Here is a 60,948-nt window from a genome sequence, read left to right as displayed (position 1 = left end):
TTGAACCCAATAGGTGCTTTTGTGTTTTGCATTTACCCAGGTTCCTTTTGTCTAAAGATCTGAGACCATTCAGTGTGACAAATATGTAATAAGAGAAAATAAAGAAATATTTATCATGGCACTGTATGTGTGTGTAGTTGTGTATCTTCAGATAAGGTCAATATTTTTATATATTTTTATTTTCTGTATTAACAGCCATTTACACAGATATGTGTGTGTAAATATGAGAGAGACTGCAATGTTCATGATTTACAGGATTTACACACACAGACACACACACAAACAAACAATGGTGTTATCTTTTCTAAGCGCTTTTGTGCTGTGTGCTCTTAATGCCAGACACTTGTTTACTGTGTGTTGGAGTCCAGTGACAGGGTTGCACGCCAGCCATTACAACAAAACAAAAGGTAACTACGGTTACCTTGCTGCTGCCAAACAGGAAAACGAACGAGTCGCTGCTCACGCACCAGCGCTCGCAAGATGCTAAAAGAGGACAAGCTGCTAACATTATCAGAGGCTTTAAGCAGGCCATGTCGAAGCCTTCTGCGATAACATCGTCTAGACAGCTGTCACTTTGGGCTTCAAATGTTGAACCGCCAAGCTCACGCTCGAGACGGACCTGGTTCAGCGTCAGGGTCCGCTCGCACGATACCGGAGAGCTGTTCCTCGTTCCAAAGTGCGGCTGCAGTATGAAGATTAGAGAACTGAAGAATGTTCTGGAACTGGTCGCTGGAATACCCACAGATTTCCAGAGACTTTGCTACCTGGACAAAGGTAGATAGCGAAAGTAGACAGTAAATGTAGACACGGTAAAATGTACATTTTAGTAATATATCTGTGCGTGTGTGTGTGTGTGGGTGCGTGTATTTCACCAGGTGTCTTGATGGATGAAACCTCATTCCGATATAACGGCATTGTCCCTGGAAGCACACTCTCCTTGATGATCTGGCCCTATAGTGGCTGGCCAGAGCTGGTCAAAGCTGCAGCCGCAGGCAGTGTGAATACGGTGAGGGTATGGAAGCTGTGGTGGTCCAATAATCCACTTTGTCACTTTGATAAATATTTCTTATACACTGGATTGATAGGCCATTACGCAACTGTCAGCACTGAACCTTTTTCATGAGCTAGCTGTTCATTAAAAACATGCATCTATTGAAACACAAGAACTTCACAATTACTGGCTTAAATATACTATTGCAGCTCAGGTAACAGTATCAGGTGATCAATCCCTTTATTTAGCCTAAACTGGCTAATGACAGATCACAAACTGAAAAGTCACCTTATGGAGATTTCTAATATCTAAAAGTAAATTGCAGGACATATTATCAGAATTATTACCTCATAGTTTAGGATTTTAAAAAATGTATTTGTCAAAGATGTTGCATTTATAAATGGCCAAACACTGTTATTTGAACATAAGATCTTTGTCATAAAATATGTAGAGCTGTTGTTTTCTTGGTGTAGAGTGTGGCGTCCACCTATCCTTCCTCCCACAGCTGAAGAGTGTGGTGTTCAAACCAGCCCCCTTTTCTTCTTCTACGTCCAATGAGGCTGGCAGTTTGGCAGCATCCTGGCTCTCCCACCGCCTCTTCTCCGCCCTCTTCATAAGTGTTCACCGAGGACACCTGCCTGCCGTCCGCTTCCTGTTACAGAACGGTACACCTTCCTGCTGCCCACTTCCTGTTACAGTTCGTACACCTTCCTGCCGTCCACTTCCTGTTACAGAACAGTACACCTTCCTGCTGTCCGCTTCCTGTTACAGAACGGTACACCTTCCTGCCGTCCGCTTCCTGTTACAGAACGGTACACCTTCCTGCTGCCCACTTCCTGTTACAGTTCGTACACCTTCCTGCCATCCACTTCCTGTTACAGAACAGTACACCTTCCTGCCGTCCGCTTCCTGTTACAGAACGGTACACCTTCCTGCCGTCCACTTCCTGTTACAGAACGGTACACCTTCCTGACGTCTGCTTCCTCTTATAGAATGGTACACCTTCCTGACGTCCGCTTCCCGTTACAAAACGGTACACCTTCCTGCGATCCACTTCCTGTTACAAAACGGTACACCTTCCTGCGATCCACTTCCTGTTACAGAACGGTACACCTTCCTGCTGTCCGCTTCCTGTTACAGAACGGTACACCTTCCTGCTGTCCGCTTCCTGTTACAGAACGGTACACCTTCCTGACGTCCGCTTCCTCTTATAGAACGGTACACCTTCCTGACGTCCACTTCCCGTTATAGAACGGTACACCTTCCTGACGTCCACTTCCCGTTATAGAACGGTACACCTTCCTGCCGTCCACTTCCCGTTACAAAACGGTACACCTTCCTGCCGTCCACTTCCTGTTATAGAATGGTACACCTTCCTGCCGTCCGCTTCCCGTTACAAAATGGTACACCTTCCTGCCATCTACTTCTCGTTACAAAATTATACACCTTCCTGACGTCCACTTCCTGTTACAAAACGATACACCTTCCTGACGTCCACTTCCTGTTATAGAATGGTACACCTTCCTGCCGTCCGCTTCCCGTTACCAAATGGTACACCTTCCTGCCGTCCACTTCCTGTTACAGAACGGTATATCTTCCCATTGCGCCCCAATACTTCAAAAATGTATCCTCCTTTCCTCCACTACCACCTCGTCTCTGTGCCCGGGAAACCTATCTTTGAGTCCTCAAAACACCTTCAGTGTCCTAATATTGGAGGAGACGAACAAACGTACAGAACTGTGTTAGCGAAGCGGCTTCAAAAATGTCTCCTCCCCTCCTTTCCTCCACATACTTCCAGGTAGGAGACAATTGATAGTGGAGGAGTTGAGGAAAGAGGGGTGGAGAAAGTATTAGAAGTATTATAGAAGTATTGATACCAAAATTAGGTCAGGTTACAAGAAACAATACTGGTTGGTGGTATCTACCCTAAAAAAATCGTTGGACATGTTATTGCATTGGCTAGGACAAACTGATTAATTTCACATATACTTAATTGCGTAGAACCTGTCAATAATACTATTAAGCTAATGCAAAAATGTATTTTTTTTAGTTTACTTTCTAATATTGCGTACAACTACTAGTAGATTTTTTTTTTTTTAGTGTAGTAGAGTTTGATATCTTGTGTTGGGCAGAGTGACTAGCTTAACTAGCCTACATTTTAATAAGAATTCCTAAGAATTTTGGGGCTTTATCATGTGCACATGTGAAGTTGTTTGTGAATTCTGTCTGTTAACATGAGGTCAGAGGGTACAGAACTGAATGTTTTTAAGGGCTGAGAGTCTGTGGTGATTGTGGCTATTTCTGTAGGGAACCCTGAAAAGCACCAAACTCTTGGTGCTGTATAGGTATGGGACATGCATTCTTCATCTTTAATTTAGCTTTTCTCTCTCTTTTGCTGTTGGGCATTTTTAACATCATGGTAATATTGACCAAGAGCAGATGTTCAGACTAAGGTGAAGACTGATGGTAATTTTGTCCTGGTAGGTGCGGATGTTCAGGCCCAGACCCCTAGGGGGCGTGCGGCGCTACACGCGGCGGCATCGCGGGGCCAGGCTGACTGCATGCGGGAGTTGCTGGCCAAGGGGGCGGAGCTGCACCTGCAGGACAGGGAGGGGCTGACGGCCATAGGCGTGGCCAAGCGTCTGGGACAGGGGCGGAGTGTCGGCCTGCTTTTCCTGTGGGACTGGCAGCAGAGGGCTAAGGGCCTGGGGGCCACGCCCCCCCTGCAGGAGGGAGAGCTCTTTGCCCATCAGTGTTTTGATTCCTGCCTGAAAACCTGGCTGTGTGGGCCTGAGGCTCAGCAGTACAGAGCTGACCTGCAGGAGAGGGGCCGCCCCAGGGGCCCTGCAGGGGAGGGGCAGCTCCAGGGGACCCTGCAGGGGAGGGGCAGCTCCAGGGGCCCTGCAGGGGAGGGGCAGCTCCAGGGGCCCTGCAGGGGAGGGGCTGCCCCGGGGGCCCTGCAGGGGAGGGGCAGCTCCAGGGGCCCTGCAGGGGAGGGGCAGCTCCAGGGGCCCTGCAGGGGAGGGGCAGCTCCAGGGGCCCTGCAGGGGAGGGGCAGCTCCAGGAGCCCTGCAGCAGAGGGGCAGCTCCAGGGGCTCTCTCCCAGGGCTCCTCTGAACATGGACCCAAGAGGATCCCAGAGAACCTTGATGACAAGGACAGCGAAGAGTTCTGACTGCAAGAAGAGGATACAGCAAAGCCCCCAAACAGGAGTTCATATAGTTGAAAATGTGACTTTATAACAGAATGTAATTACTTACAAGCCATTTAACTATTTTGCCTTCGCAGTGGAGTCATGGGACAGGCATCACATCTGCTGATTGAGACGAGTGCAATTGTACCTTTAGCATATCTCTAAAAAACAAAGAAATGGAGAATGAACATCATTGGCTACAATGCCATTGTTGAAGTCCTTAGCCAGCACGGGGGAAGTATCACATATGTGTATGTCCTCCATTACCATGCCTAGTACCATTGACCACTCACAATTTTCTGTTGTTTATCCCCCTCCTCCCCATTCTCAATTTCTCAGTCCCATTAAAGAGTTTTTCGGCATGGCGGTGGAAGGTCTTTGACCGCATTCCCCAAATGCGATTGCCCCTTCTACAACTAATGGAGAAGGCGTGTGCCGATATAGCTGTAGACACATACCAGGGCTGGATCCATCATGCCAGGCGATGCCTCCCCTGCTGCTTGACCAGGGAGAACATTGCCTGTGATGTTAACCAGGTCCTGTGGCTAGGCAGAACCTGAAGACAGGATGCAGCCCAGCCTATTTTTCTATTGTGTTCTGCATGAAGAACACTTTACGTACCCAACTGCGTTTGCTGAAATGCATACAGGATTTTGGAAAGATTTTGTTGTGTGGTATTTCTGTTTTTATATATAATAATACTGCAATCTTTTACTGTAGCCTGTTGAGTATAATAATAGTACAACAGACTACTGAGCTAAAAATGTGACTATTCTCATATCCTGCACCCTCACTTGGGACAGAAGACACTGGAACATGTGGTCGACTAATTCCACTGGCCTGGGCTCCATTGTGATGTTCAGCTGTGCTTGCACTATGTATCAGCAGACCTTAAAAATTCCGTCTAAAGAACTGTTAAGGTTGATATTCTGGGTTCAGTATTCAGAGTGCTGGCCCACTAAAAGGGTAACTGAAAGTGACCCCTAAATAGTGATTCTTAAAACTAGGTTGGGGACGGTCCCTTCTGAGGAGTTTGCTTTGGAAGAATACCACATCATCTTCCAAACTTTGCCCCAGCAAGTTGTGGTATACAGCAGTGGTGAGAGAGGCCCTAGCCATTAAGTGGGCTCTCCCCTCCCTCCAGTACTACCTGCTGGTATTGAGGTGTACCCTGGTGCTGGACCATGATCCTTAGCAGTGGATGGAAAAAGGACAACACCAGGGTAACACGCAAGTTCCTCTCACTGGAGGCTTTCAGGTGGTGCATTGTTCAGGGGCCCAACATGGTAACACTCATGCACCCTCCCGCATTCGCTATTGACCCGCTGGACGGAAAGGTGAAGGGGGGAACTGTGTGCAGGGATCAAAATCTCCATCCTAGTCCACATACACCTGCTGTCCTGGTTCCACAGCAGAGGAGTTCAGCACCATGGCCAACATCAGTGGGACTAGGGGAAAATTCAGCACCCCTGCTCCCAACTCAAGCCTGGACAGCTCCAAGAGAGGCCAATTATTGAATTGGGCAGGCGGATATCTGGAAGCAAGAAGAACAACTGAAGCACATTCAGATAATTAGCTGCATTCCTACAAAAGGCCAGTTTCCCTTCAGTATCCCAGAGAGGCAGTACATTGAACACCCATGTATACACTACACACACTTAACACTAATACACAGTACACAGTACACACCTATAAAACCAATAGATACAACAGTGTGCTACACACGTAAGACCAATACACACACTACACACACCTAACACCAATACACACACCAGTACACTACACACACCTGACATCAACACACGCTACACACACCTAACATCAATACACACAAACCTATACATGACACACACCTAACACCAATACATACAACACACACCTAACGCCAATAACACAAACTTTTACCTAACACCGATACAGATGGTATACCCACGCTGGGGCTCACCAGTGTTACCTGGTTGTGAGACAGCCACAGTAATCTAGGTCAAACTTCAGTCATTCCCACACCTGATAAACAAGTTCTTACACCGCAAGGTTCAGGGGTATGTACAGACTTTCTGCTTCATTTCTCATCAAGATTAAGCACACAGTTGTTTACTTTCGATTATTCATTACAAATTTATCTTTACTTTCAGTGTGAGAAGCTAGAATGTTTAAATGACACATTCAAGCTGCAAATAGCACCAGACATTAATGTGTGCAATAGCGTGTAGCGCTTGTATTGGTGTTAGGTAAGTGTGTAGCGTGTTGGTGTTAGGTATGTGTAGTGTATGCAATAGTGGTAGGTGTGTAGCATACTGGTGGGTGTATTGGTGTTCGGAGCACGTAGCGTGTGTACTGGTGTTAGGTATGTGTTGGGGTCAAGTGTGTGCAATGTGTTGGTGTTAGGTGTGCTTAATATGTGTTGGTGTTAGGTATGTGTATTGGTGTTAACATAACGATGAGAACAGGCCATTCAGCCCAACAATGCTTGCCATTTTCCTAACTAAACTGTACCTAATGGTTTGATTACCTACAGACTAAATAGTATTTCATAAAAAACACATTTTCAACGTACAAAAATGCCAAGTTACTCAAAAGTATTGATATCAAAATGACGCCAAGTTACGGTACTACAAACAATATAGGCTATCTTGCCTCACCGAAATTACATAAGATGTATTTCAAAGCAATGCTACCCAATATTTCCTCAATTCTTTCAAGTCACTTGGCCCTGTGTGTATAAGCATGCACTACATGGACAGGCCAAACATATGTGTGGATGGCTCTCTCACAGTCAAGATTGATTGAATAGGCGTGTATATGTCCAATTTGTATTGGTATGTATGTATTTCGCTGCCCAGCCTTTCTGTTGCGTGAATGATAGTATGTTTCTTGGTATAAGTGTGTGTTTGTAAATGTGAATATAACATGCTGCGAGGGAAATGTCCTCATGGGGATAAAGAAGTTCTCTATGTATGTATGTACAATATGTATTTTACATGCAGTATTTATTGTACGTAGAAAATATACAATAACTTGTACATGTACTCAAATTCAGTTCAGAAGCAAGTATAAACATGTTTTCTGGAGAAATATGCTTCCTGTAGTTACTCAGCAGCAGTTTTGTACATGAATTTCAATGTGTTCCATGAGGCAATTCGAAATATTTGACTCTTTGACTTGACACAAAGTTTGCATGTCATTGTAAAATGGTAAGATTACAAAACACAGGGCCAAGTGACTTGAAAGAATTGAGGAAATATTGGGTAGCATTGCTTTGAAATACATCTCATGTAATTTCGGTGAGGCAAAATAGCCTATATTGTTTGTAGTACCGTCATTTTGATATCAATACTTTTGAGTAACTTCGCATTTTTGTACGTTGAAAACGTGTTTTTTATGAGATATCATTTCTTTTTGCAAAGCGTTTTATTATGAGAGTGAGAAATGCGAAGTGACCCTGTAAGAAACGGTTGTGGATTATGGCTATCCTTGTGTGAATTTGTACAGTCTGATGAGCGTGTACTGTTTAGCAGTTTCGGTTTGCTATATATGTAAAACAGTGGCTGTGACAAAGGGTGCGGTGGCGTAAGTGTAAACGCAACAGAAACGCAGGTGAAATATGGCCAGTGTATGTACTCACGGATTTGACGGCCATCCAACGAGCCTTGATTGAGAAAAGAATCAGCAAGCCTGTAGAATTAGAGCTGCCTAGGTCGCAACTTGTGTACCCTGCTGTCCTGCTCCGTTGTCTGTTATTTCGTGGAGATGCACTTTTAGTGTTTGTAAGGTTTATAAGGTATTTTGATAGGCTTATCTGCAGGTGGGAATCCTGTTCGCTGTTTTGCTAAGCTAGAACCAGAAAACCTGATAGTGGAGAATAGCAGCAGATGCATATGTCCCAGCAGGCTTTGCATATGAGAAAATAACAACAGTGTGAGAGAAATTAGGACGAAATGATGAAATTGCGTAGTTGAAACCATATGTTTTTAGCAGAATGGGCATGTAGATGAATGTTGACATGATCACAGACTATAGTGCGGAGTAAATAAAGTGACCATGAGCGAGCTTAGTTTCCTTATGGAACGATATATATAATAGTCGGCGTAAAGCATCAACTGTTAAAGTGGAGGGTTAAGTAACGTGTGAAATCTATTGCACTGATGTGCTTTTCTCATGTTCAGTACTAGTAGTTATACTTATGAGTGAGTCATGATTTTAAATGTAATGTTTTAATGGGGAGTTGCAGAACGTACATACGTAGTAATTGTTTGTATGTGGCCAGATAGAGAACAGGGCGAGGTAACATGAATGTAGAAACGTGGCATTTGCTGATAAGAAGGTTTTGTATGGTAGAAATGTGAAGAAATATAGTTAGTAGAAATGGCACAGTGGTGAACTGGTGTAACGTTTTAATAAAATGAATACATTTGCCGTCATGAAATGCATATGGGTGGCCGTGAGTGAGTTTTGGTAAAGAAAATATAAAAGCGTAAGAAAACGTTAGTGTAAAAGAGGAAATTATCTGCCTGAGGGCGAGGCGGGATTCAATCCTTCAACCGGAGGTTTACCAGTCTGTGACTTTGTTAGTGCAGCACCATGACATAGCTATGCAATGCGTGAAATATCATTAGCAAACCTGTCCATGGTTTTAAAGAAGAACACAGGCCAGTAAGCACAGAAGAGCTCCCGTTGAATCCATATGGCTTTGCAATATTGTAGCCGGTTAATAACTGAACGTGGAGACGGTACGTCATAATGCAGTGTATACGTTCGGTGAACGGCGGGTAGATATGGTGCAAAAGCAATAATTGAGAAGTAGTTGACAATTATTAGTGAGGGTAAAAGCAGGTTAAAGAAACGTGTCCTTAGCGGGGCTTGAACCTACGACCTCATGTTCCCAAGACTGTAACCTTACCCACTAGGCCACAGGCAGAATAGCTGTTTAAACTGGAAATGTTTCAGAGTAAAAAGGTATGGGTATTTTGCGTGTGTATGCAAGTTTTTGATTGGGTCGTGAGGATGAGGATTTAGCTGATGTTAGTAAAATGTCCAATGGGGAGACATGTTGTTAGTGGGATAGGCAGCAGGAAAAATAAGAATGAGAAGAAGAAGAAGAAGAAGAAGAAGAAGAAGAAGAAGAAGGAGGAGAAAACGCAAAATCCCCTTAGTTTGGGGCTTTATTGTGTGGACATGTGAAGTTGTTTATGAAATCTGTCTGTTGAAATGGGGTCAGAATGTACAGAATTTAATGTTTGTAAGGGCTGAGTGTCTGTGGCTGTTGTGGTTATTTCTGTGGGGAACCCTGAAAAGTGCCAGACTCTTGGTGCTGTATAGGCATGGGGCATGCCCCCGCCAAGGCGTAACTTGGCGGGATGGCATACCTGCAATCCCAATATATTAAATTCATAAATTAAAAATGTTAAACTTTCTAAATATTTCTGCCTAAATGCGCTTTCAAAACCATATTGTCGTGTCCACATATTTATTTTCAAAAAGAGCCTAGGTCGCGTGCTCAGTGCTTCCTCCTTTCTGAGGTGGTCGGAAGATTTGCAGCGTGCGAAGGTCACACTGTCTGTCAAAGCGTTACCTTTTTTCTTCAGCGACCAAAAGACAACGACAAGGTAGCGACGCTTCAAATACTACAAAAATTCCATAGTGTTAACCAGTGTTTGAACTGGACCAAAATACGTGCCTGTACCTACTCCTCAAAATACATACTGTTTAAAATAAATTAATGTTGGTAATCAAAAGAAGAGTCGGTTACTGTTATACAGCTCCTGTCCATCTCAAGCACTGGCGCTAACTATCATTCGGTGATGACAACTGGCGGATCCTAACTCTGTTCGGGCAAGTGGAACGCCTCATGCAGTTGTCTAGTCGGACAAGTAAAAAATAAATGTGATAAATATGTAACGTTATCTGAAAATAAAGTGTTAGTTTGAGCCGAAGCGGAACCTGTTCCAGTTGAGCTATGTACTGCCTACCCTTTTTTTTATCTAGAGCTGCTGTTATAATGGTACAATACATCTGATTATAATGGTGACCTGGAGAAACCCGTCGGATGTCACGGCCGCAAAGAGTTGGCAAACCGCCAAAACAGCGCGAATTAAAAAAAAAAATTTTGGGAATTTAAAATGTGATTCAGCTACTTCCATTTCCATACTACAACATGGGGATTTTTTTCCAGAAAACGAAAGGGAAAGTGTTTATTTTTAAGGTTTTGTGAATGTAGTGAGCTAGCAAAACTGAGAGTTAGGCTGTTGCTACAGCTGACAAAGAGGGCTGCATTCTAATGACGATTATGATTATAACGAGAGGAGCAGTCTCACAAGCTGCTGCAGTGTCCAGAAATGAATACACATAACACTAGCTAATAAAAAATACATTAGTCCAGCATCTAAGTTAGTTTGGAAGTTTTTGTATCTTGCTTCTCAGTAGAATTAGAATGTAACAGAACAGAACATTTAAAGGCATTTTTCTCACTTTGTCCTTTTTTTTGCATGGACAATTCATGTAAACTCTGTTACTGAGTGTGAGAGAGACGGAGAGAGAGGGCTTTGAATGTGGACCCAGCTCAAATTATATTGTTAAATAAAAAGATAAAACATTCTAACTAAGTATTGTTTTGTCATGGTAATTGAGTTAATTTAGCAGAAGAATGTCCCTTTTAAAGTGCAATATGTAACTTTTCTTGAGTATCAATTTTGGTTATATAGTTCTCTATTCTTGAAGACAGAACTTCTAGATGGACAATGTGCTATTTTAATTGTTCTCACCCCACCATAACTCAAAATACAGGCCTATTTTGCTTCAATATTTACAAACAATACACGGGTTAACAAACCTTTTATGGTTTTAAAGTACATCTAAAACTACTTTTTAGCTCCTCTTGCAAACTGCTATTCCTTGTATCAAGAGCTTGTCAGAGCTAAAAGATAGATTTAGATATTTAAAAAAAACCTTTAAGAAGTCTCAAGAGGTTATGTTTTCATAGTTTAGCCTTTGCTAAACGCCCCCCCACCCCCTTCAGACACCCACCACCACACCAAGAGATCAACTCCACAGGAAAAACTGGACAGTGCTTCTCTAGCGGACCGAATATCACAGAGACAAATAAACCTAGAGAGCAGTGCATTATGTTAAAAGCTGCCATGCTTCATTTCCAAGCGTTACACTGCTGTGTCAAATTCATATTGTTTGAGAGCTGCCGCAGGCTTCCCCTGTTAAATACTGCATCATAAGAAAAAATGATCGCCTTGCTGACAGATAAACAGTGCAGCGACAGGATGTCAAATTCACACAAAACAAGAAGAAAAAAAAACGTTTTCAATTCGTCATGTAGGCAGAAGATACGTACATGCATTCCTAAAATACTACACAACCAGTTTAACTTTGAAAGAAGCCAAAAGGGCTTTAGCGACCAACCCTAAAAGGGGCAGGGTTACGCACATATTAAAGACATCCACGACCCAGCATCCTTACCCAGTCCCTGAGGCATCCCACAGAGAGAAGAGTGGCTTTAGAGAGAAGACACTGACTCTCCAGCACTGCTGCCCCAAGATGACCTCTGGTGAGTGAACTACGGCTACATCCAGCTTCCAGACAAAGTTCTGTATGAAAGAACTGCATTTCAAAAAAGCCTTTTCAAAACCTGTTAAAATTAAATGCATTATTACCATTATGACAGATTTCAAATAATAATACTATAATTTATTATTGTTATTATTGTTGTTGTTGTTAACCTGTTACCATTCATATAAGAATTATTCTTGTCACCATATCAGTACTGCACTCTAAAAACACTGCTTTGGCCGTTGTCAGTCAACTTATATTGACATTACTCGTTTTTTAACCTTTTTTCATAAGCTGCCTTTGATTCTATTTCCTGCTGAAATAAACAGGCTGGATTTGTCAGAAAGCCTTTCTACTGGAAAGCATCCAAAGCATTCTTCCTTGTGTTTACACAGTCAGGCTTAGTTACCTGAATGCACCTCAAAAACATTTTTAAGCTAGCATTAGCTAGCTAGCTAATTCTGTCATTATGAAGTTGGAGCTTATGTTGCACATACGATCTCTTACATTCAAATTGGGTTTTTTCCTGCAATAATGAATAAATACTGATAAAGGATTGTCAGTGGCTTGTCAGCTGTAATGTAGGATTTTTAAGTGCCACTAAAATACTAATACATAAATTGATGCAATTACTATAATAAAAGTAATTTAATACATTTGAATACATTACACCTGCACACAATAAGCTAGCTGAATACACATGCTATTACAATTATACTATTACTGAAAATACAAAGTTAAAATACATAAATACATTCAATGTATTTAACCCCGGTTATCTCCTGTGGAGATTCTAGGTCATCCTTGTAAATCAAATATGTTGGATTTTCTGAATCCTGCTATTTTAACCACTGAACCCCTCGTTTGATGTCCAGCAGTCTGAATACCGAACACAACTGCAGCAACTGTTAAAACCACTCACTTATCCAACAGTGTAAACTAAATGTATTCAATTTAATTTGTTAATTATCATTGAATATATCAATAATTAATTAAATCACCAAATTTGTTTATATGCAGAGTAATTGTTGGATCAACCCTTATCAAATGTCCAACTCACTACCAGATTAAAATAAAGAAATGTATTAAGCTACAACAGCTATTCGTGGTTGCGTTAGCTAGCTAGCTAACGTAGTTAGCGTACGTTAGCTGTACGAACGTTACTGAGCTGGCATCACAAATAATTTTATTTTGCCGACGTTACACTTCTAAGTCTAATTTTAGCTCGCTAATAGCCTAATTTTAGTTAATCACAATTAGCTGCATCATGTATAGCCAGTATCATCAACCCTGTGCTGCCCTGCACAAACCTGAAGCTAGCTGCTCTGCACTCTCCGGCTGAGCTGCTGACTGGCTCTCAACATCCGCTGCAACAAATAACAAATATTTATAAGTGTCTGACATAACTATAGAAACAAAAGGAGATGATATGTGGCTACATGTCAAATATATGTCTTTTATGATTATTATTGGTTATTTCTAAATAATGTGTAGTTGCACGAGACCGCTAAGAGGATACAATGGGAAGCTCCGGCCCCTCCCTCAGCCTTGTAAAATTGAGCAACTCATCCATAGACATGTCTATGAACCCATCAACCGAGTTGCTCGGGGTGAACGCCCTGTTATTCCCTCAAATTATAAATTGCCTCCTAGAATTTTGGTGCCCTCAAATTACCAATTAGTTACATCAAATTAGTTATTCTTACAGTCAAATTACTGAATTTGTTCTCCCACATTATCAATGTGCCCTCAAATTACTAAATGGTGTTCTCAAATGACTAATTTTCTTCCCCTGAATTAGTCATTTGGCCATCAAATTACTTCCTTTGTTCCCACAAAATGGTAATTATATAAGTGTGTTACATTTTCTCAGATATTGGTCCAATTTCCTCCCTTTTCCTCTCTTTGGTCTCTTGACACTGCATGCTCGGAACACTGCACAATACCAAACATGAGTTGCTGCCATAACCAGAGAGATGGAAATGGAAGGCATTATTTAAGAATAGCTAAATTTAAACAAGGGAACAAATTATTAATTTTTGGCCAAATATGCGTAATTCCAGAGTTGTGGACACAAATGACTAATTTAATGACGTGTGGGATTGTGCGTTGTAGAGTGATCTATGGCACTGGCCATAAGTTGATTTGTGTTTGTCAGACAGATCTGTGGCTCTAATAATGAGTTGTATTCTGTGTTTTAGATCTCTCCAAAGTGGATCTCCTCTGTGAGAAGAACAATGAGGCCCACAAGACAAAAAAAATGTCTACAGAGCGGCTGATCATCAGACGAGGGCAGACCTTCCTGCTTACTCTCCACTCCAGCAGTGCCCGAAGCCTCAAGCCTGACTCCTTGGAACTCACCGTCCAAACAGGTGAGCAATCGCTCTCTGCTCTTTAGTGATGAGCTCGCTAAAAGTATATAATAAGGGGCTATCACACTTTGCTGTGTCCCATTAGCCTCTTCATAAGGAAACTGAGGATCACAGATTCAGTCCCTGATGCTTTTTGTAAGTGTGGTTTGTTAGGGAGATGTAAGGCTGCTGCTCATCCATGGAGGGAATGGTTACTGACGATGTGTCATGTACAGACTCACAGAAAAGACACTCAGGTATAAACAGGTCTCTTTTTAAATGTAGTTGTATTTGAGATGTTGATGGCAAAGTCAGAAATACTACACTGACTAGCTGTATAGTTATCTGTAATCTGGCCCGGGGATGTAAAATATATTAGCACAGTGGATAGAGGATCATTAACTCTGAGAAAAAACAAGGGCTTCCAGCTCACCGGATGACTGAAGTTAATCAGCTGGACAGACAGCACATGCTTAATTATCTGGAGAACAATTACAAAGAGTTTTATACTATTTCGTAGACTCATTGACACGGAAAAGTGTAATGAATTATTTTTTCACCCAGAAAAGAGGATAAATATCCTTGGAATGTTACTTGTTCAAGTTGCAACAAGTTGCCACTGTGTTGCCACATGCCCATACTTACATTCCAAACATTTTAAAACTGTTATTGACAGGTATCCTCCCTGATGTTATTTCATGAGTAAATGATATGTTGTTACCATTAAGTGAGCAGGCGTCATTCCGTTTTTCCATTTGTTTGGAACACTAGAAGGATCGAAGTTTGGGAAATTCTCACCATAAGCCAATCGGACGACTGACTGAAAATCTAGCAATAGGGGGAAAAAAAGAAATCAAACTAATATTGTGCTTTTATGATCCAGGACCCAAGCCCTCAGAAGATTTAGGGACCAAGTGTGTGTTTGGTGTCTCACGGAAAAGTCTGGCAAATAAGTCCTGGGATGCTAAGGTCCAGGAGACTTCCGCTACATCAGTCACCCTGGCCATCACTAGCCCGGCGGACGCCAGCATTGGGGAGTACACCCTCTCTGTGACGACGAACCCCAATATGACCGTGAGCCACAGGGCTGGGGCCTTTGTCCTCCTGTTTAACCCTTGGTGTGAAGGTGAGTGTGCTGTCTCTCTGTGCAAAGAACTTTCCAGAAACACGTCAGGGATAAACAACTCTGCTTATTTCTATACCCAGCTACCTCACTTTAATTTTCGAAATGGCTTTAAACACCAATGTAGTTTCAGAAGTTGGCATGAAATCCTGAAGCAGGCACTAACGTGCAATTGTGCACTCATTTAAGCTGTGCTCTGTATATAACCCCTTATTAAACTGGCACTGTGTGTATAACCTCTCATTAATGCTGTGTTGTGTGTATAAGCTCTCATTAATGCTGTGCTGTGTGTATAACCCCCTATTAAACTGGCACTGGGTGTATAAGCTCTCATTAAAGATGTGCTGTGTGTATAAGAACTCATTAAAGCCACACTGTGTATAAACACTCATTACAACTGTGCACTGTGTTTAAGTGCTTATTAATTCTGTGCTGTGTGTATAAGCACTCATTAAAGTGGCACTCAGTGTATAAGCGCTCATTTAAGCTGTGCTGTGTGTATAACGTCTGCACTCGCAGAATGAGAACACAAGTATTCCAGTGCCATATATTTTAACGAAAAGAAGCAGTTCGTTTTCACTGCAAACAAAACATGAAAGCTTTTAGCTGACCTTGTATGCAGACACTCGCTCTCAACTCGCTTAGCTTGCCAGTACTCCAGCAAAGCCTGCTACCAAGCACATTTTCAGTATCACACTCCTTTTCTCTAACAGAAATTAAGTATCCCATTAGCCAAGGGATGTAGGTTGTAGGGATGTGAAAAATTAATTGATCTCTAGTAATATTTTCAGAATACGAAAACTGTTATTTTCTCACTCTTCCCTACTGCTATGCTGGCGCATTTCATCATAGACGGCAACAGTGACAGCTTCATAGAAGCAAATAAAGTATTCTGAAACCACAAATTACAAGGCTCCACATCATCAGCAAACAATCAATGTGCAGCTTTTCATTACTTCTTAAAACATATTGTATTAGGGGCGAACAGGCAGATTTGAGTACCAAATACAACAAATATGACCTTATCTGTCCTCGGCTGGTCGGCCTCTTGGGATGCACCAAAACAATCGCGCCCATGGGGTTTTTTCTCATCGTGCTTGACATTGGCTGCAGGTTGTCTTTGGTAGGCTACCGATGCCAGACCCTCTGTCAAAGAAAGAGTTAACTTGGGAAATTTTGAGTTTTATTTTAAAATTGTGGTTAAATCGGATTTTTAAATTTCGTAAGTCAGAAGACAGATCACAACAGAAACCCCTGCCGGCGGTGGCATGAGAAAGGTTCAGTTGAGGAAATTTTGTCGATGTGAAAAGGGAGGCCTTATGGGACATGGAGTTTTAGACTATTTTGGCAATCTAAAAACACAAAACAGGGCATTTTAATCATTGAAATTTCCTCATTCATTGCAATATAGTTAAATCCTGAAACACATACTTCGAACTCAGACTTAAACGCTAAATAGTCTGCTTATATTTAGCTTTCACCGCTTTATTTAATAGGGAGGAGTATAACGGAAGTATCGTTTCGGAAAATTCCGCTTTGCCTCCCTATAAGCCCTCATTAAAGCTATGTTGTGTGTATAAGCCCTTATTAAAGCTATGTTGTGTGTATAAGCCCTTATTAAAGCTGTGTTGTGTGTATAAGCCCTTATTAAAGTGGCACAGTGTGTATAAGTGTTCATTAAAGCCATGCAGTGTGTACAAGTGCATATTAACGCCATTCTGTGTGCATTCACAGAGGACTGGGTGCACTTGGCCGATGAAAAGGAAAGACAGGAGTATGTGATGAACGAACATGGCCTGATATTCAGAGGAGCAAGTGACTACATTCATGAGTTGGCCTGGGATTTTGGACAGGTAATGGAGCCAGAATGCATAAGACTTCCTGCATTGACATCAGCACAGATGTGACCATGCCTGCTGACATATCAAAACACCTGTAGTTCTTAAAGGGCTGCTGGGTAGCTCATTTAGGTAAGGCACCATGCTGTAGTGCATGGATGAACCCCATGGACCTGGATTGAATCCAGACTCTGCCAGTGCCGCCTGGGGCAAAACTGGAGAACTGTGGATGCCCACACTCTGCTGATTCGGCAGTGGGGTTTGTGCATGAACTTTGGGTGCCAAATTTATGAATAAAAAGAGTTGTTGTTTGGAAGATACCTTCCCAAATCACTTTGCTTTGAAGCAATCACAGACTGGCCTGACAACTCTTGCATATGTCACATTATAGATTTATATAACAGCCTATAACATCCCTTCAGAAGCCAGTAAATATGTGTCCACTGTACTCTGTGATAGGAGATCTTTCTGATGCTTTCAGTTTGAAGCTGACATCCTTGACATCTGCTTAAAAATGCTGGACCTCAACCCCAAATGTAAGAAGAACGCAGCCGAGGATTTCTCCGCACGCTGCAACCCCATCTATGTCAGCAGAGTGGTCAGCGCTATGGTATATCCATCCCTACACCCCAACACACACCCCAATACAACCTACACATACACTTCTACACCCTAACACACACCCCAATACAACCTACACACACACCCCTCTGCACCCTAACACACAAACCAATACAACCTATACACACACCCCTACACCCTAACACACACCCCTTTACAACCTACACACAAACCCCTACACCCTAACACACAACCCTTTACAACCTACACACACACCCCTACACCCTAACACACACCCCAATTCAACCTACACATACACTTCTACACCCTAACATACACCCCAATACAACCTACACACACACCCCTCTGCACCCTAACACACAAACCAATACAACCTATACACACACCCCTACACCCTAACACACACCCCTTTACAACCTACACACAAACCCCTACACCCTAACACACAACCCTTTACAACCTACACACACCCCTACACCCTAACACACACCCCAATACAACCTACACACACACCCCTACACCCTAACACACACCCCAATACAACCTATACCCACACCCCAATGCAACCTACACACACACCCCTATATACCCTAAAACACACCCCAGTACAACCTATACACACACCCCTACACCCTAACACACACACCAAAACAACCTACACACACACCCCTACACCCAATACACACCCCTTTACAACCTACACACACACCCCTCTGCACCCTAACACACACACCCCAATACAACCTATACCCACACCCCAATGCAACCTACACACACACCCCTATATACCCTAAAATACACCCCAGTACAACCTATACACACACCCCTACACCCTAACACACACACCAAAACAACCTATATACACACCCCTACACCCTAACACACACCCCTTTACAACCTACACACACACCCCTACACCCTAACACACACCCCTTTACAACCTACACACACACCCCTACACCCTACACACCTCCCAACAGCCTAACACACCATCCGCATACACAACCCTACACACACCCCTCTACACCATAACATACCCCCCTACACCCTTACAACCACCCCTCTATACCCTAAAGCCTGATTTATACTTTGTCGTACAACCCTTTCGAAAAGTGTCGTGTGAAAAAATGAAAGCGTCGCACCTGTTAAGTTCATTTGTTGCACGCCATAAATTTTGCCACAAAATGGCTCACTCAAGGGAACAGAGCAAGGGAAGTGAATGTATTAAACTGTAACTGAATCCAGCCTATAAGAGAGTGTTTTTATAGGTCTTGGCATTGGTGAGTGCGACAAGTACAGCTGCGGGAGTCGGTTGGTGTGGATTTTATAAAATCGGGCCTGTGCAGACTTCTGAGATCTCTCCAGGTCTTACAGTCTGGGTTTAGAGACTTGCAAAGACTTCCCAGTCTCTGTGTGTATGAATATGAATGTGAAATAAAGCCACTTGCTTCTCTTCGTCAGATCAACAGTAATGATGACAGAGGCGTGCTAGAGGGCAATTGGAGCAATTCTTTTTGGGGCGGAGTGTCTCCATCGCACTGGAATGGCAGCGTGGACATCCTGAGGACGTGGAAGGAGTCTGACTACCACCCCGTCAAATATGGCCAGTGCTGGGTGTTCGGTGGGGTCATGTGCACAGGTGAGGGAAGCTGTCGACATGCTGTCAACATACTCTCAACATGCTCTTAACAAACTCTCAACAATTACACTAATAATGCTGCCATTTTAAATACACTGGTAACCCGGTCATTTTAAATACTTTTACCTCTCAATCTTACGGCTGTGCATATGAGCGCAAGAATTGTGGATGGAATCAGCAAGATATAAAATCGCAATCTAACGAGACTAGTAACAATAATCTATTTTCTATATGGATTTTATTTTTTTAAGTCCTGAGGTGCTTGGGAATCCCCTGTCGTGTGGTCACAAATTTCTTGTCTGCTCATGATACTCATGGAAATCTGTTGATCGATGAATACTACTCTGACCATGGTGTGCAACCCAAGGAGAGCGAAGACAGTATATGGTGAGTTCCACAATTTCCTGCCAGGTTACTCAATCGCAAATCCTGTCCACATTCAACTAACTTGTTTCTCATACACAAGTTTGAATGAATCGCTTGGCCTTGGCTGTGAGGAACTCCTCTCAGTTCTGAGATTATGCACTTAACAGGAAACTTAACTTAGAATATTGGGACAGGCATTATCAGGATTTTATCGATTCGATACCACTATTGATACAGCTTTAACAATCAAATGCTTTATTGATATCGTTCAATACGTTTTGTTATTTGGAGGAAAAAAGACAATTTTTCAGAACAGAACATAGCAAGTGTACAATTTTCAGCAGCAATATTGTAAATATTGTAAAAAGCAAAATATAATGTATACCAACAAAGAATAAATATCAATAAAATAAATAATATGCTTTACAACAAAAAGCATAAAAGAAATTCAGCAGCATACAGCAGTAAACGAAGGCAACGATCATGGGACCAGATTACATTAATATTACAGGGAAGGGCCATAAGCCAGGAGGTACCTTATACATAGGAGCGACAAAGGAAGGCTTTTGTTTCCTCCTCGTAGCTACGTGGTATCACCATCACACACGCTAATTTAAAGGCATACTATGCAGGAGTTTTTTAACCTGTGTCAGTTTCAGCTCTTTAGCCATTTTGTTTAAATATGCAATTCTACAGGAAATCAGGAAGGGGGCAAATACTTTTTCACAGCATTGTATGTCTAACCTAAGATAGAGGAGGAGGAGGAGGAGGAGGATGGTCCAGCTGCAGGGGGAATTTGAGAGGTTTCACATTTCTGCTTCAAATGGTGAACCTCAGAACGGTGCTTTAACATCCTCTTATCTTTTCACTTTTGTGAAATTTAGCCAAGGCTGGGACCACTTTGGGTGCTCAGCCCTGTTGTCAGCAAGTGAGTGAGGGAGTGGCAGATGAGCTTATTTATTCTAATTTAGCAGCAAGAATGAATATTTGAATGACAGGACCTGCTAGTCTCGATAGCAGAATTTATAACATTGGCCCTTTTCAATTCGCCGGTTTTGGGAAGCTGAGTACTGCTTCCATTGCAGAATCGGGTTTCAATGCCCATCCCCACAGTAATACCTGCCATACATATACCTATTATTATGTACGATTATTAAATATTCCAACTGATCTACTGTCTGTTACATGCCAGAAATAGAAATTGCTTTGGTCTTTAAATGAAGACTCAAAAATAACTTTTTAGCCTCTCATTAACCCTTTAAGATGTAAGATTGCAAATATGTGATTAGAATGTTCTTCACTGAACATTCTACTGCTGATGTAACAATCACTACTAAAAGCAATGGAGTTCTAGAGCACTGACTTAGAATTTTGAAAAAAAAAACATTCCAAAAACGTACTCTTCAATGGGTTAAACTCCTGCCCACTATGTTCCAAATCTATATCCAACTTGAGTTTGCTGGTATAAATGCCGTTTTAGATGAAAAAGGATTGATTGATTGATTAATTGATTAAATGAACCCTCCTGATCTGATCTCTGGTCTGTATGCACACAGGAACTATCATGTGTGGGTAGAAGGTTGGATGAGACGTCCTGATCTCCCTGGAAAACCACTTTATGATGGCTGGCAGGTTCTGGACCCCACCCCTCAGGAGCTTAGTGAAGGTACGGTCCATTTCCCATCCTGCACTGTCTAGAAATCAGTACATTCAGAACTTGGGCTCCAAACATGCTGCAGATACAGAGTTATGTTAACGTATTACCAGACCCAGTAGGCCCTTAGCTATGCTAATGGATCAACAGACTCAGTAGGTATTTAGCTAGGTTAACGCCTCTCCTACAGACCCAGTAGGTCCTTAGCTATGCTAATGCCTTACCAGACCCAGTAGGTACTTAGCAGACCACTATGTGCGTAGCTAGGCTAATGCATTACCAGCCCAAACCTGTCTGAATATGGTGGCTGTGCAGCCACTCACACTGTATATGCCAGGGATACACTGGCTCAGTCCCCCTATCTCTGTACCCCAGGGGTACACTGGCTCAGTCCCTCTCTCTTTCTCTCTGTACCCCAGGGGTACACTGCTGTGGCCCAGCTGCAGTGAAGGCTATACTTGAGGGACACACAGAGCTGAAGTATGACCTGCCTTTCGTCTTCGCCGAGGTCAATGCGGACCGGGTCACTTGGCTAATCATGGCCGACGGGTCACAGAAGAGGATCATGACGGAAACAAAGTTAGTGGGTCAGAACATCAGCACTAAATCAGTGGGCAGTGACAAACGACTTGACATCACTGCAAACTACAAGTATCCGGAAGGTAAGCCAGAGGAAATGGGATTCCTCACTGTGGATTTACTGTCATTCTGCATGAAAAGGATCCTCCTGTCAATTATCAGTATTTGAATGATATAATGATAAGAATGATTCACCTGTCACCTCTGTGTCACGTATGATACATTAGCCCATAACAAAGAAAATGTACAGATCCCCCTGCAAAAGAAACAATGTCAGCTTTCTGAAACATCTCCTTTGTTGAGCTTTGCCTCTTTTCAAAACAACATTGACAAAACGCCCCGGAACACTGGCGTGCTTTGGTTGCGACTTTGTGCGGATATGCAGAGTTGGCATACTTCGTAGAAAGCACAAATTAAGCTCTGTGGATGTTCGTAAGCAGCCGGGGCATTATATTTCGAAAGAGACATCGTTCAGTTTTTGTAATGTAATTTTTGCTGCCTGGACGCCACAAAAGCTAGCGACCCGTAAAGGTCCCTTGTGCCAGGGTGAGCTGCAGTAGATTTCTAGAAAACTCATAAAATCTCAGAGAGACTATAATTAGTAATAGTACTCTGGATACTGTTTCACCTGATCGCAGACTATTGTACAAAGAAAGCATAACAGCGTTTGAGATAAGTTTGCTTATTGAACAATACATAAAACAGATGGCAGTTGGAAGATAAACATATGTTTTTCTGATGTTTAATAAGGGTCTCAAACGCAAGGGCCCCTGCATGAACGGACTTATTTATGTTCGGCTAGCTCTCCGTGAGAGGATCATGGGTCCTCCCAACCCACAGGTCCGGGAGGAGCTGCCCCTGCCTATACCTCCGCCCCTGCCCCATCTAGTGAATGTCTATATAGGTCACTAAGTAGACCTTAGTGACCATGTTTTCTTTCTAGATATGTATCACAGTGCATTGTGGGATAGTTTTAGTACCCTAAAATGTGTGCTAAATTTGATTTGAGAGTTTGAATACTACACCAAGATGGCTGATGGAAGTTTTTCTGTGAACATTAGGTACAGAGAAGGAAAGGGAAGCGTTCAGAGAAGCAGTGAGGAGATCTGAAAAACTCAGCGAACCAGAGCCAGCCCCAGAGCCACCCCCTCCCAAAATCTCAGTCAAGATCGAAGAGCAGAGCAAGCCAATCAACGGCACGGACATCGACCTGGTGATCCGACTGCAGAGCCCCACGCTGCGTGATCTGGTGCTCAATGTCAACGCCCAGGTCATGCTGTATAACGGTGTACTTAAATCTGACATATGCAGTGAAGAAAAGGAAGTACGGGTCCTGCCAGACAAAGGTAAAAAAACTTTTCTGCTGTCCTGAACACGGTTGCCTTTTGCATCCACTCTAGCATTGCATATCAGTTACCTTACGCACTCTCATGCTACAGTAGCATTTCAGTTACCTTACGCACTCTCATGCTACAGTAGCATTTCAGTTACCTTATGCACTCTCATGCTACAGTAGCATTTCAGTTACCTTACGCACTCTCATGCTACAGTAGCATTTTAGTTACCTTACGCACTCTCATGCTACAGTAGCATTTCAGTTACCTTACGCACTCCCATGCTACAGTAGCATTTCAGTTACCTTACGCACTCTCATGCTACAGTAGCATTTCAGTAACGTCACACACACATACTCTCACACACGCACAAACACACACACGTTCATGTAAAATTTCAGTAACCTTACACACACCATGCTAGTGTATAATTTCAATAACTCGACAGACACATCATGCTTGTGTAGCATTTCAGTGACCTTAAGTACACTCACATACTAACATGGGATTTCAGGCTTGCTGTTTAGGAATGTTACATCACAAACATATGAAAACATGATTAAAAGGTGAAAAGCTCTCGTTTGTGATTGGCAGAGCTGACGGTCCCTTTCCGGATTCCCTTCTCCAAATATGGGAGTCACATACAGGGAAACAACAGCATCAAAGTGACAGCCGTAGCCAAGGACAAGCAGCACACTGAGGTGGTGTACCTGGCAGAGAAGAACATTGTACCTGAAAATCCCCCCATCAGCATCACTGTGAGTCCTGCACACTCTCCTACTGAAGATACATCCTGGGCTATTGAAACACTGCGGGGATGACATCACTGAACCAGATTCAAATAATAATAATACTAATCCAGCAAGCAAGGTGCTTGGTTCGAATCCCGGCCAAGGAATTTCTGTGTGGAGTTTGCATGCTCTCCCCATGTCTGCGTGGGTTTCATTTGGGTACTCCGGTTTCCTCCCACAGACCAAACACATGCAGGTTAGGTTAATTGGAGAGTCTAAATAGCCCCTTGGTACCAGTGTATGAGTGAATGGTGAGTGAATGGTGTGTGTGCCCTGCGATGGACTGGCGATATGCCTCTCGCCCAGTGCATGCTGGGATAGGCTCCAGCACTTCCTGCCACCCTGACCAAGAACATGCATGTATAGATAATGGATGGATAGCTGTGCAGAAATTAAGCTCTGTGGATGTACATGAGTAACCGTGGCAGTACATTTGGAAAGAGACGTTGCTGTAAAGCTTTTTGAATGTAAATATTTGGCACATTGAGGGCCTGAAAAATATGGGTCTTTTGAGGCCCGTTGCATCAAGGTGAGCTTCAGCGAAAATCTAAAAAACTCATCAAATCTCAGCAAACTATCTGTATGATAGATAGTACTCCGGGTAAGTGGAGATTACTCTGGGTCAGAGGAGACATTAAGCTACTGTACTTCCTTACCATTGTGGCAAGCCGAACAACAGTGCTGTAAACTAGCAATAATTAAATTTGATTATTATTAAACGACTAAAAAATATGAAAATTTGTAAAATACGAAAATTTGTCACACAAAGCACTTTAATACTGTAGATCAAATAAAACAGAATAAAGATAATGGACATTGAGGAAACAGTAAAACAGGTAACACAGTAATACCTAAGACCAACCAAACAAAGCCTTGTTGCACCTTTGCCCAGGTGAGCAGGTGTTCAGCATAGCAGAATAAATGTCAGAAAGCAGCATGGCTGGCGGGCGCCTCTCTGATATTTGGGCGTGTGAATATGTCACAACTAACTCCACTGACACAGATACTGAACAAAGGCGGGCACATACATGACTGGGTTTATGGAATTTGTTTTTATGAATATTTATAACTGTACCCATGCTTGAAATATGGGTAGAGTTATAAACAGCGTTTCTCGCTGGAATCATTCCAGGTCACTGGAGATCCTGTGCAGTTCCGAGACTTGCAGGCAGAGGTCCGGTTTGATAACCCCTTACCTGTGGCCCTGACTAACTGCTCCATAACCATCACTGCCAGTGGCTTATTGAGCAAATCAGTCGTATCCAGGTGAGTGTTAGCTGCACGGTTTCCAACACAGCAGGAGTGTTTCATCTGACTGATATGATTGCTGGAATGTACAAAAGTGAATATGACCTTGGCAACAGCTATAGCAGAAATGAAAAAGAAAACCAAACAATTTTTGTTGCCTGTCGACAGTTTATGTCATGGTGATTCCTGAATTCAGTTCTTGAATTTGAATCGATATTGGTTTCAGGATGCAGAATTTGAGTGAAATGAAACTGAGCTGAATTAAATATTATGGCAATGCTAATATTAATTTTCATTTATCACTTTACACTATGTATACTTTCATATCCATGGCATATTGCTACAAGAAATATAACTAAATTTAACACAGATAAAATCAGGTTTTATGAAGCATTACTGCCTTTGTGGAATAATTCAGTGTTCATTCAGAATGTACTCTATCGGTGTAAAGTCTATTAAAACAGGGTTGATTTAGTTCTAAAGAATTTGCTGTGTGTGCTTCTCTGCAGGCTGGCGTCTCTGGGCCCAGACCTGCGGGTTCGAGTCCTGGTACCCTTTACACCCTACAGAGCTGGAACCAAGAAGATGGTGGCTGATTTCGACTCTGACCAGTTCCGGGACATCAAAACCAGCTGCAACATCAATATTAAACCCTTTCTCGGTGCCTAAAGTACAAGGTAGCTGTTAATTCCCTATAAAGGGACTAAGCTACAATGTAATGTTAGATCCTTTTATTCTATTGTGAAACTTGAGGAAGATGGAAAAACATGGATTTGACTTATTTTCTGCAGCTTTTGTAATGAGTGTGTAGCCTGTGGATGATTATATGAGCAGCTCAGAGCTGGAATAAAGCCCCTTTACTTGCATAGGAAAAAAATAAAAATTCTGTCATTCCACCTGCTGGAATAACAACACTGCACTGTCGTCATGAATCATAATTCCTGACAATATTCATAACACACAAAACATATTCGTGAAAACAAATGAACCAACGCATCCATTTGACAAATGCAAAGTCAATCACGAGACCTTAGAGTAAAAAGGAAGAAGCACTACAATGCCCACATTAGTGGAAGAGAAAAGCTTTTTTTTATTTCTTCACACAGCTCTTAATGGTCTGCCCATAATCATTTCACGCTACAATGAAATGTAAACACCGCAGAGCAGAGCTTATATAAATACTTGCTTTTATTCAGTAATGAAAATAAAGGGGTACACTGTGTACCTCAGGAGCCTGCATTTTTACCAGAGGAAGCTTCATGCTTTCAGAAAGGAGTCGCAGGCGTACGCGTTGGGAGCGCAGGCCTGAACACTCGTGCCTGAACACACGCGCACGCGCCCACACGCTCCCCTCGAACCCGGGCCTCAGTGGCAGGCCTGCGCCAGGGTTTTGGCTTTCTGCAGGTTGTGATCCACTGCCCCGTTCAGGAACTGCACCCAGCCCTGCTCCGCCTCCATACACACGTGGCTCGCCCTGATTGGAGGGGAACAAACCAAAGGGAAATGAGAGAACCAATTTTTGAAGTCGTTATTCTTACAGAAAATCACAAACACCCACATACTCATAATCAAAATCACACACACCACACACTCATAATCAAAATCACACACACCACAAACACATAAACAAAATCACACACACCCACATACTCATAATCAAAATCACACACACTCATAATCAAAATCTCACACACCACACACTCATAAAAAAATGATCACACACACCACACACTCATAAACAAAATCACAAACACCCACATACTCATAATCAAAATCACACACACCACACACTCGTAAACAAAATCACACACACCCACACACTCATAATCAAAATCTCACACACCACACACTCATAACCTAAACCACACACACCACACACTCAAACAAAATCACAAACACCCACATGCTCTTAATCAAAATCTCACACACCCACATGCACTTACACAAAATCACAAACATACTGTTACAATACTCTTACACAAAATTACACACACCCACGCAGTCATATACAAAATCACACACACCCACGCAGTCATATACAAAATCACACACACCCACGCAGTCATATACAAAATCACACACACCCACGCAGTCATATACAAAATCACCCACACCCACGCAGTCATATACAAAATCACCCACACCCACGCAGTCATATACAAAATCACCCACACCCACGCAGTCATACACAAAATCACACACACCCACGCAGTCATACACAAAATCACACACACCCACGCAGTCATACACAAAATCACACACACCCACGCAGTCATATACAAAATCACCCACACCCACGCAGTCATATACAAAATCACACACACCCACGCAGTCATATACAAAATCACCCACACCCACGCAGTCATATACAAAATCACCCACACCCACGCAGTCATATACAAAATCACACACACCCACGCAGTCATGCAAAAAATCACACGCAACCACACGCTCTCACAAAAAAATCACAAACACTCTCACACAAAACCACCACACAGTCCTGCAGAAAATCACTCAAACCCACGTTCTTACACGGAATCCCACAAATCCACACGCTCTCAGCCTCTCACACAAAATCACACCCTCCCACATGCTCTTACAGAACGGTACACAATAAATACACAAAGCGATTGCTCGTCACTTGGTTCTACCCTCAGTCCCAATTCAAACAGCGATCTCAGGACATCTGCCCTGATTCAATCCAAATTCTGTCCTTAAATTCCAGAGTTTTTGTTGAGAGAAGGAACTCTCGCATTTTTTTTTGTTGCTGGTCAAACTTAAGGGCAAACAGTGGCTGAATGCATTCTTCTTCCAGCCAAAGACAGCCTCCTTTCAGCAGGAAGAGTCATTTCTCTTTCCACGCAGACCCGTACGCTGTCGGTGTGACTGAGATGTTTTCATTGCGAGTCAGGTCTGCGCGCCTCAGCGTGCGGACTGTTTGACAACGAAGCTGGACTGGAGTTACCCAGCGAGTGCCTCCAGAGAAGCAGGTCAGAGGTGTGAAAATGCGCGGCGATAAAAGATCAGTCGTGTGCGGACTGCGGAACGGGGCACACGCACCGCACACGCACCGCACACAACGCACGCACCGCACACGCTGCACGCACCGCACACGCACCACACACACCACACGCACCGCACACACCGCACACACCACACGCACCGCACGCACTGCACACACCGCACGCACCGCTGCCAAAACCGGAACAACAGGCCGGGACAGAACTGAGCCGGTTTTCTCTCCGTCACTTGATCGTAGATCAGATCGGCAACAAAGGCGATGACACAAGGTGCAATGGAGCATAGAACTCTACTGCTGTCCGAGGGAGGGAGGGGAAGAAGGAGGGAGAGAGAGAGGGAGGGAGGGATGGAGGGAAAGAATGAGAACAGGATGAAAAACTCACCTGGCGATCTCCAGAACCTTCTTCACCACCGACGCCAGCCTGCAAGCCTGGAACAACGACAGGGGCAATGCGGATTACACACAGTACTGTGCTACCGCGTGCACACTGAACACGTCCGTCTGTTTAACACCCACGCGTGTCCACAGCGCAGTGCATCAGGAGCACCTCTCCTCTGCCTTTTCATTTCTGAACACAGCCTTTAGCTCTTAAGCACTGCAGTAGTTCCACGTGAAAGGCGCATTTCTGAATGCATGCTAGCAAACGGATGCACAGGCATAGGTTTCATTTCAACCTCCGGGACCACCGAGTCTCACATAGTCAATCGTAACACTCGCAAAGTCTCACTCCCACAAGTATACTAGCTAGTCTAGCAATGAATTGAAAATGTACATACTCTGGGTGACAGGTCTCCCCGTCTCCCCCCCCAAACCTATGCATATTACAGGATGACAGTGCAAGGGCAGACCTACGTTCAGTTCCACTGCAGCATGATCCATAGGTGGGTAGAGGCTGAGGGCCAGGTCATCCACACTGTGGGGAACACAGAGAGAGTCAAACTTAATTCCTGTCCACACTGTGGGGAATAGAGGGAGAGTCAGACTGACTTCCTGTCCACACCGTGGGGAATAGAGGGAGAGTCAGACTGACTTCCTGTCCACACTGTGGGGAATAGAGAGTCAAACTGACTTCCTGTCCACACTGTGGGGAATAGAGGGAGAGTCAGACTGACTTCCTGTCCACACTGTGGTGAACATGTAGCGCTTTTCACACGCTCAAAGTGCTTTACAGTGATGACGGGGAAACCTCAGGACCTCAGTTTGTTGGCGTCTCCTACAGCACAGTGTCCCCATCATTGCACTGGGCCTTACTTGCCAAGGGGGAAGATCCCCTCCTACAGGCCCACCATTACCACTTCCAGCAGAAAGTTAGCTTTCCCAGGCGGTCTCCCATTCAAGTACAAACCAATCGCACACCTGCTTAGCTTCAGCAGGGCAAAAGGGGGTATGGCTGCTGACCGGAAGACACACAAATTTCAAATGTCACTGATTTTAAAAAGCAGCTGATTCTGTTCTATGCGAGTGCTGCAGGGGGGTAAAGGATACAACATGTTTTAAACGTACGAACACAGAAAATAAGTTTGCAGAATGAGATCTTAGTTGTGGTGTCTTCAGTAACGTATTCAATAAAGCCACTATCCTACAGTAGCAATGTGCTCAGCAATCATCTTCCTCCTGACGCTGGCAACATTATCGCTGATGTTTTCTGAAGAAAAACGTGAAGTGCAACCTGAGAACGGACGTGCTCAATTCCTGTTTAACTACCCAAGCAAGAAACTGGGGTTTCCTCCACAGTGAGCTGGGCCGTACCCCAAGTATTCCCTATCTAGCTGTATCATACATCAACACACAACAAAGTACAGCTGTTAGCATGCTAGCAATCTAATAAAAACAAATTTAGCGAGCTAACGTAGGACAGTCGTTAATATTAAATACAGCTTTAGATAGACCGTAGGGCCAGTCGAACTCAATTGTCTGGTACCTGTCAAAGGGTAAAAGTAATGACTGATGTGTTCATGTCATGAAAGAAAGTGTGCGCAAGCTAACTTTTGCTAGCTACACCAGCTCTAACAGCAGTGATACAGAGGGTTATAACCTATGGCAAACACAACGTAAAATAAAAGTTTTAAACACAACTAATCTATCTGACATATAATGCAGATAGTTAGGATTCACATTATCTGGCAACACTGGACTTTACTAGCTACCTATATTAGCTGTCTAGCGTGAGCCAATGTCGATAGGCTAGCTAACGTTAGCTAAAAACAAGGCTGGAAAACCACTCACTTATCCAACAGTGTAAACTAAATGTATTCAATTTAATTTGTTAATTATCATCGAATATATCAATAATTAATTAAACCACCAAATTTGTTTATATGCAGAGTAATTGTTGAATCAACCCTTATCAAATGTCCAACTCACTACCAGATTAAAATAAAGAAATGTATTAAGTTACAACAGCTATTCATGTCTAATCTTTAGACGAGGTTCTACTACCTTAAAAAAAAGAAAGCACAATGTTACACACATGGAGAGGTTACAGTCACAAAAGAAATGAATTAATTCAAATAGAAACATAGCTTTCTCCCAGAATAGTCCCATAGGAAACCAAGATCAAAGTCCCAAAACCAAAAGAAAGCCGAATATTCCAAAAAGCCAGGGATTAAAATATAAAAATGGCAGGTGAGCTGTAAAACGGAAACGTTAGATCCTGCGCACACTAAACACCTCACAACAACAAGGCTCCGAGGTTCAGATTCAGCAGATATCCACCTCGGAATGTTCACCGCAACAGATGTTACTGGCTGATGTTTAGCCCTCCATGGTGAACTACTTTCTTCCTCCTGACTCTGACTAACTAGCAAAAAGAAAAGCCTATCTTTTTACGTGGTTCTATGAGGGAGGGGGGAATGGTTGAGAGGGAAAGGGCGACCACATGGCTGCGCTGATTTGGTGAGGTGTGAAGTGTGAGGGTGTATGAGCAGGTTCAGACCGTGACTGTCCAATCTGAAAACGAGCAAATGTATGCATTAAAGGGAGACTATGCAGGACTTTTTAACCTGAAAATATTATAAAATAACAATGCTAAGGCATATCTATGATGCACTGGCAATCTATGTGTTTACTTAGTTTTGCTAAATTTGTGCACCTGTTACCTTCATTTGTTATGATGCGTTCACAGTGAGCAACTCGTCAACCGAGTTGCTGGAAGTCCATTCATTGTCTATGAGACTGAGTGACGGCGAGCAACACGAGCAACTGGGCAACCGAGCAATCAAAGTTGCCTGAGAAATGTTGCCCGCTGTTTAACATTTTGCGGGCATTGCCCATCAACACTGATCAACAGCCAATCAGAGTTTCGGGCTTCATATTTGATATGATACAATTTCGCGAATTATTGTTCCGCTCAGTGAGAGTTTTAGTTTGGCGCGCGCAAAAGTTTTTGGGGCCCGCAAATTTTTTTGGGTCCCATTTATTATATTATTACACATACAAATATTACTGTAGATTATTAAAATAGTGACAGTGCTGTACTAATCTGGTTAGTAGGCTATAGGGATATAATGTTGAATTAATGTAATATGTATGTGGCTTATATTGCAACGTAGAATGCAGACAGCTAGATGTAGTTACATAATTAATGAACTGGTTATGTTGCAGTGGAGAAACAGACTAACAGAGTGAGTTACGTGATTCAATATAGTTACCAATAAATATTACATTAAATTACATTACAGGCATTTGGCAGACGCTATTATCAGAGCGACGTACAACAAAGTGTATAACCATAACCAGGAACAAGTATGACGAAAACCCTAGAGCGAAGTACCGGTCCAAGTGCAGAGAACAACCGCATAGTTCAACTTGGAAACTGAAGATTAAACTGATTAACACTAACACAACGAGAACGGCAACAACGCAGTCTATGGAAAAAATACAAGCAGTAGTTAAGACAGTTAATGCACCTAAGTCACCTACGAAACAGCTGCCTAGTTACAACCCTAAACTTACAGTCATCAGGGGGTTAGGGAGGGATGGGGAGAGATGCAGCCTGAAGAGGTGAGTCTTCAGTCGTCGTTTGAAATGGGTCAGTGTCTCAGCTGTTTTGACCTTCACGGGGAGGTCATTCCACCATCGTGGGGCCAGAACAGACAGGAGACGTGCTCTGGAACCGCAGGTGCGAAGGGGGGGGGGGGGGGGGGGGGGGGGGCGTAAGATATATGTAAGACATACTGCAAGTAAATTAATAAACCAAATACTAGCCACACATAGACAGCTAACTACGTAGCTGCTTATCCTATGCAGCCGTGAGTGATGATATATAATGGCTTTTTTTGTTTGTTTGTTTTTTAAATCTTTCATACTAGCATGTAAACTGGCAAGGCACTGGGCAGGCAAGCTAAATAGAATACAGCTAGCTAGCTAACGTACGTTACTGAGCTGGCATCACAAATAATTTTATTTTGCCGACGTTACACTTCTAAGTCTAATTTTAACTCGCTATAGCCTAATTTTAGTTAATCACAATTAGCTGCATCATGTATAGCCAGTATCATCAACCCTGTGCTGCCCTGCACAAACCAGAAGCTAGCTGCTCTGCACTCTCCGGCTGAGCTGCTGACTGGCTCTCAACATCCGCTGTACCGTTAGTTACATTCCCAATCTCATCATTATCCGCCTGAAACTCCTCCTCATCAACGTGCCTCGATATTTTTTTTTTTAATCCGCGGATATCCATCGCGCCCTGTTATTCCCTCAAATTATAAATTGCCTCCTAGAATTTTGGTGCCCTCAAATTACCAATTAGTTACATCAAATTAGTTATTCTTACAGTCAAATTACTGAATTTGTTCTCCCACATTATCAATTGTGCCCTCAAATTACTAAATGGTGTTCTCAAAGTACTAATTTTCTTCCCCTGAATTAGTCATTTGGCCATCAAATTACTTCCTTTGTTCCCACAAAATGGTAATTATATAAGTGTGTTACATTTTCTCAGATATTGGTTCCAATTTCCTCCCTTTTCCTCTATTTGGTCTCTTGACACTGCATGCTCGGAACACTGCACAATACCAAACATGAGTTGCTGCCATAACCAGAGAGATGGAAATGGAAGGCATTATTTAAGAAAAGCTACATTTAAACAAGGGAACAAATAATTAATTTTTGGCCAAATATGAGTAATTCCAGAGTTGGACACACACATTTGAGTCCAGAGTGGACACAAATGACTAATTTAATGACGTGTGGGATTGTGCGTTGTAGAGTCTATGGCACTGACCATAAGTTGATTTGTTTGTGTCAGACAGATCTGTGGCTCTAATAATGAGTTGTATTCTGTGTTTTAGATCTCTCCAAAGTGGATCTCCTCTGTGAGAAGAACAATGAGGCCCACAAGACAAAAAAAATGTCTACAGAGCGACTGATCGTCAGGCGAGGGCAGACCTTCCTGCTTACTCTCCACTCCAGCAGTGCCCGAAGCCTCAAGCCTGACTCCTTGGAACTCACCGTCCAAACAGGTGTGCAATCGCTCTCTGCTCGTTAGTGATGAGCAAGAAATGGTGCTATTGATGGTATCTACTCTGCTGTGTCCCATTAGCCTCTTCATAAAGGAACTTACGGTCACGGCCTTAGTCCCTGGTGGTTTTTGTAAGTGTGGTTTGTTAGGGAGATGTAAGGCTGCTGCTCATCCATGGAGGGAATGGTTACTGACGACGTGTCATGTACAGACTCACAGAAAAGGCACTCAGGTATAAACAGGTCTCTTTTTAAATGTAGTTGTATTTGAGATGTTGATGGCAAAGTAAGAAATACTACACTGACTAGCTGTATAGTTATCTGTAATCTGGACCGGGGATGTAAAATATATTAGCACAGTGGATAGAGGATCATTAACTCTGAGAAAAAACAAGGGCTTCCAGCTCACCGGATCACTGAAGTTAATCAGCTGGACAGACAGCACATGCTTAATTATCTGGAGAACAATTACAAATAGTTTTATACTATTTCGTAGACTCATTGACACAGAAAAGTGTAATGAATTATTTTTTCACCCAGAAAAGAGGATAAATATCCTTGGAATGTTACTTGTTCAAGTTGCAACAAGTTGCCACTGTGTTGCCACATGCCCATACTTACATTCCAAACATTTTAAAACTGTTATTGACAGGTATCCTCCCTGATGTTATTTCATGAGTAAATGATAACCATCATATGTTGTTACCATTAAGTGAGCAGGCGTCATTCCGTTTTTCCATTTGTTTGGAACACTAGAAGTATCGAAGTTTGGGAAATTCTCACCATAAGCCAATCGCACAACTGACTGAAAATCTAGGGGGAAAAAAATAAATCAAACTAATATTGTTCTTTTATGATCCAGGACCCAAGCCCTCGGAAGATTTAGGGACTAAGTGTGTGTTTGGTGTCTCATGGAAGAGTCTGGCAAATAAGTCCTGGGATGCTAAGGTCCAGGAGACTTCCGCTACATCAGTGACCCTGGCCATCACTAGCCCGGCGGATGCCAGCATTGGGGAGTACACCCTCTCTGTGACGACGAACCCCAATATGACCGTGGGCCACAGGGCTGGGGCCTTTGTCCTCCTGTTTAACCCTTGGTGTGCAGGTGAGTGTGCTGTCTCTCTGTGGAAGGAACTTTCCAGAAACACATAGGTCAGGGATGAACAGCTCTACTTAATTTATAACCCGCTACCTTGCTTTCATTTTATAAATGGCTATAAACACCAATGCTGTTTCACTCCTAAATCAGACTATAGAGAACCACTTTTCACCAAATATACGTGTGCACTCTGCAGCTGTATGGGCTGATTAATTTACAACAAAAGTTGTCAAGAAATGCTGAAAGATTTCCTTTGCTCGTTAATGCTGCGCTGTGTGTATAAGCACTCCATAATCTGTGCTGTATGTATAAATGTGAATTAAATCTGCCCTGCTCATATAAGCACTCATTCAAGCTGTGCTGTATGTACAAGCACTTATTAAAGCTGTGGTGTGGGTACAAGCTTTATTAAAGTGGCACTGTGTGCTCATTAAAGCTCTGCAGTGTGTGTAAGCGCGCATTAAATCCGTTGTGTATGCATTCTCAGAGGACTGGGTGCACCTGGCCGATGAAGAGGAGAGGCAGGAGTATGTGATGAGTGAACACGGCTTGATTTACAGAGGGACAAGTGAATACATTCATGAGTTTGCCTGGGATTTTGGACAGGTAATGGAGCCTGAATACATAAGACTTCCTGCACTGACATCAACTCACATGCGACCATGCCTGCTGACATATCAAAATAGTTATTGAATGGAAGATACCTTCAAAAATCACTATGCTTGTGATGCAATTATAGTCTGGCCTGACAATTATATACAGTGCAGGGCAGACCAGAAGCTCCTGCATATGTCACGTTATAGATTTATACAACAGTCTATAACATCTGTTTTAGAAGCCAGTAAATATGTGTCCACTGTACTCTGTGATAGGAGATCTTTCTGATGCTTTCAGTTTGAAGCTGACATCTTTGACATCTGCTTAAAAATGCTGGACCTCAACCCCAAATGTAAGAAGAACGCAGCTGAGGATTTCTCCGCACGCTGCAACCCCATCTATGTCAGCAGAGTGGTCAGCGCTATGGTATATCCATCCCTACACCCCAACACACACCCCAATACAACCTACACATACACTTCTACACCCTAACACACACTCCAATACAACCTACACACACCCCTACACCCTAACACACACCCCAATACAACCTACACACCCACACCCCAATGCAACCTACACACACCCCTCTACACCCTAACACACACCCCAATGCAACCTACACACACACCCTAGTACAACCTATACACACACTCCTACACCCTAACACACACCCCAATACAATCAACACACGCAACCCTCTGTACTCTAACACATACCCCTTTACAACCTATACACACACCCCTACACCCTACACACCTCCAAACAGCCTAACACACCACCCTCACACACAACCCTACACACACCCCTCTACACCCTAACACACACCCCAATACAACCTACACACACACCCCTCTGCACCCTAACACACACCCCAAAACAACCTACACACACACCCCTACACCCTAACACACACACCCCAATACAACCTATACACACACCCCTACACCCTAACACACACCCCTTTACAACCTACACACACACCCCTACACCCTACACACCTCCCAACAGCCTAACACACCATCCGCATACACAACCCTACACACACCCCTCTACACCATAACATACCCCCCTACACCCTTACAACCACCCCTCTATACCCTAAAGCCTGATTTATGCTTTGTCGTACAACCCTTTCGAAAAGTGTCGTGTGAAAAAATGAAAGCGTCGCACCTGTTAAGTTCATTTGTTGCACGCCATAAATTTTGCCACAAAATGGCTCACTCAAGGGAACAGAGCAAGGGAAGTGAATGTATTGGACTGTAACTGAATCCAGCCTATAAGAGAGTGTTTTTATAGGTCTTGGCATTGGTGAGTGCGACAAGTAAAGCTGCGGGAGTCGGTTGGTGTGGATTTTAAAAAATCGGGCCTGTGCAGACTTCTGAGATCTCTCCAGGTCTTACAGTCTGGGTTTAGAGACTTGCAAAGACCTCCCAGTCTCTGTGTGTATGAATATGAATGTGAAATAAAGCCACTTGCTTCTCTTCGTCAGATCAACAGTAATGATGACAGAGGCGTGCTAGAGGGCAATTGGAGCAATTCCTTTTGGGGCGGTGTGTCTCCATCACACTGGAACGGCAGCGTGGACATCCTGAGGAAGTGGAAGGAGTCTGACTACCACCCCGTCAAATACGGCCAGTGCTGGGTGTTTGGTGGGGTCATGTGCACAGGTGAGGGAAGCTGTCAACATGCTGTCAACATACTCTCAACATGCTCTTAACATACTCTCAACATGCTCTTAACAAACTCTCAACATGCTCTTAACAAACTCTCAACATGCTTCTAACTTGCTCTCAAACTCAAGGTCATGATGCTCCACTGCCCAGTCAAACTACAGAAATACACAGAAAATGCTGCCATTTTAAATACAGTGATAACCCTGCCATTTCAATTACACTAATAATGCTGCCATTTTAAATACACTGGTAACCCGGTCATTTTAAATACGCTGTTAATGATAACCCTGTCATTTTAACTGGTCAGACTGTAACTTTTACCTCTCAATCTTACGGCTGTACGCAAGAATTGGGGATGGAATCAGCAAGATATAAAATCGCAATCTAACAAGACTAGTAACAATAATCTATTTTCTATATGGATTTTAAGTCCTGAGGTGCTTGGGAATCCCCTGTCGTGTGGTCACAAATTTCTTGTCTGCTCATGATACTCATGGAAATCTGTTGATCGATGAATACTACTCTGCCCATGGTGTGCAACCCAAGGAGAGGAAAGACAGTATATGGTGAGTTCCACAATTTCCTGCCAGGTTACTCAATCGCAAATCCTGTCCACATTCAACTAACTTGTTTCTCATACACAAGTTTGAATGAATCGCTTGGCCTTGGCTGTGAGGAACTCCTCTCAGTTCTGAGATTATGCACTTAACAGGAAACTAGAATATTGGGACAGGCATTATCAGGATTTTATCGATTCGATACCACTATTGATACAGCTTTAACTATCAAATGCTTTATTGATATCGTTAAGTACGTTTTGTTATTTGGAGGAAAAAAGACAATTTTTCAGAACAGAACATAGCAAGTGTACAATTTTCAGCAGCAATATTGTAAATATTGTAAAAAGCAAAATATAATGTATACCAACAAAGAATAAATATCAATAAAATAAATAATATGCTTTACAACAAAAAGCATAAAAGAAATTCAGCAGCATACAGCAGTAAACGAAGGCAACGATCATGGGACCAGATTACATTAATATTACAGGGAAGGGCCATACGCCAGGAGGTACCTTATACATAGGAGCGACAAAGGAAGGCTTTTGTTTGCTCCTCGTAGCTACGAGGTATCACCATCACACACGCTAATTTAAAGGCATACTATGCAGGAGTTTTTTTTTAACCTGTGTCAGTTTCAGATCTTTAGCCATTTTGTCTAAATATGCAATTCTACAGGAAATCAGGAAGGGGGGAAATACTTTTTCACAGCACTGTATGTCTAACCTAAGATAGAGAAGGAGGAGGAGGAGGAGGATGGTCCAGCTGCAGGGAGAATTTGAGAGGTTTCACATTTCTGCTTCAAATGGTGAACCTCAGAATGGTGCTTTAACATCCTCTTATCTTTTCACTTTTGTGAAATTTAGCCAAGGCTGGGACCACTTTGGGTGCTCAGCCCTGTTGTCAGCAAGTGAGTGAGGGAGTGGCAGATGAGCCAAGCAAAGAGAAATTGGCAAAGTTTGGCAACTCGTAGTCGGTTGAATCATGATGATCACATTACACATTGATTCCTTGGGAGATTTATTTAGTTTAGGCTATATCATGCTGTAGCTGTGTCACACCCATGTGCTATCTTGGCATATAACAATTGTTTGAGTTTTATTTATTCTAAATAAGCAGCAAGAATGAATATTTGAATGACAGGACCTGCTAGTCTCGATAGCAGAATTTATAACATTGGCCCTTTTCAATTCGCCGGTTTTGGGAAGCTGAGTACTGCTTCCATTGCAGAATCAGGTTTCAATGCCCATCCCCACAGTAATACCTGCCATACATGTACCTATTATTATTATGTACGATTATTAAATATTCCAACTGATGTCTGTTACATGCCAGAAATAGAAATTGCTTTGGTCTTTAAATGAAGACTCAAAAATAACTTTTTTGCCTCTCATTAACCCTTTAAGATGTAAGATTGCAAATATGTGATTAGAATGTTCTTCACTGAACATTCTACTGCTGATGTAACAATCACTACTAAAAGCAATGGAGTTCTAGAGCACTGACTTAGAATTTTGAAAAAAAAACATTCCAAAAACATACTCTTCAATGGGTTAAACTCCTGCCCACTATGTTCCAAATCTATATCCAACTTGAGTTTGCTGGTATAAATGCCGTTTTAGATGAAAGAGGATTGATTGATTGATTTATTAATTGATTAATTGAACCCTCCTGATCTGATCTCTGGTCTGTATGCACACAGGAACTATCATGTGTGGGTAGAAGGTTGGATGAGACGTCCTGATCTCCCTGGAAAACCACTTTATGATGGCTGGCAGGTTCTGGACCCCACCCCTCAGGAGCTAAGTGAAGGTACGGTCCATTTCCCATCCTGCACTGTCTAGAAATCAGTACATTCAGAACTTGGGCTCCAAACATGCTGCAGATACAGAGTTATGTTAACATATTACCAGACCCAGTAGGTCCTTAGCTATGCTAATGCCTTACCAGACCCAGTAGGTACTTAGCAGACCTCTATGTGCGTAGCTAGGCTAATGCATTACCAGCCCAAACCTGTCTGAATATGGTGGCTGTGCAGCCACTCACACTGTATATGCCAGGGATACACTGGCTCAGTCCCCCTATCTCTGTACCCCAGGGGTACACTGGCTCAGTCCCTCTCTCTGTACCCCAGGGGTACACTGTCTCAGTCCCTCTCTCTCTCTCTGTACCCCAGGGGTACACTGGCTCAGTCCCTCTCTCTTTCTCCCTGTACCCCAGGGGTACACTGCTGTGGCCCAGCTCCAGTGAAGGCTATACTTGAGGGACACACAGAGCTGAAGTACGACCTGCCTTTCGTCTTCGCCGAGGTCAATGCGGACCGGGTCACTTGGCTAATCATGGCCGACGGGTCACAGAAGAGGATCCTATTAGACACAAAGTCTGTGGGTCAGAACATCAGCACTAAATCAGTGGGCAGTGACAAACGACTCGACATCACTGCAAACTACAAGTATCCGGAAGGTAAGCCAGAGGAAATGGGATTCCTCACTGTGGATTTACTGTCATTCTGCATGAAAAGGATCCTCCTGTCAATTATCAGTATTTGAATGATATAATGATAAGAATGATTCACCTGTCACCTCTGTGTCACGTATGATACGTTAGCCCATAACAAAGGAAATGTACAGATCCCCCCTACAAAAGAAACAATGTCAGCTTTCTGAAACATCTCCTTTGTTGAGCTTTGCCTCTTTTCAAAACAACATTGACAAAACGCCACAGAATACTGGAGATATGCAGAGTTGGCATACTTCATAGAAAGCACAAATTAAGCTCTGTGGATGTTCGTAAGCAGGCGGGGCATTGTATTTTGAAAGAGACATCGTTCAGTTTTTGTAATGTAATTTTTGCTGCCTGGACGCCACAAAAGCTAGCGACCCGTAAAGGTCCCTTGTGCCAGGGTGAGCTGCAGTAGATTTCTAGAAGACTCATAAAATCTCAGAGAGACTATAATTAGTAATAGTACTCTGGATACTGTTTCACCTGATCGCAGACTATTGTACAAAGAAAGCATAACAGTGTTTGAGATAAGTTTGCTTATTGAACAATATATAAAACAGATGGCAGTTAGAAGATAAACATATGTTTTTCTGATGTTTAATAAGGGTCTCAAACGCAAGGGCCCCTGCATGAACGGACTTATTTATGTTCGGCTAGCTCTCCGTGAGAGGATCATGGGTCCTCCCAACCCACAGGTCCGGGAGGAGCTGCCCCTGCCTATACCTCCGCCCCTGCCCCATCTAGTGAATGTCTATATAGGCGACTAAGTAGACCTTAGTGACCATGTTTTCTTTCTAGATATGTATCACAGTGCATTGTGGGATATTTTAGTACCTTAAAATGTGTGCTAAATTTGATTTGAGAGTTTGAATACTACACCAAGATGGCTGATGGAAGTTTTTCTGTGAACATTAGGTACAGAGAAGGAAAGGGAGGCGTTCAAAGAAGCAGTGAGGAGATCTGAAAAACTCAGCGAACCAGAGCCAGCCCCAGCGCCACCCCCTCCCAAAATCTCAGTCAAGATCAAAGAGCAGAGCAAGCCAATCAACGGCAAGGACATCAACCTGGTGATCCGACTGCAGAGCCCCACGGTGCGTGATCTGGTGCTCAATGTCAACGCCCAGGTCATGCTGTACAACGGTGTACTTAAATCTGACATATGCAGTGAAGAAAAGGAAGTACGGGTCCTGCCAGACAAAGGTAAAAAAACTTTTCTGCTGTCCTGAACACAGTTGCCTTTTGCATCCACTCTAGCATTGCATTTCAGTTACATTACGCACTCTCAGGCTACAGTAGCATTTCAGTTACCTTATGCACTCTCATGCTACAGTAGCATTTCAGTTACCTTACGCACTCTCATGCTACAGTAGCATTTCAGTTACCTTACTCACTCTCAGGCTACAGTAGCAGTTCAGTTACCTTACGCACTCTCATGCTACAGTAGCAGTTCAGTTACCTTACGCACTCCCATGCTACATTAGCATTTCAGTTACCTTACGCACTCTCATGCTACAGTAGCATTTCAGTTACCTTACGCACTCTCATGCTACAGTAGCATTTCAGTAACGTCACACACACATACTCTCACACACGCACAAACACACACACGTTCATGTAAAATTTCAGTAACCTTACACACACCATGCTAGTGTAGAATTTCAATAACTCGACAGACACATCATGCTTGTGTAGCATTTCAGTGACCTTAAGTACACTCACATACTAACATGGGATTTCAGGCTTGCTGTTTAGGAATGTTACATCACAAACATATGAAAACATGATTAAAAGGTGAAAAGCTCTCGTTTGTGATTGGCAGAGCTGACGGTCCCTTTCCGGATTCCCTTCTCCAAATATGGGAGTCACATACAGGGAAACAACAGCATCAAAGTGACAGCCGTAGCCAAGGACAAGCAGCACACTGAGGTGGTGTACCTGGCAGAGAAGAACATTGTACCTGAAAATCCCCCCATCAGCATCACTGTGAGTCCTGCACACTCTCCTACTGAAGATACATCCTGGGCTATTGAAACACTGCGGGGATGACATCACTGAACCAGATTCAAATAATAATAATACTAATCCAGCAAGCAAGGTGCTTGGTTCGAATCCCGGCCAAGGCATTTCTGTGTGGAGTTTGCATGCTCTCCCCATGTCTGCGTGGGTTTCATTTGGGTACTCCGGTTTCCTCCCACAGACCAAACACATGCAGGTTAGGTTAATTGGAGAGTCTAAATAGCCCCTTGGTACCAGTGTATGAGTGAATGGTGAGTGAATGGTGTGTGTGCCCTGCGATGGACTGGCGATATGCCTCTCGCCCAGTGCATGCTGGGATAGGCTCCAGCACTTCCTGCCACCCTGACCAAGAACATGCATGTATAGATAATGGATGGATAGCTGTGCAGAAATTAAGCTCTGTGGATGTACATGAGTAACCGTGGCAGTACATTTGGAAAGAGACGTTGCTGTAAAGATTTTTGAATGTAAATATTTGGCACATTGAGGGCCTGAAAAATATGGGTCTTTTGAGGCCCGTTGCATCAAGGTGAGCTTCAGCGAAAATCTAAAAAACTCATCAAATCTCAGCAAACTATCTGTATGATAGATAGTACTCCGGGTAAGTGGAGATTACTCTGGGTCAGAGGAGACATTAAGCTACTGTACTTCCTTACCATTGTGGCAAGCCGAACAACAGTGCTGTAAACTAACAATAATGAAATTAGATTATTATTAAACGACTAAAAAATATGAAAATTTGTAAAATATGAACATTTGTCACATGAAGCACTTTAATACTGTAGATCAAATAAAACAGAATAAAGATAATGGACATTGAGGAAACAGTAAAACAGGTAACACAGTAATACCTAAGACCAACCAAACAAAGCCTTGTTGCACCTTTGCCCAGGTGAGCAGGTGTTCAGCATAGCAGAATAAATGTCAGAAAGCAGCATGGCTGGCGGGCGCCTCTCTGATATTTGGGCGTGTGAATATGTCACAACTAACTCCACTGACACAGATACTGAACAAAGGCGGGCACATACATGACTGGGTTTATGGAATTTGTTTTTATGAATATTTATAACTGTACCCATGCTTGAAATATGGGTAGAGTTATAAACAGCGTTTCTCGCTGGAATCATTCCAGGTCACTGGAGATCCTGTGCAGTTCCGAGACTTGCAGGCAGAGGTCCGGTTTGATAACCCCTTACCTGTGGCCCTGACTAACTGCTCCATAACCATCACTGCCAGTGGCTTATTGAGCAAATCAGTAGTATCCAGGTGAGTGTCAGCTGCACGGTTTCCAACACAGCAGGAGTGTTTCATCTGACTGATATGATTGCTGGAATGTACAAAAGTGAATATGACCTTGGCAACAGCTATAGCAGAAATGAATAAGAAAACCAAACAATTTTTGTTGCCTGTCGACAGTTTATGTCATGGTGATTCCTGAATTCAGTTCTTGAATTTGAATCGATATTGGTTTCAGGATGCAGAATTTGAGTGAAATGAAACTGAGCTGAATTAAATATTATGGCAATGCTAATATTAATTTTCATTTATCACTTTACAATATGTATACTTTCATATCCATGGCATATTGCTACAAGAAATATAACTAAATTTAACACAGATAAAATCAGGTTTTATGAAGCATTACTGCCTTTGTGGAATAATTCAGTGTTCATTCAGAATGCACTCTATCGGTGTAAAGTCTATTAAAACAGGGTTGATTTAGTTCTAAAGAATTTGCTGTGTGTGCTTCTCTGCAGGCTGGCGTCTCTGGACCCAGACCTGCGGGTTCGAGTCCTGGTACCCTTTACACCCTACAGAGCTGGAACCAAGAAGATGGTGGCTGATTTTGACTCTGACCAGTTCCGGGACATCAAAACCAGCTGCAACATCAATATTAAACCCTTTCTCGGTGCCTAAAGTACAAGGTAGCTGTTAATTCCCTATAAAGGGACTAAGCTACAATGTAATGTTAGATCCTTTTATTCTATTGTGAAGGTTGAGGAAGATGGAAAAACATGGATTTTACTTATTTTCTGCAGCTTTTGTAATGAGTGTGTAGCCTGTGGATGATTATATGAGCAGTTCAGAGCTGGAATAAAGCCCCTTTACTTGCATAGGAAAAAAATAAAAATTCTGTCATTCCACCGGCTGGAATAACAACACTGCACTGTCGTCATGAATCATAATTCCTGACAATATTCATAACACACAAAACATATTAGTGAAAACAAATGAACCAACGCATCCATTTGACAAATGCAAAGTCAATCACGAGACCTTAGAGTAAAAAGGTAGAAGCACTACGACGCCCACATTAGTGGAAGAGAAAAGCTTTTTTTATTTCTTCACACAGCTCTTAATGGTCTGCCCATAATCATTTCACGCTGCAATGAAATGTAAACACCGCAGAGCAGAGCTTATATAAATACTTGCTTTTATTCAGTAATGAAAATAAAGGGGTACACTGTGTACCTCAGGAGCCTGCATTTTTACCAGAGGAAGCTTCATGCTTTCAGAAAGGAGTCGCAGGCGTACGTGTTGGGAGCGCAGGCCTGAACACTCGTGCCTGAACACACGCGCACGCGCCCACACACTCCCCTCGAACCCGGGCCTCAGTGGCAGGCCTGCGCCAGGGTTTTGGCTTTCTGCAGGTTGTGATCCACTGCCCCGTTCAGGAACTGCACCCAGCCCTGCTCCGCCTCCATACACACGTGGCTCGCCCTGATTGGAGGGGAACAAACCAAAGGGAATTGAGAACCAATTTTTGAAGTCGTTATTCTTACAGAAAATCACAAACACCCACATACTCATAATCAAAATCACACACACCACACACTCATAATCAAAATCACACACACCACAAACACATAAACAAAATCACACACACCCACATACTCATAATCAAAATCACAAACACTCATAATCAAAATCTCACACACCACACACTCATAAAAAAATTATCACACACACCACACACTCATAAACAAAATCACAAACACCCACATACTCTTAATCAAAATCACAGAAAGTCACTCATACCCACATACTCATAATCAAAATCACACACATCCACACACTCATAATCAAAATCTCACACACCACACACTCATAACCTAAACCACACACACCACACACTCAAACAAAATCACAAACACCCACATACTCTTAATCAAAATCTCACACACCCACATGCACTTACACAAAATCACATAAACCTAAATGCTCTTACAGTCATATACAAAATCACACACAGCCACCACGCTAACACAAAAACACCCACACCCACGCAGTCATATACAAAATCACACATACCCACGCAGTCATATACAAAATCACCCACACCCACGCAGTCATATACAAAATCACACATACCCACGCAGTCATATACAAAATCACCCACACCCACGCAGTCATATACAAAATCACACATACCCACGCAGTCATATACAAAATCACCCACACCCACGCAGTCATATACAAAATCACCCACACCCACGCAGTCATATACAAAATCACACACACCCACGCAGTCATATACAAAATCACACATACCCACGCAGTCATATACAAAATCACCCACACCCACGCAGTCATATACAAAATCACCCACACCCACACAGTCATATACAAAATCACCCACACCCACGCAGTCATATACAAAATCACACACACCCACGCAGTCATATACAAAATCACCCACACCCACGCAGTCATATACAAAATCACACACACCCACGCAGTCATGCAAAAAATCACACGCAACCACACGCTCTCACACAAAATCACAAACACCCAAACACTCTCACACAAAACCACCACACAGTCCTGCAGAAAATCACTCAAACCCACGTTCTTACACGGAATCCCACAAATCCACATGCCCTCAGCCTCCCACACAAAATCACACACTCCCACATGCTCTTACAGAACGGTACACAATAAATACACAAAGCGATTGCTCGTCGCTTGGTTCTACCCTCAGTCCCAATTCAAACAGCGATCTCAGGACATCTGCCCTGATTCAATCCAAATTCTGTCCTTAAATTCCAGAGTTTTTGTTGAGAGAAGGAACTCTCGCATTTTTTTTTGTTGCTGGTCAAACTTAAGGGCAAACAGTGGCTGAATGCATTCTTCTTCCAGCCAAAGACAGCCTCCTTTCAGCAGGAAGAGTCATTTCTCTTTCCACGCAGACCCGTACGCTGTCGGTATGACTGAGATGTTTTCATTGCGAGTCAGGTCTGCGCGCCTCAGCGTGCGGACTGTTTGACGACGAAGCTGGACTGGAGTTACCCAGCAAGTGCCTCCAGAGAAGCAGGTCAGATGTGTGAAAATGCGCGGCGATAAAAGATCAGTCGTGTGCGGACTGCGGAACGGGGCACACGCACCGCACGCACCGCACACGCTGCACGCACCGCACACGCACCAGACACACCACACGCACCGCACACACCACACGCACCGCACACACCACACGCACCGCACGCACTGCACGCACCGCTGCCAAAACCGGAACAACAGGCCGGGACAGAACTGAGCCGGCTTTCTCTCCGTCACTTGATCGTAGATCAGATCGGCAACAAAGGCGATGACACAAGGTGCAATGGAGCATAGAACTCTACTGCTGTCCGAGGGAGGGAGGGGAAGAAGGAGGGAGAGAGAGAGGGAGGGAGGGATGGAGGGAAAGAATGAGAACAGGATGAAAAACTCACCTGGCGATCTCCAGAACCTTCTTCACCACCGACGCCAGCCTGCAAGCCTGGAACAACGACAGGGCCAGTGCGGATTACACACAGCACTGCGCTACCGCGCGCACACTGAACACGTCCGTCTGTTTAACACCCACGCGTGTCCACAGCGCAGTGCATCAGGAGCACCTCTCCTCTGCCTTTTCATTTCTGAACACAGCCTTCAGCTCTTACGCACTGCAGTAGTTCCATGTGAAAGGCGCATTTCTGAATGCATGCTAGCAAACGGATGCACAGGCATAGGTTTCATTTCGACCTCCGGGACCACCGAGTCTCACATAGTCAATCGTAACACTCACAAAGTCTCACTCTCACAAGTATACTAGCTAGTCTAGCAATGAATTGAAAATGACAGGTCTCCCCGTCTCCCCCCCCCAAACCTATGCATATTACAGGATGACAGTGCAAGGGCAGACCTACGTTCAGTTCCACTGCAGCATGATCCATAGGTGGGTAGAGGCTGAGGGCCAGGTCATCCACACTGTGGGGAACACAGAGAGAGTCAAACTTAATTCCTGTCCACACTGTGGGGAACAGAGGGAGAGTCAGAATGACTTCCTGTCCACACTGTGGGGAATAGAGGGAGAGTCAGACTGACTTCCTGTCCACACTGTGGGGAATAGAGGGAGAGTCAGACTGACTTCCTGTCCACACTGTGGGGAATAGAGGGAGAGTCAGACTGACTTCCTGTCCACACTGTGGGGAATAGAGAGTCAGACTGACTTCCTGTCCACACCGTGGGGAATAGAGGGAGAATTAGACTGACTTCCTGTCCACACTGTGGGGAATAGAGAGTCAGACTGACTTCCTGTCCACACTGTGGGGAATAAAGGGAGAGTCAGACTGACTTCCTGTCCACACTGTGGGGAACAGAGGGAGAATCAGACTGACTTCCTGTCCATACTGTGGTGAACATGTAGCGCTTTTCACACACTCAAAGTGCTTTACAGTGATGACGGGGAAACCTCAGGACCTCAGTTTGTTGGCGTCTCCTACAGCACAGTGTCCCCATCATTGCACTGGGCTTTATTTGCCAAGGCGGAAGATCTCCTCCTACAGGCCCACCATTACCACTTCCAGCAGAAAGTTAGCTTTCCCAGGCAGTCTCCCATTCAAGCACAAACCAATCGCACACCTGCTTAGCTTCAGCCACTCAGCAGGAGCAGGGCAAAAGGGGGTATGGCTGCTGACCGGCAGCCACACAAATTTCAAATGTCACTGATTTTAAAAAGCAGCTGATTCTGTTCTATGCGAGTGCTGCAGGAGGGTAAAGGATACAACATGTTTTAAATGTACGAACACAGAAAATAAGTTTGCAGAATGAGATCTTGGTTGTGGTGTCTTCAGTAACGTATTCAATAAAGCCAGTACAGTAGCAATGTGCTCAGCAATCATCTTCCTCCTGACGCTGGCGACATTACCGCTGATGTTTTCTGAAGAAAAACGTGAAGTGCAACCTGAGAACGGGCGTGCTCAATTCCTGTTTAACTACCCAAGCAAGAAACCGGGGTTTCATCTGGCGTTCCAGACTGATGCGAAACAAAAGGCTTTATCGAGACTGCCAGTCACCGTACATCAGGAAGGCACCGCACTCTGACAGCTGAGGTGTGCGCAGGTCAGATCCACCGTTAACATGCCAAGGCATGCTAAATGAACCAGCTGCATCACAAAACTGTGAGTGGGGGTGAGAGACAGTATGGAGACAGACGGCTGTGAGTGTGGGTGTGAGACAGTAGAAGGACAGACAGATGTGAGTGGGGGTGTGAGACAGTATGGAGACAGACGGATGTGAGTGGGGGTGAGAGACAGTATGGAGACAGACGGATGTGAGTGTGGGTGTGAGACAGTACAAGGACAGACAGATGTGAGTGGGGGTGTGAGACAGTATGGAGACAGACGGATGTGAGTGTGGGTGTGAGACAGTACAAGGACAGACAGATGTGAGTGGGGGTGTGAGACAGTATGGAGACAGACGGATGTGAGTGTGAGACAGTATGGAGACAGACGGCTGTGAGTGTGGGTGTGAGACAGTATGGAGACAGACAGATGTGAGTGTGCGTGTGAGACAGTACAAGGACAGACAGATGTGAGTGGGGGTGTGAGACAGTACAAGGACAGACAGATGTGAGTGGGGGTGTGAGACAGTACAAGGACAGACAGATATGCGTTGAACAGCCTATTCCTATGAATTACCAGCGTGCATGCTCACCAAAACATAAACCGTAAAATCCCATGTGAGTTTGATCGGAATAATAAAGAAATGCATCCCTATTGAGGGGATAACGATCATGGTGTATAAAATCAACTTGTCAATGCAAGTAAAAGCAGGCAGCCAATCAGAGCAGGAGAAAGATAATCATTTCATAATTATTATTTTCGATGCCATCTGATCATCTCGTTAACAGACGAGATGATCATCACTGCATTACAGTTTGCATTCCAGTGCTCCCAAAGAGCCCTTGCCAAAAAAATTGGGTGTGCGAGAAGTCTGAGCTGGAACTTCCTTCTCACTGCTGTGAGTGACATTTCTTTATTAAAAACAAAACAAACAAACAAACAAACAAAGTGTTTGAGCTAACTTGACAATCTGCCAACACATTCCAGTAATGCTGTAAATGAGTCTGAAGCTTAATAAAAAAAACACACACACCCACACACAGTCCATAATCACATTTTCATTGTTTTAAGAGATTAGTTCTCTTTAGCTGGATACCAGTCTCACAGACCGACACAAGCAGCCCTAGGTTAATAAAAAGCAGCACATTGACCGACATTTTGAGTGGGATTTGACTGGAGCAGAGCACAGGTAATCGAGGAAGGCGCTGCTAGCCTTAGCTCGCTTCGCACGCAGTCTACTGACTGAAGCGCGGCGAGGTCGGCTGCTAACCTGGGGCTGACTTCCTTGGCGATGTCGGCGAGGTCGTCCAACTGCGCGATGTTCTCGGCGGTGTCTACGCTCCCGTTGGCTCTGACGGCGGCGGACAGCTTCTTCAGGCACGCCCCGGACGCCTTCATTAAGCCCCGGCACGGACTCATGAGCTGCCGGTCCGACTCGGACCAATATGTGTCCTGGTTGCCCCGGGAAACCAGGTCCTCTTCCTCCAATACATCGCTGAAGGGATCCTGGCTTTCTGCCTGGGCCTGGAATGAGCAAACGTGTAAGAAACAGCTAGGAGCCTAGCACAGAAACAATCACACTGTAACACGCACAGCTATTGGCAAGGAAGACTATATAGTCACTATGGACACTATAGGCACCATGGGCACCATAGGTGCTATGGGCACTATATAAGCACTATGGACACAAAAGATGCTATGGATACTATTGAGGCAATGGACAATATAGGCACTGTGGACACTACAGGTGATATCGACAGTACAGGCACTACAGACACTACACAGTAGGACCATGATTCTCAAAATCTGGCACGTAGCCACATCTTCCTGGCCTCCCCAAAAGGGATTCAAAACACAAAAACAGTACTATGAAAGTACCACTAATTTATAAAACGAATCAATTAACGAATGAAAACCTTCTTTTCAGGGTGATTTTCCTGTTATTTGGAGGATATTCGGAGGCTCTTAAGCTGAAATATTCTGACCTGGCAACGCCTCAAGGTATATGTGTACATGTTGTCAGATCACAATGTCCCAGACATGCCAAGAAGAATGATAACAAAAGTCAGAAGCTTGACTGTGAAAACAGTTCAACCTCAAACGGACAGATGACTTTTGTTTCGCCATCTCGTGCTAATCCCAAACAGCTGCGTTTAGTCTGTCAGACGAACATTGCGGTTTCCAAGGCTGCCAACATCAGGTGCTACTGAGAAATGTAACATTCTAGCTTCCACTCGTTTCCCACCCAGTAGCACTGCAAGAAAATCTTCCACAAGCTAATTATTTTAGCTGCGGCTTCGGCTCTGGCCTGTGTCCTCTATACTCTTTACTACAAAGTCCTCATTCGTCATGTGTAGTGCAGTGTGTGTGTGTGTGTGGTGCAGAGGTGTGTGAGTGGAGAGCTGTGTGCGGTGCAGCGGTGTAGCGGTGTGTGTGGTGCAGAGGTGTGTGTGTGGAGAGCTGTGTGCGGTGCAGCGGTGTGTGTGTGGTGCAGAGGTGTGTGTGTGGACTGGTGTGTGTGGGTAAAAGCACCTGCTCCATCTCCTCTATGGCATCCTTCACCACGGCAGTACATGAGACCAGGATGTCCAACACAGCAGCCTGGTTATCTGCACAAAACACAAAAGCCAATCACAACGGAGCATGTGTCTGCGGGAATTCATAATCAGGGAATACTGAGTTTCAGGCTTACACACACAAACAGTTATTCATTATATTTCAAAATTAATAAGTACACTTGTAGGTTCGGCAAAGATCATGGATAATCAGGAGTCACTCAGACAATATCTACAGATTAAAGCAGTTAGCCGTTTAAAGCCTTGCGCTACAACATTCTGGCCTTCAAAAATGTCTTCCCTATTTATTTTTGTTCTCGGTGCTCCACCTTTTTAACGGCGGTAACCAAATCTGCCTTCACCAAAGACCAGAACTAGCCTGCCCTGAAATGACAAAACACTTTACTGAACTGTGACAATAACGTGATAAACAAGAAAAACATTCTTAATCCAGAGCCAGAATCAACACATGACACCTAAAAGCTGGTGACAGGTGATGGAGATTCAGGACGGTGATTCAGCCGAATGGCGTGTTTCCATAAATAGAAAGATGATGGTGAAGAGCGTGATGGTGAAACTCAAAGCTGTGTGAAGCTCAGAGGCGTCCGTGACTGGGAGCAAAAATGTGGGTTCCCAGGGTCGACTCTGAGAACCCCCACTACCTCACACTCCCATACTGAACCCTCCCACTACCACACACTCCCATACTGAACCCCCCCACTATCACACACTCCCATACTGAACCCCCACTACCACACACTCCCATACTGAACCCCCCCACTACCACACACTCCCATACTGAACTCCTGACTACCACACACTCCCTTACTGAACTCCCCACTACCACTCACACACCCATACTTAACCCCTCACTACCAAACACACTCTCCTATACTGAACCGCCCCATTACCACACACACTCCCAAACTGAATCCCCCCACTGCCAAACACACTACTGCACCCCCCACTAACACACACCCATACTGAACCCCCCACTACCACACACACTCCCATACTGAACCCCCCACTACCACACACACTCCAATACTGAACTCCCCACTACAACACACACTCATGGTGTTCCACATGAAATCAATGACACAGGGGACATTTCTTGTCCACACTCATATTTTTTATATGCATACCTTCATATAATAAACAGTGAAACTCATGATACAGTTTTAAAGCAGCTTCCAGTTTTCACAGCTCAAACGTCCTTTGACATGAATACATGGTCACACAGTGTCCCCTAGTGGCTGCATAGTAAAATTTTAACGCATTCAACATCCTTTCCATGACATCAGAAGCCTCTTTAACGTACTTAACATCCCTTACATAACACTAAATGCCAGTGCTAATGCTTTCAAAATCTCACCGCAGATCATTTTAAATATGTGTGTGAAATGCGATGTGTATGGCATGCAGATCGTCCCACACACTCACCCCGAGGCAGGTGAGGAAAACGGTCGCAGGATAGCCACACCCCTCCTGTAGAAGTCAGCTGTTCCTGCGATAAACTACAGTTAAAGAAAACAGGCGCATAACTCAATCGTGCGTAACACAGCAGGAAATGTTTGCACCAGGAGTTCATTGGGAACAGTAACTATTCGGGGAGATGCTACGTATCATAAAAATATGGGTTCTAGCACTCCTGTTTATTACAGTAATAATACAGTTCTGTGGAAAAGTATTTGCCCCCTTCCGGATTTCCTCTATTATTGCATATTTGTCACACTGAATGGCCTCAGATCTTTAGACAAAATGTAATATTAGATAAAGAGGAAATGAGTAAACACATTTATTTAATTAAATAATCACACACTCATATTACCCATGTGAAAAAGTAATTGCAGGACAGCAGTGTGTTTCAGACTGCGCTGAGGTACAGACTGCACTGTGGTACAGGCTGCGCTGTGGTACAGACTGCACTGTAGTACAGGCTGCACTGTGGTACAGACTGCGCTGTGGTACAGGCTGCGCTGTGGTACAGGCTGCATTGTAGTACAGGCTGCACTGTGGTACAGGCTGCGCTGTAGTACAGACTGCGCTGTGGTACAGGCTGCACTGTAGCACAGGCTGCGCTGTGGTACAGGCTGCACTGCGGTACATACAGCACTGTGGTACAGGCTGCGCTGCGGTACAGTGCGGTACATACAGCACTGTGGTACAGGCTGTGCTGCGGTACAGGCTGCACTGTAGTACAGGCTGCGCTGTGGTACAGGCCGCGCTGCGGTACAGACTGCGCTGTGGTACAGACAGCACTGTGGTACAGACTGCGCTGTGGTACAGGCTGCGCTGTGGTACAGACAGCACTGTGGTACAGGCTGCGCTGTGGTACAGGCTGCGCTGTAGTACAGGCTGCGGTGTAGTACAGGCTGCGCTGTGGTACAGGCTGCGCTGTAGTACAGGCTGCGCTGTGGTACAGACTGCGCTGAAGTACAGGCTGTGCTGTGGTACAGGCTGCACTGTAGTACAGACTGCGCTGTGGTACAGGCTGCGCTGTAGTACAGGCTGTGCTGTGGTACAGGCTGCGCTGTGGTACAGGCTGCGCTGTGGTACAGGCTGCGCTGTAATACAGGCTGCGGTGTAGTACAGGCTGCGCTGTGGCACAGACTGCGCTGTGGTACAGACTGCACTGTGGTACCTCTGTAGGGGAGAGCTGAGGATGACGTCTATAAGCTGCACCAGGCCGTCTAACACCGCAGCCGTCGCATCTCTGACCACTCTGCGCAGTGTCATGCCTGCAGGGACACGGGCACACAGCGTTACAGCATACACACACACACACAGACACACACAGCGTTACAGCACACACACACACACACAGACACACACAGCGTTACAGCAACACACACACGCACACACGGTCACACACACACAGACAGACGCACACACACACACACACACAGCGTTACAGCACACACACACACACCCACACACAAAATGTTACAGCATACACGCACGCACGGTCGCACACACACACACACACACACAGCGTTACATCATACACACGCACACACACACAGTCACACACACACACAGACACACACACACACACACACACACACACACACACACAGACACACAGCGTTACAGCATACACAAACGCAGTCACATACTCACACACAGACACACACACAGTGTTACAGCATACACACACACACGCACACACACACACACACACGCACACACAGACAGACAGACACAGACAGACACACACAGCGTTACAGCATACACACACATACACACGCACGTACAGTCATAAAACACACATACAAGGACACACTCGCATGCGCACGCATACACACACGCATTGACTGGTTAAACTTTCGCAGCAGTGTGTGTGCTTACCTTGGCTCTTAGGCAGCCAGTAATACACTGTGGACAGAGCCAGAACACTTTTCTGAATGGACTCGGCCAATCTCTCACAGTCCTGGAGAAACAAGGTCAGTGAGAAACACAGATTCACACACAAACACACACACACATATATCTACATATACACATGCATGCATGCATGCACGCACGCGCACACACATACACACACGTGCGCGCACGCGCACACACACACGCAGCTTCAGTCTGAGTATCAGCATTCACACACACTCAAAGTGCATCCTGTCTGTTTGGGTTCATTATCCGGACTTCATACGTTAACGCAGAGCTCCCAAACCTGCCGTCTATGTGTCTTCACTCTCTACATCCACATTATCCTGTCTGTTTGGGTTCATTATCCGGACTTCATACATTAAAGCAGAGCTCCCAAACCTGCCGTCTATGTGTGTTCACTCTCTACATCCACATTTTCACGCAGGCAGTAGAACACACTTCTGAAATCATTACTTTGGAACCCCCATATGAAGATACTTAGCACTAGTACTTTACAGAAGTTGTCTTGGAAGCATCTGCAAAGTGAAAGTAATGCAACTGAATGTAATTAAAAATCAGCCCTAGCAGGATTGTTTGAAATCTGCTTATGTCTGTGAGCTTCTCTGCTAACTGTCAGCTAACTTACATGCAAAATCCAGGCAAATGCAGAGGAATGAGCCCAACTCTCATTTACATACAGCACACCTGAATGAGCCTGATAGCACAGACTCATTTATATACAGCACACCTGAATGAGCCCGATAGCACAGACTTGTTTACATACAGCACACCTGAATGAGCCCGATAGGACAAACTCATTACATACAGCACACCTGAATAAGCCCGATAGCACAGACTCATTCACATACAGCACACCTGAATGAGCCCGATAGCACAGACTCGTTTACATACAGCACACCTGAATGAGCCCAATAGGACAAACTCATTACATACAGCACACCTGAATAAGCCCGATAGCACAGACTCATTCGCATACAGCACACCTGTCGACCCTGCTCAACATGGACACAGAGGGCCGTACCTGTGGAGAAGGCAGAGGAGGTTTGGAGAAGGAAAGGCTCAGTTTCGTGGCTTCCTGCGAAGCTGCTTTGACTGCTTGGCCTGAAACGAATAAAGGGATGGCAGTTAACACAACTAGCTATGCAACTGTGACCATATACAGTAGGCCCAAATCTGGCTATAGTGAAGGATGCGTACATAAGTTTCTGACGACATGCTGGTTTTGCAATGGCTGTTATAAGGGCATTCTGGGCTTTGTGGTTCTGAAAATTCACTCCAAGTAACTCTAAAAAAGCTGCATTTCCAGAGGCAGTACATACGAACAGATGAATTTCACAGCATTTATCCACAAACATAAATACCAGTTTTTGTATTGTATTGATACTTCATTTCTTTAGTGCAGTGGTCTCAAGTTGCATGTGCCACAAGAAACTGTTCCAACTGGAAAAAAGATAAAACATGATTTCTTGAAGAATTATCAGGTAATAAAAACAGGTTCAACCTCTGAAGGCAAAACTGAACAGCTATGAAAATAATATGCTCATACGTATGGCCTCTGGTTATTGCTGTACAGGCTGTTTTGAAGTTACTAGAAGGTTATTCACTCGGTTTAGACCTCACTAACAATGCATTAAAAAAAACACATTCATGCCAACTTTCTGACAAATACTTAAAACCACAAATTCCAAATGTAAATGCATAATATTAATATATATAATATGCTTTCTGTGATAGGTTTTAAGAAAAAACTCATATAATAATTTATATATACTTCATGTTTGTTGTCAAAGAGACGTGATCATATATGTCTGGTATTAGAGTGCAAAACAATAGGAAGATTTACGGAGACACAAACCCACATTAAAAATGTTGAAAATATTTCGTTTTAGTTTTTCAGCGTGTCATTATTGCTATTTCCCACGAGTTTTAATTTTCCTCAGTTACTTGCTAACGATACTCAACTCAGCGTATCCCAGAAATTCTGCAGGTTAAAGCCGCCACTCGATTCATTCGACTCTCCATCTGAAAACAGGGAAATACACGCATTATTAAAAGTGAGCGCAAATACAGTGCGGTCCGTAAGTATTTGGACACCGACACAATTTTTGTTGTTTTGGCTCCGTACTCCAGCACATATTCACATCCATATCCAGTGATCCATGTAGGAATCAAAGCCCTCTTCATATTCACCCCCCCCCCCCCTCCCCAATTCGGGGACCAAAAGTAATTGGACAAATTAACATAATCTTAAATGACGTTGTCATATTTTGTGCTTGGTCGCAAAAGCTTTGCATGTGATGAGAGGCCTGAATTCTCCAACCCACAGACTGGGTATGCCCTGTCAGGGCTGTACTGCGGCCATCTTCAGTCCCTGTTCATTTTGAGAAATTTTTGCCTTCTGTCTTTTCTTCGGGGGCTGAAATGCATGTTCAATTGGATTCAGGTCGGGTGACTGACTTGGCCAGTCAAGGACATTCCACTTTTTGGCACTGAAAAACTCCTCAGTTGCTTTAGCAGTGTGTTTGGGAGAACTGTCCTGCTGCAAGGTAAAGAGCCATTAAGTAGGTTTTGAGGCATTTGATTGGATCTGAGCTGTACACTTCAGAATTCATCCTGCTACTGCCGTCAGCAGTTATATCATCAATGAAGACAAGTGAGCCAGTTCTAGGGGCAGCCAGACATGCCAAATCAACAGCAATATCTCCATGCTTCAATGATAAGGGGGAGGTGCTTTGGATCATGAACAGTTCCAGTATTTCTCCACTTTTCTTTTCCCATCACTTTGGTACAGGTTAATATTAATCTCGTCTGACCAAAAGTTCACTCCAGAACTGTACAGTTTTTTAAATTTTTTTTAAATTTTTACTTTTTAGCTGTAACCTGGCCATTCTGTTTTAGAGGCTGAGAATTGGTCTGCAGCTTGCAGTAAACCTTCTGACGTTATGCTGGTGTAGTCCCCTCTCTATTTAGTCTTTGACACATCTATGCCTATAAGAGTGTTTTCGATCTGCTCGATGGTTGAAAAGTAGTTTTTCTTCACAGCTGAAAAAAAACGATCATCCACTACAGGTCATCTGTGGTCCACCGGGTTGTTAGCTATTGCTGAGCTCCCCAGTGCGTTCTTACTTCTCAATGTATCCAACAGTTGAACCTAATGTTTCGGCTATGTCTCTGATTGATTTATTCCGATTTCCAAGTTTTATTGGCTTTCTTGTGCGTGAACTAATGACGCAAGAACACAAGAAAACAGCTGACCAAGAAATAACAGAGCACCCATTTGTCCAGTTACCTTTGGTCCGCCAAAATGGGGGGGGGGTATGTATATAAAGGACTGCAATTACACCATGGTTCACCCGATTCGGATGTAGCGTCAAATAACCGCAAATTAAAGCTGACAATAAGCACTTTAACTTCATAGGCATTGTTTCATTTAAATGCAGTGTGCTGGAGTACAGAGCCAAAACAAAAAATCGTACCACTGCCCAAATACTTACGGACTGCACTACATGTATTACTTGCAACATTCGCGGGCGTGCCTACACAGCTAATATCAGCTGCCACAGTGCGCTGGGCCGTACCCCAAGTATTCGCTATCTAGCTGTATCATACATCAACACACAGCAAAGTACAGCTGTTAGCATGCTAGCAATCTAATAAAAACAAATTTAGCGAGCTAACGTAGGGCAGTCGTTAATATTACATACAGCTTTAGATAGACCGTAGGGCCAGTTGGAGTTAATTGTCTGGTACCTGTCAAAGGGTAAAAGTAATGACTGATGTGTTTATGTCATGAAAGAAAGTGTGCACAAGCTAACTTTTGCTAGCTACACCAGCTCTAACAGCAGTGATACAGAGGGTTATAACCTATGGCAAACACAACGTAAAATACCAGTTTTAAACACAGCTAATCTATCTGACATATAATGCAGATAGTTAGGATTCACATTATCTGGCAACACTGGACTTCACTAGCTACCTACATTAGCTGTCTAGCGTGAGCCAACGTCGCTAGGCTAGCTAACGTTAGCTAAAAACAAGGCTGGACTATGCATCAATGAAGACATCTCATTTACCTTTAACACGGTCCCGAATACACTGTACAGAATTTAAGAGATTCCTCAGGGGAATCGATACGTCCGGACAAGAGTTATCGGCGCTCATATCGCCGTTTGGGGACTCCGAGCACGGTACGCAAATCACATCATCTGAGGCTGAACGCCTGCAGTTGCCATGCTGCCCGTTTAGAAGATGCTACCAGAACTCGTGTCGGAACTTATTTAGTGACACCCATGCGATGCTGTTTGGGTCCCGTCGGAGGATTTTTGTAGTGACACTCAGCACTTGTCAAAGCCTATTTTTTACAGTCTCTGGTCAAAGCGCGATACCTCAGGATACTTTTGATACAGAACTTTTATGGGTAACTAACCGGATTAGCATTCTCATTGGAATCAGTGGTTGTTCCTCAGATTCTGAAACCGTGTGCACCAGTAGTGTCCAGCAAACTGTATGCTATTAGCAAAGAACGTTAAAGAAAGTCTTTTCTAATAGTCTCACTCAGCTGATCAGTCAGTTTCTTGAAAACTCGCAAGGTGGCGATAGAGTCCCATAAAGCAATTGTCACGAGTCCAAGGTGCATGGAACAAATTAATAGGTGGAAGAGGTGGGAAAAAGTAATTAAACTATATTTACGAACTGTTTAAGCATATATTCTATTCCATTATGAATAGTATTTTTTTTTTCAATTAACTGTGTGTGTGTATGTGTGTGTGAGAGAGAGAGAGAGAGAGCATATAAGACTTTCATAATTATTCTGAATGTATTTGTGTTAGAAGCTGAGTACATTAAGTACATACACAGTGGTAAATGTAGTGAGTTTACCACTACACTCTCCTTTTTTTAACACTAATTATCCCTTTATAACCACAGGTCTTTTATGCAAGCTACCATGTGATATGATGTCACAGAGAATACACAACAGTCTTGGAATCGGAATCCTGTCTGCCATACAAAATATTTATCATCACACATTATTAAGTGGCAGCATCTTTGTGTTCTTAAATCTGCTGGTTTATTATCAAAATTCTCTGATTTAAATAAATAGCAACTGAAATAAATGCAATCATAAAAATATAATTCCAGTAGTATTACAAACAAAATTAATATACTTTTTTATGATGTGCACAGTACTTTGCCTCACTGAGACATATAAAAAAAAATAAGTAATACTAGAATAAAGTGTAGATAAATGTCTGGGATGGCATGCTGAAAAGCATTGCTGGACAGCATTGTCCATACCATCATTAAGATATCGTCAGTACAGAACAAACACAGCACTAAAGTTGGACAGTACTGGACAGCATCGGGCAGCATCTCATTGCGTTAATAGTTATTTATGTTTTGAATGTATGTCCACCCTGGGCGGCCAAAATCTAATCTGATCTAATCTAATCTAGTCAAATCTAATCTAATCTAATCTAATCTAGTCTAACTGTCCATGCAGTTGTGGATATTGTTGGTAAAGTGCATGCCGTGCTGCTGAGTCGGACGGTATTGCTTTCATTAACACTTTCCCCGAGTAGGCAAAGGAGGAAGCTGTTTGTTCAGGGCCCTGCTGTCTGCTTCTTTTCTGCTGGATACTCTCACACACGGTTGCACAAACACAACCTGGGTTCTACATGCACAAAAAATATTTCAAGCTGAACTGTAAAAATGTAAAAATATTTCCACAACAAAACAGAAATGATTTAACACTGTGCACAAACACCAAAATCATTCCAAAGGATGGTTAGTTTTGAATTTTATATGATGCAATGCATTCATGAAGACTTTACACTTTATTAAATATGTGTTTTCACCTGTCCATAGCTATGCCAATAACACTGCAGAAATAAAGATCTCTGTATAGCCTTCTTCACCAATACACACATTACGAAAGCACTAGCCGGTGAAAAGTTCACCTTGAATATTGAATTAAGCAGAAAACTGCATGTAAAAATCTGATATTGTGTAATGCTTTGTAATTATTCTTGGGTCAGACACATTTATCAACCAGTTTCAAAATGATTATGCACAAGGAGGCTTCAGAGAACGACAATAACATAGACAGTGGAAAATATTAATTAAGATGGGAGATATTAGGATTCTAAGTATGTTGGGATATTAGAGTTTTATTCTGAGCATTCATATTAAAGCTGAAAAAAGTGAATATGTTACAGATCAACTTTTTAATTCTGCTAAAGGTCAGAAGGCTGTGTTTTCCTGATAAAAACAAATTTATTTCTCAAAATAAAATCCCTCCTAAAGGCATTCATAGAGAATCATAAATGGATAAAACCCTACCAGATCTCAATGTGACCGAAATTCCAAGAAGTCAAAATGGGGTTCACTGCAAATGATTGAAAACATGGGCTGTTGCATTTTTACATGGTCCCTTCAATGATTAAATCTGATGCAAAGAAAGAAA

At 43.5% G+C, this 60,948-nt stretch overlaps 4 protein-coding genes across 4 annotated transcripts; 3 read left to right on the top strand and 1 right to left on the bottom strand.

Moving 5' to 3' along the window:
- Window positions 1-371: 371 nt before the first annotated feature.
- On the top strand, window positions 372-4,233 carry LOC118211371. The gene is made up of 4 exons (XM_035388536.1): window positions 372-774; window positions 876-1,006; window positions 1,497-1,656; window positions 3,476-4,233. The coding sequence occupies exons 1-4, from the start codon at window positions 531-533 to the stop codon at window positions 4,231-4,233; spliced, it is 1,293 nt and encodes a 430-aa protein (XP_035244427.1). The 5' UTR covers window positions 372-530.
- Window positions 4,234-11,270: 7,037 nt separating this feature from the next.
- Window positions 11,271-26,163, top strand: LOC118211511 (protein-glutamine gamma-glutamyltransferase 2-like). Its single transcript, XM_035388764.1, has 13 exons — window positions 11,271-11,739; window positions 13,943-14,113; window positions 14,976-15,218; window positions 16,950-17,068; window positions 17,535-17,663; window positions 19,097-19,274; window positions 19,526-19,661; window positions 21,197-21,306; window positions 21,714-21,956; window positions 22,935-23,219; window positions 23,802-23,965; window positions 25,131-25,264; window positions 25,756-26,163. Exons 1-13 carry the CDS (start codon window positions 11,730-11,732, stop codon window positions 25,913-25,915), a joined length of 2,082 nt encoding a protein of 693 aa, XP_035244655.1. The 5' UTR covers window positions 11,271-11,729; the 3' UTR covers window positions 25,916-26,163.
- A 6,178-nt stretch (window positions 26,164-32,341) lies between these two features.
- LOC118211507 (protein-glutamine gamma-glutamyltransferase 2-like) lies at window positions 32,342-44,340 on the top strand. The gene is made up of 13 exons (XM_035388757.1): window positions 32,342-32,388; window positions 33,560-33,730; window positions 34,591-34,833; window positions 35,315-35,433; window positions 35,722-35,850; window positions 36,917-37,094; window positions 37,531-37,666; window positions 39,363-39,472; window positions 39,881-40,123; window positions 41,078-41,362; window positions 41,982-42,145; window positions 43,311-43,444; window positions 43,936-44,340. The coding sequence occupies exons 2-13, from the start codon at window positions 33,619-33,621 to the stop codon at window positions 44,093-44,095; spliced, it is 2,013 nt and encodes a 670-aa protein (XP_035244648.1). The 5' UTR covers window positions 32,342-32,388; window positions 33,560-33,618; the 3' UTR covers window positions 44,096-44,340.
- A 152-nt stretch (window positions 44,341-44,492) lies between these two features.
- Window positions 44,493-58,761, bottom strand: ccndbp1 (cyclin D-type binding-protein 1). The gene is made up of 11 exons (XM_035388760.1): window positions 58,559-58,761; window positions 56,448-56,507; window positions 55,507-55,586; window positions 54,447-54,528; window positions 53,740-53,836; window positions 52,539-52,612; window positions 51,073-51,149; window positions 49,811-50,064; window positions 47,344-47,404; window positions 46,888-46,934; window positions 44,493-44,899 (listed from the first exon to the last, which is right to left on the bottom strand). Exons 1-11 carry the CDS (start codon window positions 58,644-58,646, stop codon window positions 44,791-44,793), a joined length of 1,029 nt encoding a protein of 342 aa, XP_035244651.1. The 5' UTR covers window positions 58,647-58,761; the 3' UTR covers window positions 44,493-44,790.
- Between the last annotated feature and the right edge of the window lie 2,187 nt (window positions 58,762-60,948).

Source organism: Anguilla anguilla, chromosome 13, assembly GCF_013347855.1.
Source record: "Anguilla anguilla isolate fAngAng1 chromosome 13, fAngAng1.pri, whole genome shotgun sequence".
NCBI lineage: Eukaryota > Metazoa > Chordata > Actinopteri > Anguilliformes > Anguillidae > Anguilla > Anguilla anguilla.
Note: the sequence above shows the minus strand (reverse complement) of the source record. Positions and strands in the feature narration are given on the sequence as shown.

What these genes read in the sequence shown, in the direction of transcription:
- LOC118211371 (XM_035388536.1), top strand. Translation starts at nt 531, where the DNA reads ATGTCGAAGCCTTCTGCGATAACATCGTCTAGACAGCTGTCACTTTGG. An exon ending in ACTTTGCTACCTGGACAAAG is followed by an intron (nt 775 to 875) that starts GTAGATAGCGAA and finishes GTATTTCACCAG; the next exon opens with GTGTCTTGATGGATGAAACC. An exon ending in CCGCAGGCAGTGTGAATACG is followed by an intron (nt 1,007 to 1,496) that starts GTGAGGGTATGG and finishes TTCCTCCCACAG; the next exon opens with CTGAAGAGTGTGGTGTTCAA.
- LOC118211507 (XM_035388757.1), top strand. Translation starts at nt 33,619, where the DNA reads ATGTCTACAGAGCGACTGATCGTCAGGCGAGGGCAGACCTTCCTGCTT. An exon ending in GGAACTCACCGTCCAAACAG is followed by an intron (nt 33,731 to 34,590) that starts GTGTGCAATCGC and finishes TTTATGATCCAG; the next exon opens with GACCCAAGCCCTCGGAAGAT. An exon ending in AAACTACAAGTATCCGGAAG is followed by an intron (nt 40,124 to 41,077) that starts GTAAGCCAGAGG and finishes TGTGAACATTAG; the next exon opens with GTACAGAGAAGGAAAGGGAG.
- ccndbp1 (XM_035388760.1), bottom strand. Translation starts at nt 58,646, where the DNA reads ATGAGCGCCGATAACTCTTGTCCGGACGTATCGATTCCCCTGAGGAAT. An exon ending in CTGGCTGCCTAAGAGCCAAG is followed by an intron (nt 53,837 to 54,446) that starts GTAAGCACACAC and finishes GTGTCCCTGCAG; the next exon opens with GCATGACACTGCGCAGAGTG. An exon ending in GCCAAGGAAGTCAGCCCCAG is followed by an intron (nt 47,405 to 49,810) that starts GTTAGCAGCCGA and finishes TGTTCCCCACAG; the next exon opens with TGTGGATGACCTGGCCCTCA.
- LOC118211511 (XM_035388764.1), top strand. An exon ending in GGAACTCACCGTCCAAACAG is followed by an intron (nt 14,114 to 14,975) that starts GTGAGCAATCGC and finishes TTTATGATCCAG; the next exon opens with GACCCAAGCCCTCAGAAGAT. An exon ending in ACGGGTCCTGCCAGACAAAG is followed by an intron (nt 23,220 to 23,801) that starts GTAAAAAAACTT and finishes TGTGATTGGCAG; the next exon opens with AGCTGACGGTCCCTTTCCGG.